Consider the following 72,089-nt stretch of genomic DNA (forward strand, 5'->3'; position numbering starts at 1 on the left):
TTTTCCTCTTGATGGTTTTGTGTCAACACTAGCTAAATAAAATCACATAACATATAATACCATAAAATTCCATCCAAATTGTAATCAATTACACTATCAACCATATTTTATAATTTATTCAATTTAATCCCTAAACCTAGGACACACATATATTCATTAGGGACCTCCTACTTTTTATTCCTACAAACATTTCACAATAGTTTTGCATTTTATTCAATTTGGTCTCCAATGTTCGAAACTAACAACTAAGCTTTACAATTTAGTCATTTTCTTAATCTAAACTTAAATTCTAACAATTTCATACCAATTTCATACCAATTTCATCTAATTCACAACAATGAAAACTTTATAAAACTTTCACAATGTTACAAATTAGTATATAATCTAGCTAAATCAAGCTCCCTGATTTAATTTCCAAAAAAAATCAAAGAAAAATGGTTCGGGACTTCCCTGAATTAAAGGTCAAATAACTTAAAAACCTAAAAAGGCGTCCTCCCTTGTTCTTTCCTTCTTCTTTTTTTTTGTAGGTTGGAGAACATTATACACTATCTCTCCATCCACCAATTCATGTATATATACTTAGATTAATAGTTAATTAACTTAATTAATCATGTTTTCATTTAATTAATCACATTTTGCTTAATTAATCAACACACATCATTATAGTCCACTATCTTCTATTTTTCAATGTTCTAATTGCTATTTTGAACCTTTGGTTAATTGCAATTTAAGTTCCCAAGTCAATTCCTAATTAAAAATCTATGGTAATTGTAATTTTATAATTTAGTCCTTGGGCCCTACTTAACCACAATTTTAGCTAAATTGGCTATCCAAATTTTAATTCATCTATATGATAACTCCACAAATGTCCTTATTTAATATTTATGGACTTGGTTTACGGAAACAGGGTCCCGAAATTGCAATTTTTGTCACTATTGGAAACTGAGTCGTTAAAAAAATATAGGCCCAAAAAATAGGTTTGGGCAAAAATAAGGCTCATTTTCTAAGCTGGTCGGGCGTCAGACAGGATTTTATTATACCTGAGCCCAACCCAATTTAATTATGCTATAAAAAATTATATTAATTATATATAGTTATACTTATATATATATATATTAAATCTCTAACCCAATTATAACTAAATCTATTACTCAAAAGTCAAAACCCAAAAAACTACCCAACCTCCTAATCTTAAACCCAACCCACCAACACACACCAACCACCACGACTATCGTTCACCAGCTACCACCACATCCCACTGTTGCTTCTCTTAATACAAACTATGTAACACCCCTAACCCATTTCTGTCATCGGAATTGGGTTACGAAGTATTACCAGAGTTTAAAAAACAATTACACATAATTCATGTCATTTATTATTCATAATCGAAACTAATCATGTCGTCCCTTGAATGGATCTCCGAGGCCCAATTTAAGAATTAGAAACACGTTGGGACTAAATCGGAAACTCAAAATTTTTTTTGCAAAATTCTAAAAAAATTTCCTTGGTGTAGGGCACACATACCTATGTGGTCAAAGGACACGCTCGTGTGACCCTTTTAACATGCCAGTGTTTCAGGTCGTGTCCTACCCCATGTAATTCCCTGACTTAGGTCACACAGCCAATCCACATGCCCATGTGCTAGGCTGTGTGGTCAATTTATTTTTCAAAAATTAGGTACAAGTTTCACATGGACAGGTCACACGCCTGCGTGTTAGAGCGTGTACCTCACACGGCTGAGACACACTCCCGTGTCTCTACCCGTAAGCTCAATTCTGAGCATTCTGATTCTAAATTTTAAGATGCAGGGGACACACGACCAGACTACACGCCCATGTACATGACCGTGTGTCACACATGGCTGAGACACACACCCGTATGGACAAAAATAAGCCATTTTAAGGCCACTTATCTCACTTTTTTTACTTTCAACCTACAAACAACACTTTTATATACCAATATAATCCAACCAAGCAACCAATACAAGCTAAAAATCATGTTTTAAACTTATTAAATCATCACAAAACTCACTTGCATAAACTTACCATAATAACTCCATCCATTAATTACTAAAAACTACTACTGTGTTTATGCATACAAACATAAACATATATATCATTTACAACTATATATTAAGTTTAACTCTTTTCTAAATTAATCCTATACATGCCATATAAACCATAGGTTATATTATAAAATCTACCAATGTAACACCCCGAACCCGAAACCGTCATCGGGGTCGAACACGAGGTGTTGACTGGCTTTACCCTCTTACAAAATTTATTTTCCAGACACTGCCCAATCTGTGTACTAGTCGTTTTAAAATTCATATCTTGAGTTTCGTAACTCGAAAATCAGTTTCGTAATTTTTCCCAGAAACTAGACTCATGTGCCCATCTATGTATTTTTTTCTAGAATTTTTGGTTGGGCCAATTAGTACAGTTTATTAGTCAAAGTTCCCCAAGTTGCAGGGGTCGACTACACTGACCTTTGCCCATTACGACTGGGATATCTCCCTGCACGGGGCTTCAATACTGTTGCCGTTTGTTTCTATGGAAACTAGACTCAGAGAGGAATCTGCACATATATGGTACGACCCCTAATTATCTCTGGTTAATTTATAATGAATTTCCAAAGTTGGAGCAGGGAATCCAGAAACCGTTCTGGCCCTGTCCCACTAAAATCTGATTATCTCTTAATATACTGCCCATATGATCTTTTCGTTACTTCCTCATGAAAACAGACTCATCGAGCTTCGATTACATAATTTATTCATCAATTAATTCCACTCCTACTATTTTTAGTGATTTTTCAATCTCATGACACTGCTGCTGCCAGCATCTGTTACGAAAGTAACTAGGTCCATTTCATGCCTACCCTCGATCCAACTCAATCGAACATTCGTGCCATTTTCGCATGGCTTAAAGTTTACATGCCATAATTCAAACACAACGTACTAGCTTATACATGCCAAAATGATCTTCTAAGCACACTAAGAAGAAAGTACCAAAACTAGCTATCTGGTGTGATGACTTCGTTGACGGCCCGACCCCGCAAAGATTGATGAGTCCAAGCAACCTATAATGGGTGACAAGGAAACACCGGGTGAGTTTATAACTCAGTAAGTCATAAGCAATGCTCTACTATACATCAATAACATTATCACAAGAGGAATAAAATGGAATGAGACAATTTACTCCATCCATACCGAACCATACCATAGTTCCACCAACCTACCGATTCAATTTCATATCAATTCATGCCTTCACAATTCATATACTCATCAATAGGACATTGAAGCATTTTCATAAATCAATTTATTTTCGTTACAATCAAACCACAAAACGGCCTTTCACCCATCCTACGATAAATTTTTATGTACGTGACTTCAAGTATAGTTGTCACATAGGTTCAACTTACCGAGCTCAACACCAAGTATACGCATAGCACATATTAGCCATGTCCTCAAGACACTTACCCGATCCGCTGTCCGCGATCAGCTCAATAGTGTCGCACACATAGTGTCCATAATGATTCACGAATGTATATTGAGCCCGCACACTCAGTGCTATATAATCAACTCGCACATTTAGTGCCACGTAATCAAATCGCACACTTAGTGCTACATAGTCAAACCCGCACACTTAGTGCCGCATGGTCAATTCGCACACTTAGTGCATCATATTCATTTCGCACACTTAGTGCAACAAAGTAGAATCGCACACTTAGTGCTGTACAATTTAATCCCGCGCACTTAGCACCAATCTCATGGTCATAAATGGTTATCCCGCACATTTAGTGCCGAGATCAACAACTCATTACATCTCACCTCATTTATTTCATTCAACAATTTCATCATCACATACGTACATGCATATATATATGTACATTTATTCTTTCCATTCAGCATCAATACACAACATTATGACCATTGAAATAATACCAACTACATGCTTAATGACTTACCTCGTGTTGGGTAAGACGGTTCCAACTCGGCTACTCGATAACCTTTTCTTTGCCTTTGCTCGATTCACCTCCTTTAGCTCCTTGAGCTATATCAATAATTTAACTAGTTTAACCACCTTGCTAAATATTTACAATCCAATCTCACATGTATATGTATGTTAGTATATTCGGCTAATAATCTCATGCAACTACCAAAGCCGAATCAACTAAATATACTTATGTATACACACATATATCATCATCGAAATCACCTAAGCTTAGACATCGATTTTTAATTTCAAGTAAGTTGCCGAATGCAACCTTACTAAATTCTCATGGATTCAATATACCATTACCATGAAATCAACAACCAAATTCATAGACAATTTAGGAAAATCACATTACAATTCTCATATTCAAGCAAAGACCATGGCCGAATGCACATATGACCTCATAACAAAAATATTGAACCTTTGGTTGCCCAATTAGCTTAACATCCATCAAATTTTTAAATCAAGAAGCTCACCTCATCTATAATCAACTCTCAATGCCCTAAGGCATCAAAAACAACATCAAAGAAATACAACCATCCATGGCCGAATGTCCTAGCCGAATTGTTTTAACCATGAGTAACATAACAAGCATAGATCGTGTTTATGGATATACCGTGGCCGATTCAAGCTAATCACCTCCAAAATCATCAACCATTTTCGTTGCATATAACATATATAAACATGAATAAGTTTCATATAATCCCTTAACACATTAATTTCTTTCATCAACAACCTTTTCCTTGAACACTTTCTCATGACCGATTGCTCATGTTATCAACAAGATTCAAAGTTTAAACATGGGCTATTTAAAACATGCATGCATCTCAAAGACAACATCAAACATACCTTAGTCTAACCACCACCATAGCCGATTTTTCTCAAGCCTTTTTCCCCTTCCTTTCTTTCCTCTATTCGGCCAAGGATGTTCAAGAATGAACTCTTTTTTTTTTTTTTTTTTCTTTCTTCAATTCACGGCAACAAGGGGGGGGGTGAGACCATGTACTTTTTTTTTTCTCCATCACCCTTCTTTCATTATTTAATCACCATGCTTATTATTTTATTATTCTTAACATGCATCACTAGCATAACATGTTGGAGACATGTTTCCACCTATAGCATGGCCGGCCACTACATATTAGGGAGGGGGAATTTGACATGCAAGTCCCCTTTTTCTTCCACATGCACTAATAGGTCCTCATGCATTGACCTATCACATTTTAAAATTTTCTCATATAAGTCCTATTGACTAAATTCACATGCAATCGACTAAATCGAAGCTTGAAATTTTTACACATTCATGATTACATATTCTAGACAATAAACATCACATTCAAACCTTTCAGTGACTCGGTTTAGCGGTCCCGAAACCACTTCCCGGCTAGGGTCAATTTTGGGCTGTCACAACCGTAGAAATCAGGATAGTGTGTTCTGATGAGTTTATCCGATCCTCCGAACTCACGTCAATCTACATAGAACATTGAACACACATGAGTAAGGTCATAGAAGCTTAGTAAGTTCATAGGCTTTAAAATAAATCTTACCGAACAAATTATAATAAAACATTAAACAGGGCATTTCACTAATATTGCCTACCAACCACAACTTCAATAAATAAAATTCACTTGGTTGAGCTCAATATAAAAAATTTCTTAAATTCTTCCATTATAAATCCATATGAAACTTACCAATACTTGTCAAATTAGTTAAAGTTTTACGAATTTGAGTACATCGTTTTCTTGATGCCATAGTCCAACTATAGTCTTACACGAATATTGCCATGGCCCTACCATGGTCTTACACTCGTAATTTCATAACCCAGTTATGGTCTTATCATTAGGATTCCATAACCTAGCTATGGTCTTACACTTATACATATACTGACGTGGTTCAACCATGGTCTTACGTTCACGATGCCATAACCTAGTTAAGGTCTTTTCATTGAAATGCCATAGCCTAGCTATGGTCTTACATTTAACAATTTGTCATGGTCCAACCATGGTCTTATCCGTCAAATTCATCATGTAACATGGCTCGATTTATGAAATCAAGATCTCAATACCTCGTTTTTGACCCAATTTACTTAATAAATTCTTTTAAATCACAAAATTCACTAATTCAAAAGTACTTCTAAAACCTCACTTGACTAATAAATATTAATTTATTAAATTTTCAAAATCACTCGTCAGATCTAGTGATCTCGAATCACTGTTTCCGACACCACTGAAAATTAGGTTGTTACAACTCTCCCCCTTTAGGAAATTTCATCCTCGAAATTTGTTACCTGAGAATAAGTTTGGATACTATGATCTCATTGACTCTTCTGCTTCCCAGGTTGCCTCCTCCGAACCATGACAACGCCACAACACTTTAACTAACGGTACTTATAACAGCCCAAGTTTAGGGCTAGTTAGAATAGTGGTCTGGGGACCACAAATTTGGGATCGAATAAATTATTTTATTATTATTTTGGAATCATTTCATGTTTATAATAGTGTATGGAAAATTTGGTGAGTTAATTTTCACGTTCGTGTGCTCAATTGTGAAAAAGGACTAAATCGCATAAAGTGCAAAAGTCCTAATTTGATAGCTAAATCTGTCAAATAGCTAGAGAATAAATTTTGGGGGTATTTAAAGGGAAATTAGACCCTTTTAAAAGAGCTTTGCTAGCCATGAGACAAGGAAGAGTGAATGGTCAAAATGTTAGGTAAGTGATGTCATATTATGTGATAAAATAATACCTAAGCCTAGCTACCATCTTTTTCTTTCATTCTCTCTTTATTCCCACCAATTTTTCAACCATTTTTAAGGGTTTGAAAGCTTAAAAAATTAGCAAACTTTAATCCTTCACAAGTAAGTGGTTTTCCAACCTTTTGTTGAATATTTTTGTACTTTTGAGACCCTTGAAGCATGAGCTTTCAAATGAGGGTACTATTTTGCAAAATGATTAAGAGTGTAGGGTATTTACATGATAGTTTTTGTAATTTTTGCTGAGTTTTTATGGAAGAAAATAAGTCTTGGGTGTATTATGAACAATTTTTGTGAAAGGTGTTAACATGAAAACACCTAAAAGGATTATATTGCATAAGTTGTAAAATAGATGTTAAGTACGTGAAACAGTTGGAATTTGGAGTTTGTATAAGAGTAAAAAGGGTTCAGATAAGCTTAATATGTGAAAAAATTTGATAAAAATCGATTTTTGAACCTTGGGGTAAAATGGTCATTTTGCAAAAGTTTAGGGGCAAAATGGTAGTTTTGCCTAAATATAGGTTATTGAATATCTAGATCGATAAAATGATTAAACTTGTGAATTTTTTTTATTATAGATCAAAAAATACCGAATCCAAACCTAGACCGGGGGAAAGCCAAGCAAATCGACTAAATCGACTAGTTGCCACATTTTGTAATCCGAGGTAAGTTGTATGTAAATAGTACAACTACATTAATAATATACGCATTTGAATTGCATTGAAATTATTATAGCATACATTGCTTGATTCTGGAAATGAGAAAACGTGATGAGAATAGAGATAGTAGAATTCCTTATTTAACTTTTAGAAATAAATCGAATATTCATGCCATGACATTTGGGTCACTTGTGTGAGCTAGTGTAATACATGTCTGGGAAATGCATTGGTCACATTATGAGAGCCAGTGTAAGACCATGTCTGGGACATGGTATCGGCATTGAGACGAGTGTTAGTGTAAGACACGTCTGGGACATGTATCGGCCTCGAGACGTAAGCTAGTGTAAGACATGTCTGGGACATGCATTGGCTATGAGATGTGTCAGTGTAAGACCATGTCTAGGACATGCATCGACTATGAGATATGTCAGTGTAAGACCATGTCTGGGCATGGCATCGGCACAGATATACTAGAACTTGTGTAAGACCATGTCTGGGACATGGCGTCGATGTCTGGCCTCATATTTGAGGCTACATGAGTATCCGATAATGTTCTATATAGTTCAACGATAAAAGTATGATTTAAAGTTAACTAGGAAAGTATAATGGTGTAGTGAGTGGCACAAGTACCTATATGGTATGTATGAAATATGAGCTCAATATATGCTATATGAGGTGTATTGAATATTGATGAGTAAGTTTTGCTTATGCCACTTGTATATTATGATACTTGTTGATGAATGGTAAAGTTATGTTGTATATTTACTTATGTGCAACTTACTAAGCTTTATGCTTACTCCCTCTCCTTTTCCATTTTCTTATAGTGTCGCCTATCTAGCTCAAGGATCAATGGAAGTCAGAGATATCGATCATACTATCAATCGAAGCTTTCGGTATAGTTTGATTTATATTTTTGAATATGGCATGTATAGGGCTTAGACTTTGCTATTTTTGTGTCATTAAAAAATGGCCAAATGTGTTGGCTTGGGTTGGGAACCCTTCATTTTTTATTAAGCCTTGAAAGATGGCTAATATTCATTTTGATTTATATATAAAGATGTTATTTTCATAGATGAGTTAAATACACAAATGGAATGTTGTTTATTGTGGCTGATTTGGTTACATGGGATAGCCTTATCTTAATTGTGGTTGCTATTATACAGGTTGTGTAAGTAAGGGTGGCAAATAGGCTTGGTAAATAGTCTTATATTGTCGACGCGGGTAGACACATGGGCTTGTGTCTAGACCATGTGTGGCGCGCAGTCTACCTTATGGGTGTGTGGTCGGGCCATGTGTCCCCTGCACATAAAAATTTCAAGTCAGTATGCATGATAGTAAACACACGGGCAGAGACACGGCCGTGTGTCTCAGTCGTCTGATGGACATGCCCTAGCACACGGGCATGTGCATTAGCTGTGTGATATTTTAGGGATGCTGACGTCAGAAACAGAATGTCCATGTTTTCGCACACGGGCTAGGACACGGACATAGGCATGTATGCCCTACACCACGGGCGTGTGCCAGGCCATGTGAAAACCCCTGTAGGTGTGCGTTTAGAATTGATTCCACATAGGAGGAGGACATGGACGTGTCTCTATATTACCTAGGCTGTGTGAGCAACACAGGCCATCAACATGACCATGTTGAAATGGCCACACGGGCATGTTGCCCCTCTATACGGGCGTGTACCCTGTTTCAAAGTCAAATTTTCTATAAAGGGTTTAAGGGCTCGGGTTGATTCTGAATAGTTTTCAATGGTCGATTTGGGGCTCATAGGCCAATAATAAGAAGTTTTATGTAGAAATTGAAAAAGTTATAATTTGGATCAAGTCTCGGTGACTTGGGGAACGTTTGTGTGCATGAGACTGAGTTAAGTAATGCCTCATATTCCACTCCGGCGTAGGTTACGGGTATGGGATGTTACAGTACTTGTTTATTCCGTAGTTCTTTAACCTCTCGAGCCAAAATCTTCACATGTTCTTTTGAGTAAGTCATATCTGATTGAAGCTCAAATTTAGTATGAGGAATTACATGTGAAGGATCTGATATGTACCGTCTCAATATGGATACATGTAAAACATTATGAATTTTCTCAAGTTCCGAAGGTAAAGCTAATCAATAAGACATAGGGCCAATTCTTTCAACTATTTCATACAGTCCAATAAATCTTGGACTTAATTTCCCTTTTCTACCAAGTCGCAACACTTTCTTCCACGGTGAAACCTTTAAGAACACTCGATCACTCACATCAAATTCTATTTCTCTTCTTTTCAAATCTGCATATGATTTTTGATGATTTGAAGTAGCTTTCAAACTATCCTGGATGATTCAAACTTTTTCTTCAGTTTCTCGGATAAAGTCAACTCCCACTAACTTGGATTCACTCAATTCTGACTAATACAATGGAGTTTTACATTTTCTTCCATAAAGAGCTTCAAATGGTACCATTTTTATGCTAGACTGGTAATTATTGTTATATGAAAATTCAGCCAAAGGTAAGTACCTTTCCTAGCTATCTCTGAACTCGAGTATACAACATCTCAACATATCTTCTAAAATCTGAATCACTCGTTCTGATTGCCCGTCAATCTAAGGATAAAATACTATGCTGAAATTTATTGCCCGTTAATCTAAGGATAAAATACTGTGCTGGAATTTAGTTTAGTAACCAAAGCTTCTTATAGTTTACTCCAAAACCTCGATATAAATCTTGGATCCCAATCTAAAATAATGGATGTGGGGACCCCATGTAACCTTACAATCTTTGATATATACAATTCCGCTAACTTCTCAAGTGAAAAGTCTGTTTTGACCGGGATAAAATGTGCTAACTTAGTTAATCTATAAACAATCACCCAGATCGAATCTTTATTTCTCGGAGTCACAGGCAATCCGGATAAAAAATCCATCGTGACATGCTCTCATTTCCATTCAGGAATCATGACAGGTTGTAACAAACTCGTTGGTACCTAATGCTCTACCTTAACCTGTAGAAAAATCAGACATTTTGCCACAAATTCATTACTTTTCCGTTTCATACCCGGCCACAAATACATTTTTTTCAAATCATAATACATTTTTTTACTGCTTGGATGAATAGAATACATGCTATTGTGAGCTTCAGAAAATATATCATTTTTCCGATCTGAATTGTTCAAAACACAAATTCTATTGTGATAATATAACATACTACTATCATCAGTGGTATACTCTGAACTCTGATTGTCCTGAACCATCAGTCTTTTCAACACCAATTTCGGGCTATCATATTGCAACTCCTGAATTCGCTGAAGAAACACCAGTCTTGCTCTCAATTCTACTAATACAGAACCATCTTCATTAAGAGACAAATGAGTGTTCATCGTTTAAAGTGTAAACAAAGACAAATTTCGGCTGAGTGCATCTGTAACCACATTAGCTTTTCCTGGGTGATAGTCAATAATTAGATCATAATCTTTCAGCAACTCTAACCACCGTCTCTGTCTCAAATTCAACTCTTTCTGAGTCATCAAATACTTCAAACTCTTGTGATCTGTATACATATAGCATTTCTTACCATATAAATAGTGTCTCTAGATTTTCAAAGCAAACAAAATTGCAGCCAATTCAAGATCATGTGTAGGATAACTATTCTCGTGCAGTTTTAACTACCGAGAAGCATAAGCCATTACTTTTCCTGACTACATTAATACACAACCCAAACCATTAAAAGACGCATTACTGTACACAACATATGGGACTCCAAATTCTAGCTAGGTCAAAAGTGGAGCCTCTATCAACATCTTCTTCAACTGATCAAAACCCTGCTGACATTCATCAGACCACACAAGGTCAACATTCTTCTGTAATAATTGGGTCATCGGTAAGGTAATCATTGAGAAATTCTTACCAAAACGGCGATACTATCCTGTTAATCCTAGAAAGCTTCGCACTTCTGTTATATTCTTTGGAATTTTCCAATTCACCACTGTAGACACTTTGCTTGGATCCATTCGAATCCCTTCAGCTGACACAATATGACCCAAAAAGCCAACCTCGTAGAGCCAGAATTCACATTTGCTGAACTTTGCATACAACTGCTTTTCTCTCAAAATCTGTAACACAATTCTCAAATGCTATGCATGATCAAATTCTGTTTTAGAATAAATTAGTATATTGTTAATAAATACAACCACAAATCTATCCAAATAAGGCTGAAAAATTAGATTCATTAAATCCATAAAAGCAGTAGGAGCATTTGTCAAACCAAAAGGTATTACTAAAACTCATAATGACCATACCGAGTTCTGAAAGCAGTCTTTGTCATATCACATTCTTTAACTTTCAACTGATAATACCCAGATCTGAGGTCTATTTTCGAGAATACTGCAGCACCTTTTAGTGATAAAAAATCATCAATACATGGCAATGGATATTTTTTCTTAATTGTGACTTGCTCACCTGTCTGTAATCAATGCACAGTCTCAAAGATCCATCTTTCTTTTTCACAAACAGGACAGGTGCACCCGAAGGTGACATACTCGGTCTATGAACCCTTTGTCTAATAACTCTTGCAACTGTGTCTTCAACTCTTCTAACTCGATCAGTGTCATTCTATATGGTGTTGTTGATATTAGAGCTATTCCCAGAATCACATCAATCACAAATTTAACTTCACGATCTGGTGGTAAACACGACAATTCCTCAGGAAACACATCAATAAAATCATTAACAACTGGTAACTATTCTAGCTTCGATTTAGAACCTCGAGTATAAAAAATATAGGTTAAAAATGCTTCTAGTCCTTTACGCAACAATCTCTGAGCTGATAAAGTTGAAATAATTTTGACCATTTCTTTCGGATTTGCATACTCAACAGTAATCATTTCACCAGTCTGACATTTTAGATCAATCTGTTTTTCTCTACAATTCACTACAGCATCATGCTTTGTCAACCAGACCATTCCCAAAATAACATCAAATTCTCAAAAAGGTAGTAGCATCAAATTAGCAGGGAATTCACAGCCTTTTATTTTCAGTGGACAGTCATGACACGCTAGATTAACTATCACACTTTGACCTAATATATTAGTGACTTGAACATCATAATCAGTAGGTTCAACAGGCAATTTCTTTTCTGATGCTAATGCAGTGCAAAAATAAGAATGTATAGACCCAGGGTCAATAAATGCATACAGAATAACATCGAAAAGATAGAATGTACCAACTATTACATCTGGACCTGAAGCTTCTTCTCTTGCTCGAGTGGCATAAGTATGTGCAGGTGCTCTAACTTCTGACCGAGCAGTAGAATCTTTCATACCCTAACGAGCAGTCCCAGTCGCACTGCTTTGACCTGATCGTCTACTTCTTTGAGAAGTAGCTATTTACTTTTCTTTTTATTCTCCCTCCTCTTTAACAGATGAGGACAATCTCAAATGAAATGATCAGTAGCCCCACACTTGTAACAAGCTCCTATCTTGCCTCTACATTCACCCAAATGATTTTTCCCACAATATTTGCATCTAAACCTAGGAACATTCTATACACTGCCAACACTAGTTGCAGGTTTAATAGTTACCCCGAATTATTGTTGAGTTATTTTGTTTTTATTCGATCGTTCTAGCATTAAAGTGGATCGGCTAGAATCATATCTAAACTTTTTAGCTAGAAAGGCTGAAAAAGACTTAGAGGAGTTTCTCTTATAAGATTCATTCTTTATTTCTTCTTTCCCGTTGCATTTTTCTACTGTACACCTCTTCCATCTTTTGAGCATGATCTAACAGAACAACAAATTCTCGTATCTTAGTACACCCAATCATCATTCTAATCTCATCATTTAACCCATCCTCAAATCGTATACACATTTCCTCCTCAAATGGTACAATGTCTTGAGCAAATTTACTGAAGTATACAAACTCCCTCTCATATTTAACTACTGACCGATTTTCTTGTCGCAGACCGAGGAATTCCATTTTCTTTTTATCCAAATACCTTTTACCAACATATTTCTTTTTAAACTCACTCTGAAAAAATTCCCAAGTGATTTTCTCTTTCGGTACCATAGCTTTTATAGTCTCCCACCAATTATATGCTTCTTCTTTTAATAAAGAAACAACACACCTCAAATAATCATAACGAAAACAAACCATTTCTTTAAAAAACTCTTACCATGTTTTGTAACCAATATTCAGCTTTGACTGGATCATCATCTGATCTTCCCTGAAATTCTTCAGCCCCAAACTTTCTGAGCTTTTCTATCAGAGAACACTTACTAGATTCAGTTACAAGAGGTGGTGGAGGAGCAACTGAGGGTGTTACAGATGGTGCAGTAGGGGGAGAAGGTTGCTGAGCCTGATTTCTTTCTTGCATCATCTCATTAAACCATTTGTTCATAAACCCATAAAACATATTTCTAAGTTCATGTTCTTGTATCGGAGAAATTGGGACACTACTACTTGTCCTGTGCACAAATGTTTGTATTCTACTATTAGCTTCATCACGTTCAGCATGTTCGGATCTATCAGACATCTTTACAATCTATAAGAAATACAAAGATTAGATCAGATCATACACATCACACTATTGCATATTTATATTGCATGTATTTCTAGACACTTTACACATTCCATTCGTTTCGAGAATTGGCTAAACTGAAGCTCTGATACCAATAACACCCCTAAGTCATTTCTATCACCGGAATAGGGTTACGAAGTATTATCATCATTTAAAGAACAATTACACATAATTCATGTAATTTATTATTCATATCGAAACTAATCATGTTGTCCCTTGAATGAATCTTCGAGGCCCAATTTAAACATTAGAAACAAGTTGGGACTAAATCAGGAACTCAGATAATTTTTTACAAAATTTTAAAAAAACTTTTCCTTGGTGTAGGGCACACATGCCTATGTGGTTAAGGGACACGTCCGTGTGACCCTTTTAACATGCCCATGTTTCAGGTTGTGTCCTACCCCGTGTAACTCCCTGACTTAGATCACACGGCCAATCCACACGCCCGTGTGCTAGGCTGTGTGGTCAATTTATTTTTTGAAAATTAGATGCAGGTTTCACATGAACAGGTCACACGCCTGTGTGTTAGACTGTGTACCTCACACGGCTGAGACACACACCCGTGTGCTCAATTCTGAGCATTCTGTTTCTAAATTTTAAGATGCAAGGGACACACGGCCAGACTATACGCCCATGTACATGACTGTGTGTCACACGCGGCTGAGACACATGCCCGTGTGGATGAAAATAAGCCATTTGAAGGCCACTTATCTCTCCTTTTTTACTATCAACCTGCACACAACATTTTCATTTACCAATATAATCCAATCAAGCCGCCAATACAAGCCAAAAATCATGTTTTAAACTTATTAAATCATAACAAAACTCACTTACATAAACTTACCATAATCCGTCCATTAATTACTAAAATCTACTACTATGTATATGCATACAAACATAAACATATGTATCATTCACAATTATATATTAAGTTTAACTCTTTTTTAAATTAATCTTATCATGCCATATAAACCATAGGTTATATTACAAAATCTACCGTAGAAATCTGGATAGTGTGTTTCAATGTGTTTATCTGATCCTCTGAACTCACGTCAATCTACATAGAACATTGAACACACAAGAGTAAGGACATAAAAGCTTAGTAAGTTCATAGGCTTTAAAATAAATCTTACCGAACAAACTATAATAAAACATTAAACAGGGCATTTCACTAATATTGCCTGCCAATCACAACTTCAATTAATAAAATTCACTTGGTTGAGCTAAATATCAAAAACTTCTTAAATTCTTCCATCATAAATCCATATGACACTTACCAATACTTGTCAAATTAGTGAACATCTTACGGATTTGAACACATCGTTTTCTTAATGCCATAGTCCAACTATGGTCTTACACAAATATTGCCATGCCCCTACCATGGTCTTACACTCGTAATGCCATAACTCAGTTATGGTCTTATCATTAGGATGCCATAACCTAGCTATGGTCTTACATTTATACATATACTGACATGGTTCAACCATGGTCTTACATTCACGATGCCATAACCTAGTTAAGGTCTTTTCACTGAAATACCATAGCCCAGCTATGGTCTTACATTTAACACTTTGCCATGTCCAATCATGGTTTTATCTGTCAAATTCATCTTGTAACACGGAACGATCGTACTCAATCCTGCATTCAACTTAATTTGAACATCCAATTTTATCTTCATATTATTACAATAATCATAAATTAATAATAAAGATATAAAATAATACAATTTATCATTCCTAAATCATCAATTTATCATGAAATTTGAACCATATGAACTTGCCTTGGGTAGTTTGCAGAAGTTGTAGAAAATTCAGGGACTAATCAACTATTTTCTCTTTTCCACGACTTTCTTTGAGCTCTTGATCTATAATATAAATTTTTCATTCATTAGCATCTAATTCAATTCTAATTTACTTCACAATTTATACTCTTAAATTTTGGAAATTCCACTTTTACCCTAAATTTTATAGTTTTTACAATTTAGTCCCCAGTCAATTAACCCATCAATTGAGCTAATTTTTCTTAATTAACACTTTATCTAATCATTTTAGGCTACCACACAGTCTTTGATCTTCAGAATTTCAACACCAAACCCTAATTCTTAACTTTTTCACAATTATGTCTTAAAAATCAATTTCTATTGAAATCAGTTAATAAAATCATCACATTACAAAATTAGAACTTCAAATCCATGCTTATTCATCATAAAATTCCAACACTCATCCATGAAAACTTTCAAAATCACTTATAAAATAAAAAACTAATGAATTCAATAGTTGGAACTAGTTGTAAAAGTATGAAAATCACAAAAATTACAAGAAATAATCAAGAATTGAACTTACTTGTAGCAAAAATATGAAAACTTAGCTTAGAGATACTCTTTAATGGCTGTTTTTGGCTGGAGAAATATGAATATTTGTCTAGAATTTCAATTTGGTCACTAGTTTCATTTTTAATTCTAACAAAATTACCATTTTGCCCTTAGTTCACATCTATTTTGTCTATTTCTTCTTCCCACATGCCGTCAAACCATTTACCATGTGCCTAATTACCTATATGATCCTCCCTTAATTATCTCTTTTGCTATTTGATCATTTATTCCTTTAATTAGCAAGTTTTGCACCTTTTTCACTTTAGTCCTTTTTAATTAATTAACTATCAAAACATTAGAATTTTCTAACGAAACTTTAATACTAATTCACTAAAACTGCATAAATATTTATAAAAATATTTACATCTCGGTTTATGAAATTGAGATCTCGATACCTCGTTTTCGACCCAATTTACTTAATAAATTCTTTAAATCACAAAATTCACTAATTCAAAAATACTTCTAAAATCTCACCTGACTAATAAATATTAATTTATTAAATTTTCAAACTCACTCATCAGATTTACTGATCTCGAATCACTGTTTTTGACACCACTGAAAATTAGGTTGTTACACACTACTAGCAGGTCGGGCAACACCGTTCTCCATTGACATCTGTTGTGGTTCTCTCTAATCTCCACCAACACCTACTGGCCACCACCATCATCATTCACCAGCCATCACCATACACCCACATTGATTCCCTCAACACACACTGCTAGCAAGTTGGGCAACACCATTCTCCATTGACATATATTGTGGTTCTCTAATACTCCTTATTTCAGTATAGAAGGTTAACTAAGAGAAAACATAAGTGAAAGAAGTGTCAATCCGAGACCATAATTAGACTTGTAAAACCTTTAATCTTACTGTTCTTTTTTGGTTTAAATTTGTTAAATATTTTTCTATGGCTATTATAGAAATATTTATGGTCTAATGACTCAATTGTAGTCTCAAAATTCCAAATTCATTATAGAGAACCAATATTTGAATGATTCCATTTTTTTCCCCTTTAGTTAAAAGAAAACATATAGTAGGATAATGGTAATTAGTTAAACAAAATTGGCAACTTATGAGTAAGGAGAGAGAGGTAAACTTATTTTCCATGGTCAATTTTGTTTTCTTATAGAATGGATTAGAACAGAGTATTTCTAATTTCAAACTTCTAACAAGAATTGTTTGTCTTTTATATTGCTACTATTTTGTTGTTATCATTTGAATATTGTATAACTATTGTTCTATTGTTAATTTTGCTACTATTTTAGTGGTATATTCTTGCTAAGTGGCAACTATCATAGTGCCATTTAAATACTTTTTAAATGTATTTTTAATTTGTTGGGAAATATTTATTTTAATGTTTTTAATGTATTTGATGTATTATATTTTTTATTTTTTATATAAAAATAATCTAAAAATTTTTAATATAGGGGGGCTTGAGTTTAACATTTTTAATCTAGGTCAAGCTTGGGCAAAATTTTTTGCCCATTTTTCGAGTTAGGCCCGAGCCTAGTAATGGCCATAGACACCTTGCATCGGCTCGGGCTGACCCATGATCAAGTTTAGACATGACTTAACTATCTCGAGACAAAGCCTTACATTTTGCTAGTTTGACCTAAGACTCAAAACTTAGCTTCGTGTTTGACCACCTTTGACCTTGGATTGTTGCATGTGGGCCCGACTGTTTTCATTTAAGTGAATTTAACACTCATGACATTCTTCAATTGAGATTTCCACACTAGTTTAATTTTTAGCTTCAGTGCTTATTTTAAATATTTTCTAAGTTGCTTGGGCAACAAATGTGGCGTCTTACATCCGGATCCGCCGTCCATGTTAAGTGTAAGGTGTTCTACAAATTAATTATCTTTGTATGTAAGTAAATATTCCTTATGTTTAGCAATTTTAAAGTATTTTAAATGATGGATGCTTTTGACATTAAACCTTTCAAACATGTAGTCATTTCAACAATAATTCTCACACCTACTAGATTACGTCACTTTGAGGCAACCACAATAAATTAGTAAAAACATAGACGTCCATCCACTTAACATGTGAATCTAAAATAATTATAAGAATCAAAATAGTAATAACTATTTCAATTTGGCCAATAATTATTTAACTTAGTAGAGATTTGTGGGTAGTTACTAATTAAATTAGTCTTTAGTGCATAATCATTAACTCAACAACCATCAATTTAGGTTCTAGTCACTGTTGGTAATCTTTCATACAAATGTATACAAATTGTTGACCTTTTAAGGAAACCCATCTAATGACCCTAATAGGAAAACACTTATTATTGGGTGAAGCTAGGGCAAAATCGGCTTGAAATGTTACTATTCTATCACTTAAGAACCATTAATGAAAGGTCAGGGCTTTGTTTAAGATCCTTTTCCCACTCAATTTTTAAAAAACCTTGCAAGATTTTTAATTTTTCATTTTTATGTATGATCAAAATGCAAATATAACCAAATGACATTCTCCTTAATCTGGATGAAATGTTATCTTATCTTATATGTATGCCATGCTTATCTTGATTTCAACTTTCATTAAAAAGAAATGTGATGTACTTGAGAGGTCCTTTTATTAGTCCCATACCAAATTAATATAGGGACTTGATCAAATTAGTCCCTCTAATATTAAATGGTCAAATTAGTCCTTATACTAACAAAAAGAATAAAATAAGGCCAAATTGGAATATAGTTAACATGTAACACCTTATACCCGACCTAATCGTTGGGTTTAGGTACCAAGTGTCACAATCAACTCTAGATACTTAACAACAATTCTATATTGATTTATTGCAACTTTTAAATGCCAATATAGGTTTTATATTTACACATAACTTCACTCCAATCTCTTTAGTTAACAATAGGTTACAAAATATCACTACAAATAAATTTTCTACCGCTTCTAAAGTTCTTATAATCAAAATTTCCTTATTGAGAAGGTTTAAGTTTATAAGTATATAGTGACTTGGGAATTTAAAACTTCAATAAAAGCCTTTTTATTTGAACCCTGATGGATAGCATCTAAGGGTGCCCATCTATATGCATGGTACAACTATGGCGCCATTCGTAAACTTGGCGATGTCTGGCTTGGACCCTTTATGACCCTTAAGTCATTCCTTAATCTTGCATACAAAGCAGTACAATTGTAAGTTCAGATGAACTTAATGAGATTTTGTACAACAAAAATCAAAGGCTCTCAAATTTTGGGTAAATAAGAATAAGAGTACAAAATTTAAAAATCTCTGACAAAACTTAAGAGATTTTCTAGTATGACTGGCGTAGCTAGCGCTCACGTATTGTTTGAATTGATTGATGGTGGACGTACCGATTGATCTGATCATAGGTGTACTCTTTCAAACAACCCATTTTTGGGGCCCAACCCTATCTAGCTCCATCTTAGGCTCCTATTTTACCTTTCTGGCTCGACTCATCAAGGTACCATATACGCGAATATGCGGTTTGACGATTAATTTTGGTGGGCTATCAGACATCTCGCTACAACTGTGGATCCTTACCTTAATCTCTTCATTCCACACTGAACTCAAAATAGACCTACTACATTACCCCAAAAATTTTCTTCTTATGACTTAGCATGTGCTTAAACCCTTTTTGTAAGGAAGACTCATTTACTGACAATATCATTTATTGTCTTGAATTTGAGTTTTGGTTGATATATGATCACCTCGTTCTTTGCAGACTTATACTCATAAATAGTCTTAGAAGACTTTCCTGCCTCAGATCGTTCTACTAAAATACTTCCAATAACAGATAGTTCCTTGCGGACTATCTCTTTCTTAGATTTCCCTTGGCAGGTTTTCACATTTCATAGTCCCAAGTAGACTTCCGTGGCGCTATATAGTCCCGACGGACCTTTGTTTCTTCCATTACTTCCCAACAAACTTTCTACCTAATATAGTCCTCGGGGGACTTCCTTCTTAAGATATTCCTTGATGGACTTCCCTCTTTACCTATAAATACTTAGGACTAATATTTGCATAATTACCTTGGTTTAATTACAGCCAAAGTTGGTTTACTCATCAAACTTTGGTAGACTCTTATGGCAAATACCTATTTGGCAATACTTTGAAGGAATTGCTCATTCCTCTTACATATACCCGTGTTAAAACGTTTCTACCAGTTCCACTTGCCTTTGCATTTTGGCAAATCCTCTTATTACTGCGTTTGCCCGCTTTTGTAGACCCGCCATGCTTATTCTATTAGATTGTTCGCTACATGAGTCATATAGTGATTTCTTTTTTTTTTTTGTGCCTTAACAGGTTTTTTAACCATCCTAACAGACTTAGAACAGGCACTCAAGCAAATCGTTTTGGCAGCACAACAACAAATAGCACCCAAAATAGAGTATAAGACTCAAATTAAGTCATTTGTCCTCGCCAGCTTACCTTGTCCAAACGCCAGAGTTTCCTTTGTCTTGACAGCTAGGCATGAAAATCATTTATATCGGTTAAATCGAAAGTATTCAAACCTTAAAACCCATAATTCAATATCATTCAAAAGATTTCTAGAGATTTTAGAAATCCTTACTCCCCTTTCTCAATCCACGAATACAGAAAGATAGAAAGACTTACTAGTTCCTTGAATCCTCTACTCCCTAACTTCAATCCTCATGATCATTACCCATGCAATATTTCCTTAATTTTCTCTTCTTTGGAGCAACCGAAGAAGACAATTGAAAAGGAAAACAGAAATGAAGAGAATTCTACCTTCAGAATAATCCTCCTCTTTCGTATATATAACCCTTCTTACGCACGGTTCAAGGCCTCAAGTAACCATCCATCGACCATCATTTTGTCTCTCACTAAGGAACCAGTCGGTTCCAACGTAACCGAACCAAAATTGGTTCCCAATTAATTGGCAATCAACCACCAAAATTTTTCAAGTTTTCCGATAGAGCCCACCAACTTATTATTTTATTAAATTAACTCCCAACTCTCCATTAATTTTCAGGGCCTAAAGAAAACCGAGTGCGACATAACATTTACTTAATAAAATGTCATTAACTATTTCCCAGAGATATTAATATTTCTATAAATAAAATCTTTGTTTTGAATTGAACCGCAATTAAAATATAATAATTTTAAGACATTTTCTATACAATAAATGTTAACTTTGTTATAACTTAGATTTATTTGATGCTTTTTAATAATATAAAGACTAAGTTAATCTATTTAATAATAGTGAGACTAAATTTATCCAGTCCCTATAATACAGAGACCTCTTAAGTATACTTTTCCTTTCATACGGTTAAGAATTATTTTCGAGTTTTTTTATTATCTATGTTTTAGTAAGATGGTTGTCTAATAATTATTTTTTAGAATTTTTAACAAAATTATTTTATATAAGAAATATTCAGTCACCACTTTTATTTATAGTTCGTATAATTTTATAAGAATGAAACCCCCTTTTAAATTATGCCTTTTTTTTTAAAGCAAAATGCAATTACTTTTTGGTAATTTTTGAAAAAGGAAAGAAGTATGAGAGAGAGAGGGAGAGAGAAGCAGAAAAGGCGGGTTATGTTTTGAATTGTCATTGTTTTTTAAAAAATAGTTACAGCCATAAAAGTTCGCGGAGGAAGTTCAAAGTTTCTAACTACAAAAATGAAAATCTCTTTTCACCATTCTTAATTTTGCGCCCTTTTCTCAAAGCCTCCCATACCTAAAACGCAAATAAAATAAAATCCATTTCTCACTCTCATTTTTCATAATTAATTTCATTACACAAAACGAAGACGATCCACCCAAATTCTGCGTTTCTCCAAAAATGCAGTTCACCAAACTCGAAGATACACCGATGCTTCGGCAAGAGGTTCTTCTTCTTGTTTAATGATGCAATTATTTGCCGCTAATTATTTCAGATAAAAAATGAAATTTTCATTTAGATCGCATGCCTAGTTAAATCTTTTAAGAGAACTAGAAGCGGAATATAAGGTTATCTCTTTGTCTATTTCCATATGAATTCACTATTTATCAATCTGCATTTGCCTGTAATAAAATCTTTTAATGGTAATTTCATTCGTTTAGTCATCTTGTTTATTTTGAAAAAAAAAAGAACAAAAATAAAAATTAAACGTTTCTATTTTTCGATAACATTTCTTGCTCTGCTTTAAATGGAACCTTATGCTTCTTTTAAGTAGTGTAATTTTTTATGGAAAGCTCAATAGTACTTGCTCATTTAACATTTTAAAATCAATCTCAGTATTATTAGTAATTTTGCATTATGCTTAGGTTAGTTTATCTTGTATATTGGCAGTAATTGTTGTATTGGTTACTGAAACAGATGCAATGCTTGGAAGAGAACGCCGAGTTGATGCGAGGAAGATGTTTAAAGTTTTATAAAGGATGTCGAAAATACACGTAGGTTTACATTTTTGTTATTGTTTCAATCGTTTGCATACACCCTTTTTGAAGAGCAATCTCTTAACTGATGTTTATTGTGGTGTTATTGAGTTGTTGATATCTAATGTTTGTTCTACATTGATAAAGCAGAAGACAAGTCTGTGGAAAAAGGGGGAAAAACCCACAAAGAAGATAGTTAGTAACTCATGGAGTTAGAAGCTGCTTATGAGTTTTAATGCATAATTGTTAATTGTGTCTCAAGCAATGGCTTGATATGCACTTGCTTTCCTATTTATGGTCGAGGAGATCTCCTTCTTTGTTCTGTTTACCCCTTCTTAGACCTCAGGCCACCTGAGCAGCCTTGAGAATGGGGATATAACGTGATAACATGCTATTTGTTAAATACTAATCTTCTAATTTAAGATATATAAGAGCTAACAAACTGAAACTCATATCTTGTAACTAGTAACACAAGCTCAAGCTAATAGTTCTTCTGTTTATCTAAAAATTGGTAAGTCCACAAAAATTTCAAATAAGAATAGTTAATTTTTTATCTTGCTGTCCAAGTTTTGTTTTTGCTTGAATTTAATATTACTATAATTGAAATTCTAACTGAGTTTAGGGTCACAAATCAAAGTTACATCAATTGACCACCTCAATCAAGTAGTTCTAAAAACCACTAGGGATATATATGAATTTTTACTTTAAAGAGAAAACTAGTCATTTTATTTTACCTAATTCTTTCCGAAAAAATATATAATTTTTATATAATTTTTTTTCAGCCACATAACAGGTATTTCCAATTCTATATTATTGAATGATCTCACATGGTCTATTCTAAAATAACAGAGAGGGGCTTGTAGAGGGGTATGCTGGTGACCTTGCTTTCGTAAATGCCCTTGAAACTTTTGGAGGGGAGCAAAATGATCCTATATGTGTTGCTTTTGGAGGTACATATTCTGGCTTCCTAACCCTCCTTGAGTAATACCTTAAAAATGCATATGCTGCGATTTACTTCAAGACTAAGTCCGTCTAAGCATTGCATGGTGTTAATTGGATTTATCACGTCTATTTTCTGTGTTACTTTTGATCCGTTCTGTGTTGTCCATACGTCCTGTGTCCTTATCACCTTGGGAACAGGCAAATGCTTTAAAAAATTTGTTCGAGGACAAATAAATGCTAATTATTTGAATTTGTCAAATTTTTATAAATTGGTACTTAAAAGGAGATGCATAAGAAGAAATGTTTGTTTCATTCTTTGATAAACTGAACAAATCAATGCTAATTACTGAATTTGTTAAGTTTCAATAAAATGTACTAAAACGGAGATACTTGAAAAGATTTTTTTTTTTTGAACAATAATCTCGTATGGTCAACATTTTGTTTTACTTTGCTACTTATGCATTTATTATGTAAATTAGGCCATTTTGCTATTTTGGTGTTATGGTGTTACTTAAACTGATGTCAAGGTTGGTATACAAAAAGTAAGTCGATTTTTAAGGTCAGGAAATGCAATAAATTGCTCATCATATTAGTGCTGTTCTTAATGATGGAATTCAGGCCCAGTCATGACAAATTTCACTGTTGCATTAAGAGAAATTGCCTCATACAAGGAAGTTCTTCGCTCACAGGTAGTGACTTTTGTGATTTCAGAGGTACACTGTTAAAAACATTGTGTAATATGTTTATATTTTCTGTAGGGTTTTTGACTATCGAATTTGGTGATATTACTTAAATTTGTGTATGATTTACTCTTGGAGTATAAATCTCTATTAAAATTTGTAGTTGTAGAACCGGTTTCATCTTGAGCAATTTTAGTATAAATTATGAATAATTACAAAGAAAAAGGACAATGCAAGTCTTAATTATGCACCTAATGACCAACCTCAAGAATTCACAACAAGAAGATGCCTGTGATACAATAGAAGGAAAGTGATTGGGTTCTTCTCCTCTAGAGCAAGTATAAGTTTCCAAATCTAAATGTTCAGACTCAAATTCAGGCCTTAACTATTTAAATGATTTAATAAGTAGGATTTTGGTCTTCAAGATTTATTTACACCTAAAGTATCTATAGCATTACATTAAGGTGTGATCTTACAAGAATGAACTGGGTAGTTGTTCATCAATTATAATTTGTATGCTTATGTCAAATTTCTTTCACTTCCTTACACGACACATCACTTCCATTAAAATTTGCTAGCACATTCAACTGCTCTATGGTAGGTCATTCTCTCTCTTGCAATATGCTTGACATTGTCTGCTACAATTAGAAGTGTTTTTTTTTTAAGTTATTCCATCCTATCAAAGTAGTTAGTTTATGAGAAATGGTGAAATATTTTTAATTAATTTACTTCCATCTTTTAACACATGTAATTTACTTTTTTCAGATAGAGCACATGCTAAATGATAGGTTGCTGCAGTTTGTCAATATCGATCTGCAAGATATCAAGGTACTTTTTATCATCTGAGATATTTCATCTAAGTTCTTTTCATCTTAATGACGGGCGTTTTATTTATTAAAATAACTTGATATTTTGTTAGTTATCACTAGTTTCAGCTCCGAAGTTACACTGTTTTCTTTGTTATGAAGCATGAAGACGATATTGTTTAGAATTTCTCCATTCTTCTTTTACTTCTTAACTTATATTCACATGATTTAATGTAACAATATTGGGAGAATAGTGCCAACTTTTACTTTTAGCGGAATATTTCTCTTTGTTGCTGTTGGAAAGGAGAAAGTTAAAAAATGAGAATGTTGTGGGCACTTTTATGACATTTGATTTGCCTACATGTACCATTGAAAATTCCTAGGGTACTTTTGAGAACAGCAGAGTGTCATTAATGCCTTATTTGTCTGCATGCATAGTGGATAAGTTCAGTTACTTGTCATATTTGTCCTAGATGAATAAGGTCTATGGTTATCTTCTTTTACCGCCTTCTTACCTGGCTACAAATGGTGTCACCTGCTTCTATATCACTGCAGACTCGGGTGACCAGCTTCTGTCTGAGTTCACTCACATAATGAAACAACTTCATACGTGACAGTCTTGATGATGTGAACTGGTTTCTCACATGTTTTCTGACCCACTGTTAAACCATTGTTTCAGGATGCCCGAAAACCTTTCGACAAGGCTTCACTTACATATGATCAGGTGAATTTCAAATCAAAAAGTTAAACAGTTCTTTTTTCTTTACCTTTTTAAACATTTCTTTTTCTTTACCTTCTTTATGATTCAGTTCTATAGTATTAAGGATGCCTCTAATCATCGTGATGATTATTGATTGTAAGTTTAAATTTATTGATAATGAATGGGTAGAAAATTTCTGGACCTTTGAAGCATATGCAGATCTTTTTGAAAATAGAAAATACCATGTTACCAACGACATTTTGATAGGTTATTCCACATTCTAGAATACCATTTGTAAACTTTCCTTGATGTTGATTTTTGATGACGCACTCAAAAACCAGAAGGGGGAATGGTGGCAATAGGGAACAGGGCCAATTCAACATTATCATAAGGCCTCTGTTTGGTTGTTTCCTTTGCTACTTGCTTTTGGTTTCTGTAAGTAAATGGAAAAAGGAATGTTTATATAAAAATAACCGATGATACTTTAAATAATTATAAATTAAAATGAAGGTTTATAAATAAAAGAATGGCTGGTTTTTTTTCTACAAAATAATTATATTTGAAAAGCATGTTCATTACTTCATTTAAATTATTTTCTTATATTAAGCAATAATGGTTTCCTTAGCAACTTTGATGAAACAAATTGCATGTAGCTAAAGCAACAATCAAGGAAACCTAAATTGAAGCCTTTAAAAAAAAGAGTAAACCTAAATCAAGTCTTCTTTCCAATCAGCAGTAATCATTTGATATTCTTATGAGTAATGCATGCATAAGACTTCATTTAGTATTGAAACAACCAGGCGTTATGAACCTGAGAACTGGTTTTAGTAAACTATTTTTGTAAAGTTAGTCCTGTAAAACATTATAGCTGGTATATTCTTTATGGTGGCCATTGGTGTTTTTGCCCATTTTGGCATACAGGCACGAGAGAAGTTTCTGTCTTTAAGGAAAAGCACTAGGACTGATGTAGCTGCAGCCATAGAGGAGGTATATACAATATTAACTTTTTCTTGACCCAAAGTTTATCCTACAAGTGCATAAAATGTTGGGCTATTTTGTAATGGTTAACCATTATCTTTCAAAATCTAATTTGGTAGAGAGACATTCCAGGAATTGCATACTGCTAAAACCTCATTTGAGCTAGCCCGCTTCAATCTGGTAAGTTACTTTTGCCAACAAGTGCTTGTTCTTTTTTATATTCGTTTACTTGAAGCTTCAAATGTACATGTTCTGTGTCCAGGTTAGTACTCTCTCCAAGTTTGAAGCCAAAAAGAGATTTGAATTTTTGGAGGCTGTTAGTGGGATGATGGATGCTCACCTACGGTTCTTCAAACAGGTGTGGAACATTTCAAATGATGACTTGTTTTCCTGTTACAGTTGGTATCTTTTTAATATGTTCAACTTCTGAACCCTTGTTCCTTGCAGGGATATGAACTCTTACATAAGATGGAACCTTTCATTAACCAGGTTCGTCATCTTAACTTTTCCTCCTATAAGATGAAACGAAACATTAATTTTCAATACCTTTTAACATGCTAAAGGTCTTAAGATTCTTTCATCCAGTCTATAACTTGTTTAAAATAGAAAAGAGATTGAATGAAGCTGCTAAAACTAGCTGCCAAAACTTTCGTAACTACAAAAAGTAGCTGAGACATGCTATTAACTTTTTCTTACATTGCTTTTCTTACAAATTGAACCTTTGAAAGAATCTACCAACAAACCTCTTCTAGAGATGAAGGTTATTACGTTGAAGCTCGCAGAGAAAGCCAAATATTTCATCAAGTCATAGCAAAACTAAGAGGGGTGCAAAAAATTAGTGCCCTGAAACCATGGGGTTGAAATTCTTCTTGTCCAGCTTATGCATTTATCGGTAATTGAAGCAAAACTTTTGCTGCCAGTGTCTGTGGTGACCAAAGGTAATAAAACTAAACAATCATCCTAACATTGAGAATATAGTTGACTTTATTCTCGATATGAGAATGCAAAACAAACTTCATTGGACTACAATGCTAAATTAAGCTCCCATGACACATTAATGGAGCTATAATACAAGTTTTGTCATTGCCAGCTACCTGCTACAGTCAGATTGATTTCTACTTGAGAAAAAGATATGATAAGAGCTCAGATATGATCTTTCTTATCTACTTTACTGCAAAAATCAAATGACACTAGTCCACAGTAGCATTTGATAATGACTCAAAATTCTTAAATCTATTTTTCAATTGAACCATGGGGGATGATACTGTTATTCTGGTGGAAATCACTAGCACGGTATCTTGGGTTAGTCCAAGTAGATGGAAGTCATAAGCCTGAATCCCATTTTCTTCACAAACACTGCTTTGACAAACCTTTTTCCCACTAGTAAAGAGAAAAAACTTTGCCTCAAGAGAATCAGTTTTATTTTCCCTCCATTTCTACATCTGAATCCAGTTCCTTTACTGATTTGTGGAGTCCAACAGAGTTCCCATAAGCAAGCAATTCCTTGGGAAACTTGGAATGAGGAAATAAGTATTTTTTTCTCAAGTTTTCTGCGAATAAAGTTTACCTCAGAAACTTGTTTCTTCCATCTTTGAAATTTTCATCTCTCGAACTTCTGATACTAGTGCTTCTGGGTTGCAGGTCTTAGCTTACGCACAACAGTCTAGGGAGTGTTCGAACTATGAGCAAGAATCTCTATGTGAAAGGATGCAAGAACATATTAGGCAGATAGATCGAGAAAGTAAACAGTTAAGCAATGCTGGTCTTCCTGCAGCCGATGGAATGCAACCTTTTACAAGGGGATCCCAAAAAGTTATTGAGGCAGTTATGGAATCTGCTGCGAAGGGAAAGGTGATGTCCTTTTGCATGGTTCTCTTAGATAATCTTTATCTTAGTTTTAATTTAAATGATTTTGTATTTTTAAAGGAGTTTCTTTGCATTTCATTCTTTTAAACTACTTTTACTCAGGTTCAAACCATACGACAAGGTTATCTTTCAAAACGTTCTTCAAACCTAAGAGGTGATTGGAAGAGAAGATTTTTTGTTCTCGATAGTCGCGGGATGCTGTACTACTATCGTAAACCATTTGCCTGGTCTTCTGTAAGCCCATAAATGAAAGCTCACCTACAATAATAATATGGGCAGTAAAATTTTCCCATACTAAATTGTACTCATTCAGGCAGCTGGAAGTCCGTCTACTATTCAAAGGAGTAGTTCTGAAAATGGTCCTGGGCTGCTGAGCCGATGGCTTTCTTCTCATAACCATAGTGCTGTACCTGATGAAAAATCTGTTACCCGCCATACAGTAAACTTGTTGACATCAACAATCAAGTTTGACGCAGATCAAACAGATTTAATGTTTTGTTTCAGAATTATCTCACCTACAAAAATTTATACATTGCAGGTATTTGTTCAACATTTCAATTTTGTGGTGAATGCATAACCGATGCTTTCATTTTTTACTAGAATTTATTTCTTGGTAATATTTTGTGGTTATTAAGTGTGGAAATGATTAAATTAGCAATAAATTGCTGAAAGAATTCACTTGGCAATGCAGGCAGAAAATGCACTAGACCAAAGGGATTGGATTGAAAAAATAACTGGAGTGATTACTTCCTTACTGAGTTCCCAAACACCTGAGAAGGTAATTGACTAAACTTTCCTCTAAACAAAATGTGGGAAAAAGCATTGAACTGTGCAATCTTTCTTCTTCCTCAGCCAAAAAACAAAATGAGATGCATATTTGTTTAATTTTCTTAAAAGTTTATTTTCTTGGATTGTGAAAAGGAGGCATCAATCAAGTTTTCCTCACTACGTATCCTCTGATTTCTTTCTCCATGCAACGTTTATGTCAGTGTCTCTCTGCTTTCCGCGCCGGAAGTGGTGATTACTTTACTAGTGATAACAGTTCACTAGTAGCGTACCCTGATGGTTATCCGATGTCAATTGGACAATATAAATGTAAGAATCTCTCACCTGGAAGTCTTTTAGACATACCTAGAAGTTCGCAGCATCAAGAATATTGCGGAAAGAGTGAAAAGCCAATTGATATCTTAAGAAAAGTAGCCGGGAATCATAAATGTGCTGATTGTGGTGCACCTGAGCCAGACTGGGCATCTTTAAACCTTGGTCTACTTATATGCATTGAATGTTCCGGAGTTCACCGCAATCTTGGTGTACATATATCAAAGGTATGCCGTATAAATTTGCTCTGGAACCTTATGTCTTTCTAAGAAATGCTATTGGCAGATGTTCAATATTTTCTTGAAAAAGCTTTTGTTTGGGCGATTGGACCTTTCAAATATAGAAGGATCTAAATAGCTGAAGTAGCTTTCTTTTTCTTTCTAAGTGAAAATATTTACTTTTGACTCAACATTCAAAATGTTTTGTAGAAAAGAGAAGTAATGAGATTAGAAAATTTTAGAGAAGTAAAGAGATCAGAAAATTTTAGAGTGGGTTACTTCTCACTTGTGTATTGGAATGAATGTTTACATAAGTATTTATACTAAGGTACAAGTCTAAGGAAGAAATGCAAGTTGTAAATAATAGTAAAATCCCACAAAATCAGTGATATGATTCCTATAATCATGTAATTCGTATAATGTTGCTAAGCTGTCAATTTGTCCGCTGTTTGGTCAACTATGAAGATGCCAACACTCCCCGAGTTGGTGCATGGATATCACACATGCCCAATTTGCAAACCAAATTATGAGAAGTCCTATTGTTTAATCATTTGCTGAACACCTCAACTAACTGCTCATCAGATACCACATGAACTAAACTCAAGACACCAATTGTTAATTTCTCTTTGGTGGAGCGCCGATTGATCTTTTCATGTTTCGTTCGATCATGTTGCATTGAATTTTGAGTATGCTCATAGCAGACTTGTTGTCACAATATAAGTATAATTTGTCTTTTCTTGGCAAATTTAATTCCCCCTCGGGTATTACACTTTTGTTAGTTTTGAGGATCATAAATAAATTGACTTACTAAATTAATCTGCCTATCAATCTTTGATATCTTTCTTTATCCACTAACTCTACAATCTTTGCTTGCAGTTTATGATTGCTTTCAGTCAGTGACTCTTTCGGTTTGCAACCTATCATATCGAATTTTTTCAAAAGATCTAAATATATTTCCTTTGAGAAACGAAAATCCCCCTTTTTTTTTTTATCTGGCAACTTCAATTTTCAGAAAATATTTTTCAGCTTTTGAAGGTCTTGATTTCAATTTCTTGAACCAAGAGCCTCTTTAATTGAGTAATCTCCTCTTTGTCATCCCCTATCATCTCTATGTCATCAACATAAACTACAAGAAAAGTAATCTTACCCTTGCAATGTCTTATGAAGAGTATATGATTAGCATTGCTCTATTGATAGCTAAAAGTGGTCGTGGCTTTACTGAATTTGTCAAACCATGCTCTAGGAGATTGATTCAACTCATACAAGCCTTTCTTCAATCTATATACTTTTCCTCGTGTCTTTTCATCGTCAAAACTTGAAGGGGTCTCCATATAAACGTCTTCTTTTAAGTCTCCATGTAAAAATGCATTTTTCATATCAAACTATTACAAGTCCCAATCAAGGTTGGTTGCATAAGATAACAAGATTCTGATGATGTTCATCTTGGTGGTAAGGGCAAATATCTCTTGATAGTCCACTCCATAGGATTGAGTGAAACACTAAGCTACCAGTTTAGTTTTGAACCTTTCAATAGAACCATCAGCCTCGTGTTTCACAGTAATCACCCACTTGCAACCAGCCAGTTAGTTTCCTACGGAGGAATAACAAGTTCTCAAGTCTCGTTCTTTGCTAAAGCCTTCATTTCCGTCTTGGATCATTGAAAGCTTCCTGCTAATCTTTTGGAATAGACACAAATAAATGATAAGGATAAGACAAAGGCTCTATAGAAAGGACTCGAGGAATCCTAAGAACTAAAATTAGATATAGAAAGTTTAGTTCAAATCTTGACACCTTTTCTTTGAGCAATGGATAAATCTAAATCACTAGTTGAATTGGGATCATAAAATGACTCACTAGGAAAAGAAGATTTTTGGCACTGACTAGGATGCAAGAAGACTTCTTATGCCTTCTCTCTTATGCCTTACTTCTCTTTGAGTAAGTTCTTAAATCCGGTTTATCCAAGCCCCCAATAGTCTCCCCTTGAATAGGTTCTTTTCTTCGAATAAAATCTTCCAATGTAACAGAACTAGGCATAGTCATCATCTCTTCTCTTCCATTCTCTCCCGAGGAGGTGATTGGACTGTGCCAAAATAAGATCCATTTTCTTTGAAAGCAATGTTCATAAATACCTTCTGGATGGAGGATGATAACACTTTCAACCTTTTTCTATAGGAGAATACCCAATAAATATGCATTTAAAGGCCTGTGGATCCAACTTTCCAACACTCTCAGTATGAACAAAACAAATACATCCAAATACTTTTGGAGGAGCTGTATAATCTCTTTTCCCTTCAAAAACTTTTAAGAGACTCTTCAAATGAAGAGCTTTGAGAGGCATTTTGTGAATTACATACGCATTAAATGCATTACTTGACTTCACAAAATTAGATGTTGCATTGGAATCAATTTGGGACAGAAGATGCTTGAGATTCTGAATTTCATTTGAAAAAACACCTTAGTGGAAGCTAGAAGGTTGTAGGGATTATCTGAACTAATTGCAACAATTTTCTTTTCTGCCATTCTAAAAGATTTGAAATTCAAACACAAAAGTTCTTATAATAAGATACTTACAGAAGCCAAATATATTAGTTAAAAAAAGGTGACTTTTGAATCAACACTATTTGGACTCAGTGAAGTAAAGGGTTGTAGAAAATATGGCTACAAGACCGGTAACAGCAAGCAGAAGTCAGAATTTTGACGAGGTGGGCGTCATGTTCCGACGTGTGAAAAATAGCGCAAAATACTATTGGTGGTGTGTGAGACTCATGGGCAGGCTTGATAGACACCAAACTTTAGGGGTTCGTCGAGGATGGTGTTCCGACACTTCTAAGGGCGGTGGTGAGAGAAGAAACAGAGGCTAAGATAGTAAGTACCAAAAAAAACTTATTTCTAGGGTTTGAAAAGAAGGCTCTGACACCATGTAGAAAATGTAAGTAAAAAAGATTAGAAAAAATTTGAGTTGGGTTTGTTGAGATGTAAAAGGTTTTATTAAAAATATATTTTTGTATTTTTTTATATTTATTTTACAAAAAATAGTTTGGTTAAGGAAAAATAACTTACATGTCAAAATAGAATAAGTCATTTATTATTTTGAAAAACGTAAATTATTTTTTGGAAAAAAATTTATCTACAAATAATTTTATTTTTATATAAAAATTAATTTAAATCAAACCTAATATTGTTATATTGATAATAAATTTTATTTTATTTTTAAAAATATTCAAAATATTATATTTTTTAATATTATTAAACATACTTATTTTATTTATATTTAGTCATATAATAAATTATTTAATATTTTAATTTTATTTTAATAATAAATTTTAAAAATAATAATTTTGAATAATATTATTCACATATTATTGAAAATATTTAATATTAATATTTTAATAATAAATATTTATTATAATTATAAATATATTAATAATAAATGTTTTGTAATATAAATGTTAAAATATGTCATAAGTATATGTGTACTTCACATATTTGTAATTTAGTCTTCGTACTTTTATTTTCAAGAATTTAGTCCTTTTACTTTTTAATTTTGAAAATTAAGTTCAATTATTGACATCGTTAATTTTTTTTCAATTTTGTTGATGTCACATTTTTAAATAAAAAATACTTACTTAGTAGTCATGTAATTAAAAAATGACGTAATGAATCTGAATTCAATATAATATTTTTAATATATATAAAAACAATGTAAAATATAAAATTATAGATAAAAATAAATTCAATTAAACAATAAAAAAATAAGAAAATCTCAATTGTATGTTTGTTTAATTGAAAATAACTTTTATAAAATATTTTTAAGAAATCTACCAAACAATAGAAAATATTTTATACAAATTCTTCCAAACGTCAAAAAATATTAACTTTTCTAGAAAAATAAATTATTTTTCAAAAATTAATTTCTAAAAATTAATTTCAGTAAAACAAACAACTCTTAGAGTGAATTATCTCTCACTTGTGTATTGGAATGAATGTATACATAGGCATGTATACTAGTGGTCAACGATAAAGCTATTAACATGTTTTGATGTTGAGAATCCCATAGTTGACTTAAGAATAGGAATAACAGAAAAGGCTTTGTATCCCTTTAATGAATGTTTACATAGGAATGTTAAGAAAATTCCACAGTGACATACTGTTGTTGACCTTTTGAAACCTTTTTACAGGACTGGAAAAAAAGAGCTAAGGAACGAAACTAAGCATGCCTTACACCTATAGGGAAGCTGAGAGAAATATCTTGTTTTAGCTTTCTATTTGGGTAAATTACACATTGGTAACCAACTTCTATAGTTTTTATTTTCGGTGACGAAAAATTAAAAATTGCACAAAGGGCACTGTTGTTACAAATCATTTTTATTTTGATCACTTGCCATTAATTTGGAATTAGGCAATGTTATTATACACTTATTTTAATCACTTAATTTTAGTAAGTTTTCATTTTGATATTTTTTTAAATTTCCTTAATTTTTTTTAAGAATTAAACTTTGGTCTTATGGAGAAAAACTTGAATTTTTACTTGGAAAATCTATTTTGTCTTTTTAATTTCTTTTATTTTTCCTTTGTAGAATTAATTTTATTTTTTTTCTTTAAAGGGAATAATTTGATATTTTACATGGAATTATTTAGATTTTTATAGAAAAATTTTAGTTTTTACAAAAAGAGTTATTTTATTTTTTTAATTTCCTTTAATGTTGTCCTTTTTTATGATAAATTTAAGTTTTTTTCCAGCAAAAAGGAACCATGGGTTTTTTAAAGGAAAAGGAAAACTTTGAATATTTGCAGGAAATTGAGTTATAGGAGAAATTTTAAGTCTATAGTTGAATAATTTAATTTGTCGTAAAAAAAATCAATTTAAAAAAATAAAATTAATTCGAAATGAGTGATAATTTTTTTTCTTTTATTTTGACACCTAAAATTAAAAATTATGAAAGTTAGGATAACAAAGTGTGCAATGTAACACTTTATTTGTCGTTACCATGCGTCTCTTGGACATACATTTTGGTTTGGCCCATTTGTTAACTTGTACTCAACCTAAAACAAACACATATTCCTTGAAGAAATTTAGGGATCAGGGAATATTTGTAGAGCATTATATATTTGGTTTGGTAAGTTAGGAAGATGTAAACAACAGGAACAGTGACTACTGTTTTAACCATGTTATCTAGTTTGTCTGTACTACAAATTTTGCTCGGTCCAAGGACTTGAAATATTTTTTTTTTCCCTCGGAATTCTTCAGGAGTTGGACTTGTTATCATTTTTATGTTATCCTCATGCAACCATTATTTGCTGTATGTATGTTTAATTGCCTAGTCATGCAGTTTTTATATAACCTTTTACCCAGGTAAGATCACTGACACTTGATGTTAAAGTGTGGGAACCGTCTGTGTTGGATTTGTTTCAATCACTGGGAAATATCTATGTGAACTCAATCTGGGAGGAGTTGTTGCACTCGGGACCTACAAGAACTGTTATACCTGCGGGGTAAGTCAGACTATTTGATTTGATGGGAGAACTCTTCCTATGATGAACCTTTTTACTTCTTGTTGTAGTTCTTCCAACTCTGAAGGACATAAGCAACTTGTGAAAATGAAACCTACTCACGATGATCCCATTTCAGTGAAGGAGTTGTTCATTCATGCAAAGGTATTGCTCCGAATTATCTAGTTTTTCCTACGGATGTAGAGTTGACGGTTTCCGATTATTTCAGTATGCAGAGAAAGCTTTTGTTCCTAAGATAACAGACAAACGGCGTCTCCACTCTGTAGCAGAAGAGGTGTGGGAAAGTGTTCGTTCTAATGACCCAAGGGCTGTATACCGCTACATTGTTTGCTATGGGGCTGATGTGAATACAATTTATGGTCATGCATCATATTGTACATCCTCCCCCTCTGTCCACAACTCCAGATTAATGTATGTAATAGGAAAAACCAAAGAAATCCTTTAATTACGACTTTGATTGCTTTGCAGTTGACTCTCTGGACCCCTCATCAAGATCTTTGAACTCGTTAAATAAAAACGAAGATCAGATCGAGAAGGAGCATCCCGACAGTTGTTCACTACTTCATCTTGCCTGCTTAACCACCGATATCTGCATGGTGGAGCTGCTGCTTCAGTATGGAGCAAATATAAATGCGTCCGATTCAAGAGGTCGGATGCCACTCCATATTTGTGTCATTGGCAGGAATTTTGCAATAGCAAAATTGCTTCTTACAAGGTGACTTTTTCATTTTCTTACTTTTTTTTGTTCATAATTTTCATAAGTTTCCGCTTTTGGGGTATGTTATCCTTTTTAGACAGATATAATTTCGCTTACACTGGTTATCTTTCCCACTACCATGAATGCAACCGAATTGCAGGGGAGCAGATCCACATGCTGTAGACGGAGAAGGTCACACTCCTATTCAGCTTGCATTAGCATCAGGTGTTGATGATCATGAGGATTTGCCATTCTTAACAGAATGATAGTATAGTATATCACAACCCCAGAAGGGAACGTCAAAGACCCGGAATGGAAGAAATCAACCATACATTAGGGCTTTTAGCAGACAAAGTTGAAAGTTTGGCTTTACCCCATGTGAAACTGCATCATAATTCATAGCTTTCTTCAAGTATATGACTATATGCAATTCCCACCACCATCTTGGTGGCTCCTTTGGATACTCTGTTTTAGTAGCTTATATTTTTAGGTTCTATTTATTTCTTTTATATATATATATATATGAAAATTTTATTTGAGGATCGGGTAGCTCATGCATTTAAATGTATTATAAGTTTTATAAGAGAATGGTCTTTTTTCTTTTTCGAGAGAGTGATAAAATATAATGTAACATCAAAATCTTAAATACAAAAACAAGTGCATTTAAATGTATTGCGACATATTCAGTCGTATTCAATTATACTATATTCGTATTTATTAACCTTGTGTTTTTGTCGTAGTCTCATATTTATTACAGGGAATTAGAAGCTAAAAGTATTAATGTCATATTGAGAGCCAAAAGCTTGCTTGTAATTGATGATGAAGGTATAAATTATCCAACAGCTAAGAAGAATGAAAACTAATAGTAATAATACAAATCTTTGAGGCCTAAACAATGTGACAAACACTTCCACTCCTGCCGCCTACATTGCTTATTCAGCGCTTACATGTAAGTTAGTTACTATCACTGACCTTTCCGAGTGTCCTGCTCACCTGAACCTTCCACTTTGATAGGAAGCATCCAACACGACAAGTTTCCAGATGGTTTCGAAAACACCATGATTTCTGAGCCTGGCTGAGTTGGTCTACTCTAGCACTAGCATGAGCCTGCTCCATTAGTGATTCAGGAAGTTTTTAACTGAAGTGAAAAGAAAGAACAGATGGTAACTTTTTCTCCCGTAGTTTTTACACTTGACAAGCAACTCCGCACGTTGCTTGCTTGGGAGAATTGTTAGGGCTCTCCAAGTTTGCAACATCATTTTCTTTATCAATAATGCTATTCACAGTGGTGGTGTTTGGAATCCATCCGAACCGGACCAAGCTCTCAAGAATCCATTCTGCTTTCTCTGGATTTCCCTTATCATGAAAACCATGAACAAGCTTGTGACATGTAATTGGACTGAGCTTAAGTCCTTGTTCTGCCATTTCTTCAAGTGACTTTGGAACTTCCGAAAACTCCTCTCTTTTGCATACAGCGTCCAGCAGCAGAAAAGTGGGATTTTTATCGAACACAACATCCTTCACTAGAATTTCATCCAACAGCTTCAACATTCCAATCAAACTATTTTCTTCCAAGTAAGCATTAGCAATAAGACGATAAATAATTTCATCAGGTTCAACCCCTTTTGCAGCCATGGACTCGAAAAGATCAAACATCTCTGCTTTCCTCCCTAATCTGTAGTAACCATGTAAAAGCAAGTTGTAAGTTACAACATTCGGAACCAGATTCCTCCTTTGCATCTCCAAAAAGAGAATTTCGGCTTCTTCCATCCTTCCTGCCTTGCTGTGATAATCAATTAGGATTGTATAGGTTCTATGGTTTGGTGTAATACAGTTACTGGCCATGTCTTCTAACAGCCTCATAGCTTCATTTGGTTTCCCCGTCTTGCATAACCCATTGATCAATGCATTGAAAGAAGAGGTGGGATCAAAACCCTTCTGCAACATTTCAGAAAACAAAGAGAGCGCCTTGTCCAATTCTCCTCCTTTACAGCATCCGTCAATAAGGGCACAATAAGTAAAACTATCAGGTGGAACACCCTTTGAGGGCATTTTATCCAGTAACTGAAATGCCTCAGTTAAATTTCCAGATTTGCAATATCCATCTATAATTATAGAATAACTCTTGACATTAGGTGCCAAGCCTCTCTGTGCGATTTCATTAAACACCCTCCTAGCTTTCTCGGTGTCACCTAACTTACACAGACCATCAATCATTGCATTATATGTAACAATATTAGGAGCAATGCCCTTTTGACACATCTTATCATAAAGGTTGAGAGCAGCCTCCATATCACCAAGCTTAGAAAAGACAGAAATGAGAGAAGTATAAGTGAATACATCAGGCACTATACCCTTTTCATCAAGTTGAGAGAACAGTTGCATTGCATCATTAATTCTACCATTTGCTGCAAGGCCGTGGATGAGTGCAGTGTAAGTCTTTATGTCTGGGAGCACACCTTTTTCAGACATGTGCCTAAATGTCGACAGAGCCTCGGTTACATTTCCCACTTTGCAAAGGCTATTAATCAATATAGTATAGATAGCATTATTTGGAGCTATACCATAACTACGCATCTCTCTGAAACACCTTTCTACTGCCTCCATTTCCCCGGCCTTAGCATATCCATGGATTAAAGTCCCATAGGTAATTTCATTAGGCTTCAACCCCCTGTCAACCATTTCGACTAAGAAGCTCCTTGCTTCGTCCATCATTTGGGACTTACATAAGCCACTTAAAAGAGTATTGCAACAAAAGATATCAGCCATTTGTCCATTCTCCATCATTCTGTTGAGAATCTTTCTTGCTTCCTTGAATCTACTTTTCTGAATATGACCTTTTATCAGATTTGTATACATAACAACGTTGGGCTTCAACCCTACCTTAATCATTGCCTCAAAAACATAATTAGCTCGACCAAGATCTCCACAGTGACATAATCCACTAATTATACCATTATAAGTGTACATCGTGGGTGTCAAGTTGTGTTCCTTCATCTCTTCAAACAATTCATGGGCCTTGAGAAAATTCCCTTGTCGACAATAACTCTGGATCATAAGACTAAATGTTTGTGCATCAGGTCCGATGCCAATCAAAACCATCTCATCGAACAGAGCTTTTCCTTTCTCCAAGTCACCAGCCTTAGAAGCCCCACCAATAAGCACATTATACGTGAACACATTCGGTTTAATTCCACAAGCAACCATCTCATCCTTGACTTGGAAAGCCTCGGCCATGCTCCCCCGTTTAATGAACCCATCAATCAAAGCTGTGTAAGCAAAATGGTTAGGATTTAAGCCTGCACAACGCATTTCCTCCATCATCAATTTTGCTTCCTGAAATCTGTTATGCCTACAAAACCCATTAATAACCGTATTGTAAGTATATGCATCAGGGTTGAAACCCTTCCGACTCATGGAGTTTTTCAACTTCAATGCTTCATCAACAGCACCAGCTTTACACAGTCCACCAATCATAACATTATAAGTAACCAAACCAGGGCTACATCCCTTCTCCTCCATATCCATAAACACCCTTTTTGCCTTCTCAATATCCCCTACTCGACAATGAGCATTAATCACATTGGTAAAAGTATAAACATCAGGCACCAATTTAGCATCTATCATCCCATTGAAAACCTTCCAAAACAAATCCAACTTATTTACCTTAAGCAAATCACCTAAAAAGTTATTACAACAAGCCAAACCAGGCAAAACCCCAACTTCTTTAGCACCCAAAAAAACATAAACAGCATCGTTCCAAGAACCCATTTTCTTATAACAACCAATCAAAATATCGAAAACCCCGACATAATTCCCTTCATAGCCCTTCCAGCACCTAATAATTGAACCCAAAATGGCCTGAACGGGCCTTCTAGTCCTAACCATGCTGTCTAAAACAATAGTGGCTTTACGAAACATCTTCGAATTACATAAAGTAACTGCTAGAAAAGAAAAAGAATCCAAATTTTGAGGGTTCGGGGATTGCTGACTTGCCCAGTTGAAGAAACTGAAAAGGCGTTCGGGATCATGAATCGAGTTTTGGAGAAGAACGGAGTGAACTATTTCTGGGTTCAGCTTGCTTGTCAATTCTGATGATGTTTCAAGAAGTCGTTTCCAGTCATTTTTACTGAGGATAGAAGCGATTTCCACGGCTTCGGCGTCATTTGAAGCTGATGTACAAAGGGAAGCCGATTTGAGACGAGAGAGCCTTGATTTCGTGAAACAATAGACCGTTTGCTTTGAAGATAAACGCATTGTTTTGAAGGATTTTCAAGGTGAAAAAATGGAGACGCTTTTAGTCTGCGAAAAACAGAAAAAGATAAAAGAATCAGCGAGGAAGGGGAACGTTTACAGCACACTTTGGTGGGCTTTTGGCTTCACTTTTCTAGGCTGTTTGGCCCATGTATTTGTACTCTAATTAAAATCCCGGTTTAAGCTTTTCAGTCAACGAAATCGAACACCTCAGCATTTTAATTTTAAATTTATAAATATCTAAAAGTAAACTTCAAATTATATTAGTTTATGTTAAAATTAAGAAATTTTAAATATAAAATTTTAAATAATTTATTTTAAGGTAATTTTAATTAATTTATTGAACTTTAAAATTAATTAAACTAAATATAAAAAATAATATAAAATTATTAAGCGTTATGGTAAGATATTTTGTATTTTCAATGAAAAAAATCCAGACATTAAAGAGAATATTTTTGGGAGTGAACTATAAACTTTAAACATGAACTATAAAACCAACATAGAGAACATTAAAAAAAATTAATTTTTAAAAAAATTTAAAGCTATGTTAATAATTAATATAAACTAAATAAAGTTAAGTTTTTTACTTTTTTTTAAAAAATGTTTAGTGTTATAATTGACAGAACTAATTTAATCTATAAAAATCAAGAGTATTGTTTTTGTTAGGTACGAAAATATAAAGAGAGAGATGAATTAATATTTTAAATTTTTGTCGCTTATAAATGAGTTGTCGTTTAGAGTAATAAAATATAACACAAAAAATATATAAGAATTTAGAACGGCAGTGTTCGCAATTGCACAAATTGAATTGTAATATAGTTAGTAAAATGAAATACTTGAAAGTATTATAAGAATCGTACCTAAGGGAGGATGGAGTAAATTATGAAAATATTTTTACAGTAATAAGTCTAAGTAGTAGTAATTAATTCCTATATTACGATAAATCATAAAATAGATTAAAGAGATAATTTAATTAACTAAAATGAATAAACAAGAAAAATAAACAAACGACTTAATCAATAAACCAATCAGGAAGATTAACTCGCTTCAAGGTTTGTAACTAACTTCGAATTAGGGTTTTAAGGTTGATTAGCTACCGATTAACTAATTATTACCTCTCGGCCTCTAATTAACTAATCGGTTGATTGATACTTGCTTATCTCCTGACCTTACTTTCTCAACCAAGATAAATTTGTTAAGAACGAAATAAAAAATCCGAGAAAGAGAAGAGAAGAGAATAGAAGAATAGAAAATAGGGGAGAGAACAATGCATATTAGAAAGGTGTGTTGATAGTTTTCAATTTTCATATCCAATACTGTCAATTACATGCTGATATATAGGAAAAACAATTGAATTGTCTAACAGTCGAAATAACAGAAAAACAAACAAAACAAATTGTACGATTGTTTCTATGAAACATTTCATTTTATTTAACCTGATGCACACCGTTTTTACAACCTGCTCTCGGCCCAACTACCCATAACAACTACTCTCTCCTTGAAGAAGATCCTTGTCCTCTAGGATCTATATGAAGGTAAGCATCCTTCAGCTGCACCAAGGATTCCCATGTGGCATCCTCTGGAAATGAATTCACCCATTCAACCAAAACTTCAGTTGTGGCCACATTCCCACTCTTCACCATCCTTCTATCTAAAATTCGAATAGGCTTTTTGGCCCAAAATCCTTGGTTGTCCACTACTGGCAGAGACACTTATACATGAGCAGCTCCAACATGTTTCTTAAGTTATGAAACATGAAAAGTAGGGTGAATTCTAGATCCTTGGGGGCAGCTACATCTTGTATGCTACCTTTTGATCTTACCTTCCACCATGTATGACCCAAAATACTTGGGAGCTAATTTTTGGTTAAGTAACCTTCCATAGAATACTGTCTGTAAGGTTGAAGCTTCAAATAAACCCAATCCCCAATTTCAATATGTCTGCCTGTTTTGTGTCTATAAGCTTGTTGCTTTATTCTATCTTGTGCTCTCTTCAGATAGAATTCTAACAGTTGTCTTATAGCCTTACGATGATGCAAAATTCTATCTACAACAGCCACCAGTCATGTCCCAGCTAATTATGTTGTATGATGAGGAGGTGTCTGGCCATGTAGTGTCTCATAAATTGTATTTTGAATGGCTAAGTGGAATGTGGAATTATACCACCACTCAGCTAAGGGAAGCCAACTTACCTAGTCCTGTGGTCTCTCCCCCGACATGCATCTCAGATAGCCTTCAAGACACCCATTCAGTACTTCTGTTTACCTATCAGTCTCAGGATAGTAAGTAGTGGATAGGTGAAGTTTAGTTCCCACTCGTTTGAACAAATCCTGCTAGAAATTACTAACAAATAGCTTGTCCCTATTAGATATAATGGAGTCAGGCATCCCATGTAGCTTGTACACATTTTCCATGAACAGTTGAGCTATAGTCCTAGAAGTATAGGGATGGGATAGGGCCATAAAATGGGCATATTTTGTGAGATGATCTACTACCATCAAAACAACACTCTGATTTGTCGTAATTTAGTATAACATATTAAACTAATTTTCGCTCTTTAAGAGCTTGAAAGCAAGCATTTTCATAAGGTTTTAATTATGTTTTTGCAAGATTTCTTAAAGTTAATAAAATGTACAAATTGAGTCTTTCATTAACCTTAGGGGCCGAATGAGGCTTAAGGAGGAGCTAGTGAACTGTGTAAGTGTGCAGAAGACCATTAAAAGGTGTAGTAAATAGATGTTGGTCACTACGTCGCAACGCGGAATGACATGACATACCCTTGAAGAAATCACGAAGTTGCCTTCGTTTTCGCGACATAGACTAAAGGTGTCACGACATACCCTTGAAGATATCCCACGATGAGTATACTAACCCTTATGTCACTACATCGGTTCTGGACGAAAACTAACACGAGCCAGAGGGCGTTTTGGTCGGCACAATCAAACTTAAAGCTTAGAAATGTCAACTAACCTAGGGTTAAGGATGATGACGACCACCTGAAATCTATAAATAGGCTCATTTTTCATATGTTATGGACACATATTACTTAGTTTAAAATTCTGCTTTTAATTTCAGTTTAGTTTTTCTTTCTTTTTAGGTTTTAGATTTATTTTCAAGTTGTTCTTTTTTATCTCGAGAGATCCGCTTTGTGGAAGATGGTCAAACTTGTGGATTCATATTCATCTTTAATACAAATCAGGCATTTCCTTAAACTCTATACTTTCAATTCGTTTATCATGCTTATTCTTTATATCAAATTTATATTGTTCATGAAAACCATGAGGAACTAATCCATTTATAGGGGATTAGCAAATAGAGGTATGATCTATTAAATGTCTTGTAGGGTTACTCAACGAATCAACTGTTTGGGAAAGGAAGAACCTAAAAGCTTAGGCCTGACGACCTTAGGAAGTCATCAAGGTGAGAATTAACCCAAAATTGGTATGACCTATCCATAAACACCTTCACCCCAAACTAGTCTGGACTGTGAGGTTAGAAACTAAGTAGTTGTAATGCCCCAAAATATAGGTACTCATTTTCTGTATGTTGTGTAACGCAAATATCTGTCTGCTTCAGTGGTTAAGTGTGCTGGGAAGTGCCTGAGAAGTCTTGGGTTCAAGCTTGGGCAATTGCAAAAACTTTGGTTTTTATTTTATTTTATTTTAGAATATCCCTTGCTCTTAGTTAGTAGTCTTTTGAATTATTGTGGGTAAAATTTTGCATAAAAATCTTGCTAGGCTAGTGGTAAGTGGCGTGTAGAGTGTTTCTTTGGGTCTGAGGTTCAAGCATTGGCAAGGTAGAAGGAGCATTTTATTTTTGCTACAAGTGCTAGGGAAGTATCCTAGGTTGACCAAAATTGAGGTGTTTAGTTGGAATTTGAATGGGTGGTTGATTAGAATAAGGTGGAGAAATTCCAGGAGAGAGATAAGGGGAGGAAAAAGTAGAGTTTAAGGTGTAGTGGAGTTGTGCCGAAATTGGGTAGTGGGCATAGGGATTTCAGCTGAGTGCTTTCCTCTAAAACTTTTAGCATTGTCTCTCTTTTGAGGTTTTTTCTCTATAATTTCTTTCGAGTTTTTGCGAACTGTGGTTCTTTTTCTTTGTTTCTGTATTTGAGTTGTGCTATTTTGAAGTACCTTTCAGTCCTAGTTTCTTGCATTCTACCCCTCCCTCCAACCCTCTTGTCCATGGTTTTCTTTTCCTTCACACCCTTACTCAAGCCGTTTTTTCCTTTGGCCAAATATCTATTGTTTGCTTACCTCTCAAACTCATTTGATTTTTGCCTAGAGTGATAGATTCATTCCTTTTCTTCTTCCTTCTTCTCTCTAGTGCAATTTAATCCTTGTTGGCCGAATATTACTCTTTTATTGACCTTCTGTGAGCCGATTCTTTCTTTTGCTTCTTCTCTGTCAATCTGGGTGGTAAGTGTTGCTATTTAGATTTTGTTTTTTTCACCCCTTTTCCCTTTCTGCCTTACTTATGGTTCTCTTTTAACACTGTGGTTCTGTCGAATGTTGCTAGGGGGTTCGATCTCTATAGTTAGGGGGTTAGGCTGATTATTCCTTCCCAACAAGTGATCCTTTCATTTGTGGTAGGTGCTTAAAGTTCGAGATATATCTATGTTGGGTTATAGATTCTTATAAACCGGTTACCTATTTTGTGTGAAGGTTAAAGCATTGGAGAGATTTCCTTGGTTCTAGAACAAGAGGGGTTCTGCGATTGTTCGATTGGTAAGTAGTGATGAATAGGTTTAAGTATTTCCAATGCTATGGTTTTGGATTAACCACGAATATGGACTGGTGGTGGGGTCGTTTTTATCATAGGTGCTTTGATCTCGGAAGCATATCAGCTACAATTTCATAACAGGTGTGTAATCACCCTGTAAGAGCTGTTAATCGGCAAAAGCCGGAAAACTTGTCTATAGACGCTATACAAGCATGCGTTCGCTCGTGTGGTGATCCAAAAGCATTAAATGTGGGCTTTTGACAGTAGAGGCCACCATGAGTGATTTCATGGGCTTGGGCCAGTTTGGGCCATATGGGGCTGAAATGGGCTATGTGGGCCTCACGAGCTCATGGGCCCACACAGGTAAACCACACGAATGTGTAGAGATTATTGGGCCAGTCTGTGTAGTTCACACAGCCAAGGCCATGTGTGGGCTTATTGGGCCACACGGACATGTGGGCCCACATGGGCCTTGTTATGGGCTTTGGGACCATTTTTCTATTTGACCGTTAAGGTTGCACAGGTCGCCCGAGATGACTGTGGACCTTCAATTGGGTTGGTAAGTACACTTAGAGCCCATACTGATGAAATGACTGTTATACCCCTAAGAGGTAAATTGACTGATATACCCCTATGATATGTTTAACTGTATTCGAGCATGACATTTTGCATACGCCTATGATATTATGACACGACATGTTGCATGGGGGTGGGTTTGATATATTTGAAGGAAGTGTACTGTGCTGGCAGCTCTGCTGCAAATACTGTTTAGTGCCGCAACCAGTGCTATATTTGAAGTGTAGGGATGGGTAAGTTAATTTTATCCTCACATGGAGTGTAGGGCTGGACTGAGTAGAGTCTAGAGGATAGATAGGTAGGATTTCTATTTACATTTATGATACTATTACCGTAATGGCTAAGGCCCACACTGATACTATTACTGTAATGGGCTAAGGCTCACACCGATACTATTACTGCAATGGGCTAAGGCCACACTAATACTAGACTGTCACTGAAACGGGCTTAGGCCCAAACTATTTTTGTCTACAGTTTGACTGATTATTGTAGAGGGAATACACACTGAGTTTTTCATAAACTCACCCTTTTGCTTTCCTGTGCAGGTAATCCCTAGGAAGATAGGTGTTGTGAGGGACTCGACGGAGGCCACACAACTGATTTTGCTACTATTAAGTTTAATCTTTAAGCTATTAAATTTGGGTATTTGCTATGTAATAAGGCCTCTTTAAATCTTTACTTTAACTTGGGGTTTACTTTCTTTGATTTATATCTGTTAGTAGTAGTAGGACGCGGATTTTCAAAAAGATAAATGTCTTCAAAACTCCTCGCCATTTCCATATCTATCAAAAGCTTCAGCAACAAACAATGTCTTTAAAGTAATAACAACCTAAACTGAGTAAACCTATTTGAGTTTTTTTTAACAAACAAGATACTTAAAAGTTTTGTCAAAGTTCATTACGAGGGTTTTAATATAGTACAAACTTTTAGAAGAAAATAATGTTTTTTCAAAACACACTTCAATATGACATCGCAGATTCTGCAATAACGTCTAGGCTGGGTTTGGGGTGTTACAGTAGTCCTTGTTGACTTGTTATTTGAGTTGAAAATTGGAAGATCCTATTAGGATAACGAATAGTTGATTGATGAGGAACTCGAAGCGACAGCTGATGTAAATTGCCAAAGTAAGCTAATAACCTTTAACCAGATTTGATTTATTCTATTCTTTGATCTCTTGAAATTTTATTTCTTTATGTTAATTTGTTTTATTATTATAAAAAATATTAAAAACTCCTTTTATTTTTCCTTTGTACTATAACTAAATTAAAGTAGAAATTAGATCTTTCGGTGTTTAGGTTAAAATTGATCTAGCACTCGCCTTCGTTGGGTATGATCCTTGGAGTACTCACCTACTCTATTATAACTATATTACAACTAGACCCATATACTTGCAGATACCGCCTCATATATCCATATTGTTTATTGCATTATTCACACTCTAGACATTAGTACATTCAGAGGCAGTCACACTCCTACCTTTAGAACATGTTAACCCGTCTATGAAGTCTATAAAATTAGAGGACCAAGTTCTCTTTGGTATTAAAAGAGGTTGTAACAGTCCTAGAGGGGCCACATTTTCTACCTTGCACCTTTGACAAATGGAACATTCTTTTATCCACCTTTTAATATACTTGGGAACTCCTTTCCAATACAACAAATTGCTTATCCTTATTGTGTTGCATAAACTCTAGAATGGCCACCTATAGCATTGACATGATGATTTGCCGTAATTTGATGTAGCAGATTAAACTAGTTTTCACACTTAAAGAGCCTGGAAACAAGCATTTTCATTATATTTTATTCAAGTTTCTTTAGTTTTACTTACATTCAATAAAATGTGCAAATTGAGTCTTTTATTGACCTTAAGGGTCAAATGAGACCTAAGGGAGAGCTAACGTACTTTGTGAGTGTACAATAGACCAATATAAGGCATTTTAGGCTAATATTAGATGCTATGTCTCAACACGGGAGGTCTAATGTCGTAACATAGGGAATATAATGAAGAAAACTCAAGTCTGCCTTCGATGTCACGACACAGACTGAGGGTGTCGCGACAACCCCTAAAGATGGCTACAGAGGAGCATACTGGTTGTTATGTCGTAACATAGATCCTAGTGTCTCACGACATTGGCTCTATGACAGAAACTAAACATGAAGTAGGGGCGTTTCGGTCTACACAATCAAACTTTAAAGCTCAAGAACTTTAGCTAACCTAGGGTTAAGGACGAAGACCACCTAAAGGCTATAAATAGGCTCATTTATCACTTGTTAGGGGACACTATTCTATTAACCTAAATTCTCTCTTTAGATTTAGTTTCATTTTATTTCTTTCTTAATTTGTTTGTTGTTTTCTTTCAAGAGATTTGATTTGTGAAGATGACCAACTTCTATGGATTCATGTTATTATTTATATAAATCAGGCTTTTTTTATACTCTCTCATTCGATTCATTCACCATGTTTTATTCTTCCATCTATTCCATATTATTTATGAAAGCCATGAGGAACTAATCCTTCTACAGGGAATTAGTGAATAGAGGTATGATCTATTAACTGTATTGTAGGGTTATTCAACAGATCAGCAGTTTGGGAAAGGAAGAGTGTGAAATAAACCTTAGGCCTGACAACCCTGATAAGTCATCAAGGTAGGAATTAAACCAAAATTGGTATAGCCCATCTATGAACACCTTCACCCTAAGTCAGTCTGGACTGTGAGGTCAAAAGATAAGTAATCCTTGCTGACTCGTTATGTTAGTGGAAGATCGAAAGATCTTGCTAGGGTAGTGACTAGTTGGTTGACGAAGAACCCGAAATGATAGTTGAATTGGATTGCCGAAGCAAGCTAATCACCTATCATCAGATTTGATTTATTCTACTTTTTCTATCTTTTGAATTTTAGTTTTCTTTTATGTTATTTTCTTTTATTATTAGTAATATAAAAATTCCCACAAATATCTTATTTACATTTCTGTACTATAACTTAATTAAAGTATTAATTAAATCTTTTAGTGTGTGGGTTAAAATTGATCCAACCTTTGCCTCCATTGAGTATGATCCTCGGAGTATTCACCCATTCCGTTGTAAACTATAATACAACTAGACTCGTATACTTACGGATGCCACCTCGTAATTTTATATTTTATTGCAGTATTTACACTCTTAACGTTAGTACGTCTAGAGGCGATCAAGTTGTTGGCATCGTTGCCGGAGAGGCAACGTCACTAGATTGATTTTAATCTTTTCATTTCAAAGAATAATTAAGAAATATGTAGGTTATAGTTGTGACTTTTAATTGATTTTTTAATTAACACTTCTAGCATTTGTTTATTTTTAGGGAGCCTAGACACAAAAAAATCATTTAGCACACAGTCATGGATGACTTTTATTATATGTGGTCCAATGAAGACTTCGAATTTTGATAAAGATATTTATAAAGAAGTCTATGATAATTAGGAAATATAGGAGAATGAATGATTACTAGTATCAAATTGAGTCAACTCTAAGGAAAAACCCTAGCTTGTTCGCAAGATGATAATGACCACAATGATATACCATCAAAAAGGTACCAAGAAGTGCCAAGGCCGAAATTGCGCAGAGAGGAGAATATCATAATAAGTGCTTGTGAAGAAGGAGAAACCCTAAATCTCTAGCTATTTTTAGCCCTTTTCGTACGATCTTCAACCGTGTAAAATCTACCTATTTTCAATCATTTTATTGTTGGGAAATGTGCCCACATTGTAGTAAAAATGTAATTGTTTTCTATGTATTTGAACAATGAATAAATAAATTTCAGATTTCACTATTATGTCTTTTGTATTTTTGTCTTTCATATTTTGCATGTATAGCAAAATTGTGACAAGCAAATACTAGCTCATTGACTGTCTAAGTGTAAACTAATGATAAGTGGCACTGTAAGAACGTTTACATTACGAGAAAGGCAACTTACTTTAGTGGATAACTGAAACGAGTCCATATTCCCGTAAAAGAATCAAAGTGAGCATTTGATTCAAATACTGAGATGGATTATTATGTCGTCTACAATTCCAATTGAAGAGATGGTTAGTCTTGGCTACCTGAGCAGTTAACTCTATGGGTAGAGACATAGATGTATTCATTGGTAGAATGATAAATTAGACTAGACTCAAGATGAATTAATTCTGAATCTATTTTTGAATTAATTGATTTGTGATATCATGATGTGATTTACCTAAATCCCGAGTTAGTCACAGACACAGACCATGCTTATGTAACTCATGTGCTTTGATATAAGTGGAGGCTTATGCTCTAAAGATGATCGAGCAGATAGCCGATATGTTGGTACATGACTTATGTATGGCATGGTTTTACTAGCAATAGTGGAATTCATAACTCAATTAAAGAATTAATGATATCCTGTCATTGGCATTGTGTGGATTGATAAATAAGAAACGTGGGAACGAGTTGCTTTTTCTCGAACTATCAATTTATCAGAGTTATTTGTTGATAGTGACCATATTAATCATTAAGAAGACACAATGGTGATAATGAGATAAAATATGATTGTATTGAGTGAATAGATTTAACTCAAAAGAATCAAAGATATCATATGAGAGTAACACACACATGACGAGGTCATTGGATAAAACAGTTGGATGAATTGTTTTCGTAAAGAGCATACAATAATGAGTTTTCAATCATGGTACTTCTTGTGGACTGACTCCATGATTAAGTAATTGCGAATTATCGAAATGATGCTTCTGGACATAATTGCAATTACCAGAGCCTAATTATATATGTTTGATCGGTCCTCCGCTAGCTCAACAAAAACTTAATCGAACTACTTTTGAATTAGAAGAAAATGTTACGACTTTGGAAATAATTTAATTCAGTCAGTTTATTCGATGTTGAATTAAATTGGGCGGTCATAAGAATTATTTAACTAGAGAATTTGATTAAAGAATTTTCTTGAAAATTTAATTTGAAAAATCTAAGTGATTTTTGGGAAAATTAATTTTGATTAAGTAAAATTAAATTAATCAAATTAATATGATATTTTTAGAAATTAATTTTCGAGTCAGAAAATTGGCCCAATGGGTAATTGAATTTGAAAATTGGACTCGAGATTGTAACTTGGGCACGGGAGCCCAAAACCAAGACCAAGACCCAAAAATTGGTCGAACTGAGCTTGGTATGTGAACCCAATCGATGGTTCAACTGGTGGCTAGACCGGACCAGTCGGGCCATCACTAGCCTGGACCGAATCGAATGAAATCAAACCAGATCGGGGTGCTAGCAATTGTAATGGCGGTATTCCAGTGGCCGAAAAATGGTTGGCGGCGGTGGGTCTTTGGTGGTTGAGTAGTGGAATAATTACACTCCTACTGAGACTCTACTAGACAATTTGATTTCAGATTAACTATTTGAAAAATTATAGTATTTTAATAGATTTAATATTAAATTAAATTTAATACTTATCCTAATAGTATTTTATTAATTTAATATTAAAGTGATTATCTTAATATTAAATTAAATTTAATCTTTATCTTGAAGATAAATATTATATTAATTTAATAAATCGTCATAAATATTAAATTAAATTTAATATTAAAGTGATAAAGTTTAATCATAGTTGAACTATTTGAACTCTCCCTATATAAACAGAGTCTTGGGTCATTATTTTTCCCACACTTGAATTCAGAAGAAAGTTGTAGAGAGAAAATTCTCTGAAAAAATTATTTCAGAAAATTTCTAGAGATATTTTTCTTATTTATAACTTGATCCAAAAGTTTAGAGAAATTGTGAAATTACCCCAGCGGTAAGTTTTGTGAAAAATTTTCTAATTCGAAGCGAGCCTACACTCAGCAGACGTGAGTTTGATGATAGCAGAGAAGACTATTCGGTCGAAGCGTTCATCCTAGACAAATCGAAAATGTACAATTTTGATTAACTATTTATTACTTTAGATATCACAATCAAATTCTTATTTTAGAAAATAAAAAATAAAAACTCTGGTTTTTTCTTAAATTTATTTCCTACTGCATTTTCTAAACCTGGTTTTTCAACATTTATCCCCTACAAAAGGACTGGCTGGTTCTAATCCAACCAAACCAAAATTGGATTTCAACAATGTCCAATATTGTTTCTAACTTATCTTATTTTTTCCAATAGAGACCATCAGCTTACGGTCTTTTTTAATTTAACCCCTAATGTTCCTAATTTTTCGAGTTTAAAGGAAATCCTGGTATCATAATTTCTGGTGTACAAAAGGACAGGCTGGTTCTAATTCAACTGAACCAAAATTGGATTTCAACATTGTCCAATATTGTTTCTAACTTTTCCTATTTTTTTCCAATAAAGACCATCAACTACGGTCTTTTTTAATTTAACCCCTAATGTTCCTAATTTTTCGAGTTTAAAGAAAATCTTGGTGTAATAATTTCTGGTGTATTTACTGCCATTCTACTCCAAAGGCCTCTAGTAAAAACCCATGCCACACTGGCAGACTTAACCCTATTTCATCTTTTTTTACTTCTACCCTACATTTGGGTTGAAATGTTGTTTGAATTACTTCCTTGTAATCCACCCTATTTGCGATAGCTTGCTTTTAAGGTGTAACATGTTCGTCTGCAGTAGACCGTTTTGGCCTGCAATATCTAGCAGACTGTTACCTAAGTGAGTATTCGAGTTTATGAACGCCTCTAGACGTACCAACGTCTAGAGTGTAAATACTACAATAAAATATAGAATGACAAGGCGATATCTGCAAGTATACAGGTTGAGTTGTAACATAGTGTTACAACGAAGTAGGTGACTACTCCGAGGATCATACCCAACGGAGACGAAGGCTAGATCAATTTTAACCTACACACTAAAAGATCTAATTAATACTTTAATCAAGTTATAGTATAGAAATGTAAATAAGAGATTTTTGGGTTCCAATCAACTGTTGTTTCGAGTTTCTCATCAACCAACTAGTCACTAACCTAGTAGGATATTCCAATCTTCCACTAACATAATGAGTCAGCAATGACTACTTATCTTCCAACCTCTCAATCGCAATTGGCTTGGGGTGAATGTGTTCACGGATAGGCAGTACCAATTTTGGGTTAATTCCCACATTGATGACTTCCTAGGGTTGTCAGTCCTGGGGTTTGTTTCACGCTCTTCATTTTCCAAACAGCTGATTCGTTGAGTAACCCTACAAAATAGTTAATAGATCATTCCTCCACTCGCTAATCTCCCTTAGAAGGATTAGTTCCTCATAGTTTTTATAAACAACATGGAATAGATGGAAGAATAAAACATAATGAATGAATTGTAGCTTAGAGTTTAAGAAAAGCCTGATTTATATAAATAGTAACACGAATCCCTAGTAGTTGATCATCTTTACAAATCAGATCTCTTGAAGTAAAGCAACAAACAAATAAACTAAACTTTGAAAAACCTAAGAAAGGAAGAAAATGAAACTAAATCTAAAGAAAAAATTTAAGCTAATGGAATGATGTCTATAGCATGTACCAAAAGGAACCTATTTATAGCCTTCAGGTGGCCGTCGTCCTTAACCTAAGGTTAGCTGACGATCCTGAGCTTTAAGTTCGATTGTGCAGACCAAAACGCCCCTATTTCATTTTTTTGTCCCAAGGTCGATGTTGTGACACAACAGGACTTGTGTCATGACATAGAAGTTAGTATGCTTCTTCTTGTGATGTCTTCAGGGGTATGTCACGACACCCTTAGTCAGTTTCACAACATCGGAGGCTGTTTCATACTTTCTCCATTTTGCTTCTTATGTTGCAACACTAGACCTCCCGTGTTGCTACATGGTATCCAGTATCAGCCTAAAATGCCTTCTGATGGTCTCCTACACACTCACGAAGTATGTTAGCTCTCCCTTAGGCCTCATTCATCCCTTAAGGTCAATAAAGGCCTCGATTTGCATATTTTATTAGATATAAGTAAAACTAAAGGAACTTAACTAAAATATAACGAAAATGCTTCTATTTAGGCTCCTTAAGTGTAAAAACTAGCTTAATCTGCTACGCTGAATTATGAAAGATCAATTTACAATCTCTCTTATATGATGGCTCCCTACAAAACTAACTTTATGGTGGGTATACTCGCAATAGATTCCCCTAAAAAAAGAATAGTCTTGACAGACATAATTGCAACTCGAATAATCCGTATTAATACATCTTTTTATTAATAGGTTCCAACTAACCCCTCTTTACAGATTAGACTATTTGAAGTACATACGATTTAACATCCTCACCTAAATTGCGATTTCAACGAAGCCTTATAGTAGAAGAAGGGAAGGTTGTAGCTTAGGTTTAGAAAGCTCTTTAGTTTAAGTTTAATGTAGTTTTCTTTTTTAATAGCTTAGGGTTTAATTTTCCTACACATTTTCTTGTTCTTATTAGTGTTTAGTAGTTAGTTAGGTCAATTATTACTGTTGTTAGGTTTATTTACAGCTTTAATCCTTTTCCTTTCTTATAATGACATTTTTAGCTTTAAGTTTGATGCATTTTAGTTTCTTTTATGTTTAATCAGTTAAAGGTTTTAGATTTCTCTGTTAGATACTTCCATTTATCTTTCTTGCAAGTTTTAAAGAGTAAAAATCCCAACTTTTATATTTTCCTTAGGGTTTTTGTCCTTGGCTATTAAAGTTTTGATTTTTATGTTTGTTTACTCAGTTTTTAACATGAATAACTAAAATTCAAAGGGAGTTGGTTAATAAAGATCTGAGTAAGTTGATTTTTAGCTAGGGGACTAAATTGCAATAAATTGGATTAATTGAATGAACCTGAAAACTTAGGATTGACAACCCTAAAGGAACATCTAGGCAAGTGAGACCGAGAAGGGATCTTGTTGGGCACCAATTCATTAATCTCAGGTTAATCGATGAGATCGACAGATAATCTAGATTAATTTGTCTAACTTGGTAAAACTGAGTTCGAGAGGTAAAATGGAGTCATTTTGGGAGTTCAAGCAATTTAGGACCTTAGTTCAAAGATTAATTAACTGCACCAAAGTTAACCAACACTCGATTGTTAGTTATTTTTGAATTTTTAGTATTTTTACAATCTTTAGAATTTAGTCATTAGGATAGTTAATTTAGAAATTAGTGTTAAAATTCTTTGTTTATGTTTTTTCATACTATAGCAATTAGTGAGTAGCTAGCTAAACTCCTTTCTTGTGTGTATTTTTTAATAGAAATACTTAAATCTCCAACTCATTTGGGTTCGATCATTGGAATACTACGGTGTTCCATTGTAACACTATAAATACTACAACTGACTTGTACGCTTGTAGTAAAAATGCGAATTAAAAATTGTCTTCTAAAATCATTGTTTTATGTTCACATTTGCAATGTTGATCGATCCCGATGGACTACCCTACGTTGATTGTCCCGATGGACTCTATATGCTGCCATCACTAAGTTATGGTTTTACACATCATACCCCATGTTTAATTTCCTGGAGGACTCTCTATGTTGTCATAGTCGAGCTATGATCTTTCACATTATACCTTATATTTAATGTCTTGGTGGACTCTTTATGTTGCTATAGCCAAGCTATGGTCTTACGCATTATAACCCATGTTTGATGTTCTAGTGGACTCTTTATGTTGTCATAGCATAGCTATGGTCTTACACATTAAACCTCATGTTTAATGTTCTAACAAACTCTTTATATTGCCATAGTTGAGCTATGGTCTTACACATTACCCCATTACAGCCCATCAATTCTGCCTCACTACTAATGTAACACCCCCTTAACACCAAACCGTCGCCGGAATAGGGTTATGAGGCATTACTAGACATATCAGACAACTTACAAAATAATTCACAAATAAATAATAATATTCATAGTATAATATAATAGTTAAGTCCTAATAATAGACGCTCGAAGCCAAAACATAAATTTAAAAGTGAAACGGAACTTGTTCAAATTCTCCGATTTTTTTTTTTAAATTTCGACAGCATTTGTGCTTATTTTTACATAAAACCCCTTGCAAACTTTAAACCCAAAAACAAACCAATATCAATACTCCAACCAATGATTAAGTATACTCAATTACATCCAATTTATATCAAAATAATAATTTAATACCTTAGTTTAAACAATATAACATGTTAGTATATATGTATAATTAATAATATTTATTTCATTTCAATTATTTAATATCAAATCTACCATTTCATAATTTTATATCATATTCATAATCCAAAACATTATAATCATTTATATACAACCAAAATCATTTAACTTAATGTATACACATAATTTATATGCAACTACCTAGTACATGCCACTTAACAAAGGAAGAAATACATCACCAAAATCTTTTTGTTGGAGTCGGGTTTGTTTTGGATGCTAGACCAGAACCGAAACTCTAATGACCTGCGCACGGAAACAACCGTACGCTGAGTATTTCAAACTCAATGGTATTACTATAAATCAAGACTATTTAACATTAATAAATTACAAACATCAACCATAAATTTATTATTTATTTAAACTAATTATATATATAATTATATTACTTCATAAATCTTAAATTCATAATTCATTTTTTTCATACCAACTCAATTCATAATTTAGTTCATACATTCTTTCTCATACTTTTCAATAGTACCAAAACAAATAATCTCATTTTCAAAATTTCAATTCATTTATTTACCCTATTAACAAGGCTCGGACCTTGACAGATATGCGGATTCCACCCAAACACACCAGAATATCCAACCCAAACACACCCGGAATATTATAAATCCTCCATAACACACCAGTAAGGCATTAAATGCCTCTTCGGATAAACCGAAGTGTATAATAACAGAATCTTCTTGGCCGAACTACAATCTCCTCATCACATCACAAATCCAATGGCATGCCATTTGTATCAAATCTAGTCCGACAAATTAATAGGGTATTATTTTACTTTTTTAATTTCAATTTCATTTACACAAAAATTTTCAATACTCAATCAATTCAAATATCTATTATCTTAATTCATATACAATTTAATTTTCACACATACTTATATTTAAATTTAAATATAATACTTACCTTATCTTAATTATTCCATATCTATAAATTCAATATACATTTAATAAATAGTTTGAGTTATAGTAATACAAACCCGGAATACGAGTTTACTCCTCAACGATCTTTTCTTTTCCTTTGGATGCCGATGCCTCGTTTTCCTTGTTAGCTACGAAAAAAATAATAATAACAATTTACATTATTAATTACAGCATTAATTTAATAATTAATTAAATTTTTATTCAATTTATTCCCTAATTCTCAGTTAATCCTAATTAACTCTTTTATTTGTTTAACTTAATTTATACTTCATTTCTACTCAATTTCCTTCCATGTTCACCCTAACAATCTAATGTTCATTATAAAACCCTAATTTAAAATTTCTTTCAATTTAATTTCCTAAAACACAAAACTTATAGCTTCTTTTACAATTTAATCCCTTTTTCAATTTCTAACTTAAAATTCATTCAATTAAATCCCTAATTCTTCTTTTTCTTCAACATGAACTTTGTTTAAAAGCTTTTAAACTTCCAAACTATCAAATTAATTTCATCAAAACCTTGTTTTAGGACTTCTAAAACATCAAAATTAAATAGAAAGGACTTAAATGACTTACCAATCAAAGCTTTAAACCTTAAACTCTTAATTTTTCCCTTTTCTTTTCTTTCCCCTTTTCTTCCTGATCTGTTTCGAATGTCTCTGTTCTTTCTTTTTATTTCATTCTTTTATTTACTTAATTAACATATATTATAATAATTTATTTTAAATATCTATTAAGCATTTAATTATATACACAAAAGTGTACACCATCAACACCATACATTTGTCATCATTTATTTATTATTATTATTATTATTATTATTATTATTATTTTCACACAAGTATTTAATAATTTAATTATTTAATTAACAAATATCTTTTACTTTAATATTAAGTAACTTAATTATTTTATTACAAGTGTACATGTATCTATTTATTAAAATGTACCAATATTTTTATTACAATTGTCATTATTCAATTTGTTTGTCAAATAAAAATCTCATAAATTAATTATTTAATTAATAAATATCTTTAACTTAATATAAAATAATAATAATTTAATATAAAACCATACTAATAATTAATAATAATAAAATCTTAGATTTTTTTAATGCATATGGCGCCTAATCTTTTGTAAATGGTTTAATTACCATTTTAATCCTTTTTATTTTCTAGTACTTTAGAATTAAACTTTTACCTCTTATTCAATTTAGTTCTTTTTACTAATTTCTCTAAATTAAGCTAAATTCACTTAATTAAAGCCTAATTAGACACGCTACTAAACTTATAAATATTTCTAATGAGAATTTTTAAACTTATTTCACTAAGACGGAAGCCCTATAACTCACTTTTCCAGTGCCCGTGAATTTTGGGTCATTATATTTCTCCCCCGTTAATAAATTTCGTCCTCGAAATTTACCTGAGAATAGATGAGGATATTGTGCTCTCATCGTTTCTTTCGGTTCCCAAGTCGCTTCTTCCACACTCTGACTCCTCCATAACACTTTTACTAGAGGAACCCGTTTATTTCTCATCTCTTTTACTTCTCGGGCTAATATCTGAACCGGTTTTTCTTCATAAGTCAAATCAGACCGAATTTCAATATTTTCAGTAGGAATAACATGGGAAGGATCTGATCTATATCTCCGAAGCATCGAAACATGAAAAACATCATGAATTTTCTGTAATTCTAGAGGTAAAGCTAATCGATATGCAACAGGTCCAATTCTTTCCACTATTTCATACGGCCCGATAAAATGTGGACTTAATTTACCTTTCCGACCAAATCTCAATACTTTCTTCCATGGAGAAACTTTAAGAAATACCTTGTCTCCGACTGAATATTCAATGTCTCTACGTTTCAAATCGGCGTAAGACTTTTGTCTGTCGAAAGCTGCCTTCAATCTGTCTTTGATATTTTTAATTGTTTCCTCTGTTTCTTGAATCAATTCCGGCCCAATCATTTTTCTTTCATTCAATTCTCTGCAACATACCGGTGATCTACACCTTCGACCATACAGTGCTTTATACGGGGCCATTTGTATACTAGATTGAAAACTATTATTGTAGACAAATTTAGCTAATGGAAAATAACGTTCCCAACCTGATTCAAAATCAATAATACAAGCCCGAAGCATATCTTCTAATATTTGAATTACCCGTTCGGACTGTCCGTCAGTTTGCGGATGAAAGGCTGTACTGAAACTAAGTCTAGTACCCAACAATTCATGTAACTGTCTCCAAAACCTCGATGTGAATCGAGGATCTCGATCCGAAATTATTGACACCGGAATACCGTGTAATCTAACAATTTCCCGAATATACACTTCTGCAAGCTTCTACAATGACCAATCTGTTTTGACTGCTATAAAGTGAGCGGATTTGGTAAGTCGGTCAACAATTACCCAAATAGCATTCTTTTTGCTCGCTGAAAGCGGCAATCCCGTAACAAAATCTATTGTGATACGATCCCATTTCCACTCAGGAATACTAATAGGCTGAAGCAATCCGGTAGGAACTTGATGTTCTGCCTTTACTCGCTGACATGTCAAACATTTATTAACATATTCAACTATGTCTTTCTTCATTCTTGGCCACCAATATAATTCTTGTAAATCACGATACATCTTTGTTCCATCAGGGTGCAAAGCAAAAGCACTATCATGTGCTTCTCGAAGAATTAACTCTTTTAGTTTAGAAGTAGCTGGAACACAAATCCGGTTTTGAAACCTCAAACAATCATGCTCGTCAATACTAAAACTATTGGTTGTACCATCCTGAACCATTTCTCTTTTCTTCAATAATCTATCATCTTTAATCTGAGCTGCTCTAATCTGATCAAACATCATCGGCTTAACCCTTAACTCAGCTAACAAGCTCCCATCATCATTAATACTGAGCCGAGCAAACATTGCCCGTAATTCAATTGCAGCTTTTCTACTCAATGCATCCGCTACCACATTTGCTTTTCTCGGATGATAGTCTATAACACAATCATAATCTTTTAGAAGCTCGATCCACCGTCTTTGTCTTAAATTCAACTCCTTTTGTGACAGAAGATATTTAAGACTTTTATGATCCATGTAAATGTAGCATTTTTCACCATATAGGTAATGCCTCCAAATCTTTAAAGAAAAAATTACTGCAGCTACTCCAAGTCGTGCGTTGGGTAATTACGTTCATGTGGTTTTAACTATCGAGATGCATAAGCTACGACCTTCCCTTCTTGCATCAATACACAGCCTAGACCGCTCAGAGAAGCATCATTATACACGACAAAATCTTTCCCCGACTCTGGTAATGTTAATATCGGTGCCTCTGTCAACATTTGCTTCAAAGTCTCAAAACTCTTCTGGCACTAATCATTCCAGATAAAAGGAACATTCTTATATAGTAGTTTAGTCATTGGTAGTGCTATCTTCGAGAATCCATTTACAAACCTCCTGTAATACCCAGCTAAACCGAGAAAACTGCGTACCTCCGATACATTCTTTGGCTCCTTCCACTGAACAATTGCTTCGATCTTCTTTGGATCAACTCTAATCCCGTCAGCAGATACTACATGTCCTAAAAATACAACCTCTGATAACCAGAATTCACATTTACTGAGCTTTCCATACAACTGTTTCTCTCGCAAAATTTGTAGAACTATTCGAAGATGTTGATCATGTTCTGCCTCTATCTTCGAATATACCAATATATCATCAATGAAAACCACTACAAATACGGCTGGAAAATGCGATTCATCAGATCCATGAAAGTAGTTGGGGCATTGGTCAATCCAAATGGCATTACCAAAAATTCATAATGGCCATAACGAGTACGGAAGGCAGTTTTAGACACATCACTTTCCTTCACCTTCAGCTGATAATACCCGGATCTCAAATCAATTTTTGAAAATACTGAAGCTCCCTTAAGCTGATCAAACAAATCATCTATACGAGGCAACGAATACCGGTTCTTGATTGTCACTTTATTCAACTGTCGATAATCAATGCATAACCGTATAGAACCATCTTTCTTTTTAACAAACAACACTGGAGCTCCCCAGGGTGAAATGCTTGGTCTAATAAATCCACGATCTAGTAAATCTTGTAACTGCACCTTCAACTCTTTCAACTCAGTGAGCGACATTCGGTACGGAGGTATAGAAATTGGTGTTGTACCTGGATACACCTCAATAGCAAATTCAACCTCTCTGTCAGGTGGTAAGCCCGATAATTCTTCTGGGAATACATCTAGAAACTCGCATACAGTCCTAATTTGACTGCACTGACTTCCAACTGAATCAGAATTAATAACGTATGCCAAGTATGTTGGACAACCTTGCTGCAGAAATTTATTAGCCTTCATTGCTGAAATAATGCGTGTCGAACCACTGGTACAGATGCCATTCACTTCAATTCTATCCCCATTTTCTGTCTGAATACTAAACCTCTTTTTATAGCAGTCCAAAACTACCCCATGTTCATATAGCCAGTCCATACCGAAAATGATATCAAAATCACCAAAAGGCATGATTAACAAGTCCACAAGAAACATTTTATCATGTATTATTAACGGGCACCTCTGACATACTCTATCTACTGACACCGTTTGTCCCAAAAGGCTAGAGACTTCTATAGAAACTCTAGACATTTCAGATTCTAACTTCCTCGATTCAACTAGTTTTGAATTTATATATGAGTGTGATGAACCCAGATCAATTAAAGCATAAATAGGCTCAGAATACAATAGAAATATACCTATAACAACATCATGTGCATCGCCCTCCTCACGGGTACGGACTACGTACGCTCTGGTCGGTACTCTGGCCTCTGACTATTGTGTAACTATATCACTGTTTCTTCTGACACCTTCACCTCTAGACACAGAACTCGAACCACCCCTACTAGATCCTCTACCACGAACAGTAGGTACTGATCTTTGAGATGCTGCAGGTGTGGCACTTTCACCGTTCGGACAATCTCAGATGAAATGATCTGTGGACCCACATCAAAAACATCGTCGAGTTATCCTCCAACATTCACCTAAATGTTTCTTTCTGCAGTGCTCACAGTTTCGAATTTCTATACTTCGGGATGGACCTCTCACACTACCAGTAGATATTGTCATCTATTTACCCCTGTTTCTTCCACCTCTGTCCGATCTAAAACTGAATCTCCAATCACTCTGAGATTCTTTTGGTCTTTTCGGCTGAGGATTCGAACTGCTAGTTCTCATACGCTTCCCAGCTGGTCGATCACTTTCAGTCTTTTTATTGAAACCCAACACTTGTTCTACCATTTTAGCTCGCTCAATCAAGTCTACCATTTCATTAATACATTGAGATACTAACTGCAATTTAATCTCATCTCGCAGACCCCGTAAAAATCTCTTACAACTGTCAGCTTCAGTTGGAATAAACTCCGAGGCATATCTGCTGAGTCTCGAAAATTCTCTCTCATAATCTATTACTGACATGTCACCTTGTTGTAATGTTAAAAACTCTTGTTTCTTGTCTTCGATATACATTTCTCTGATATATTTCTTTTGAAACTCTTTTTGAAATAGATCCCAAGTTATCTGATTCTCTGTAAATGTTGAACCACTGATTCCCACCATAAGTAAGCTTCTTCTTGTAGCAACGATACAACACAAATCAAACACTCTCGGGGGGTACAATCTAATTGTTGTAAAATTCTTTTAGTCGACTCCATCCAATTTTCAGCTACAGACGGATCGACTCCTTTCAGACCCATAAATTCAGTGGCACCATACTTTCTCAATTCCTTTATCGGGGCCTGTCTTTGAGTTTGAACTGAAGTCGTAGCAGGAACAATTTCTGCTATTCCTTGTAGTGCATCGGCAATTTTTCTCCATATATCAGAATTATCTCTATCATTTCTTCTTTCTGCTCTAGGAGGTTGATTTCTTACAGGATTTATGCTAGGTGTTACGACTCTGTTTCATCTAATCCATACGACTCTTCACTAGTATACATTTCCTGATCGGTATCTTCTATTCTTTCATCTGACATCTTTAATCTATAAAATAAAAACAAACAAATAGGTCAGCATCCAAAAATCCCAACTCAATTTTGACTCAAAAGTGACATGTACTATTAGACTCACTTCCGAGCTCGATTTAGCCTGAGAATCGGCTAAAACTCAATTTTGACTCAAAAGTGGCATGTACTATTAGACTCACTTCCGAGCTCGATTTAGCCCGAGAATCGACTAAACCTGATAGCTCTGATACCAACAATTGTAACACCCCCTTAACCCCAAACTGTCGCCGGAATAGGGTTACGAGGCATTACTAGACATATCAGACAACTTACAAAATAATTCACAAATAAATAGTAATATTCATAGTATAATATAATAGTTAAGTCCTAATAATAGACGCTCGAAGCCAAAACATAAATTTAAAAGTGAAACAGAACTTGTTCAAATTCTCCGGATTTTTTTAAAAATTTCGACAGTATTTCTGCTTATTTTTACATAAAACCCCGTGCAAACTTTAAACCTAAAAACAAACCAATAGCAATACTCCAACCAATGATTAAGTATACTCAATTACATCCAATTTATATCAAAATAATAATTTAATACCTTAGTTTAAACAATATAACATGTTAGTATATATGTATAATTAATAATATTTATTTCATTTCAATTATTTAATACCAAATCTACCATTTCATAACTTTATATCGTATTCATAATCCAAAACATTATAATCATTTATATACAACCAAAATCATTTAACTTAATGTATACACATAATTTATATGCAACTACCTAGTACATGCCACTTAACAAAGGAAGAAATACATCTCCAAAATCTTTTTTGTTGGAGTCGGGTTTGTTTTGGATGCTAGACCGGATCCGAAACTCTAATGAGCTACGCATGGAAAAAACCGTACGCTGAGTATTTCAAACTCAGTGGTATTACTATAAATCAAGACTATTTAACATTAATAAATTACAAACATCAACCATAAATTTATTATCTATTTAAACTAATTATATATATAATTATATTACTTCATAAATCTTAAATTCATAATTTTTTTTTTCATACCAACTCAATTCATAATTTAGTTCATACATTCTTTCTCATACTTTTCAATAGTACCAAAACAAATAATCTCATTTTCAAAATTTCATTTCAATTATTTACCCTATTAACAAGGCTCGGACTTTGACAGATACGCGGATTCCACCCAAACACACCAGAATATCCAACCCAAACACACCCAGAATATTATAAATCCTCCATAACACACCAGTAAGGCATTAAATGCCTCTTCGGATAAACCGAAGTATATAATAACAGAAACATCTTCTTGGCCGAACTACAATCTCCTCATCACACCACAAATCCAATGGCATGCCATTAGTATCAAATCTAGTCCGACAAGTTAATAGGGTATTATTTTACTTTTTTAATTTTAATTTCATTTACACAAAAATTTTCAATACTCAATCAATTCAAATATCTATTATCTTAATTCATATACAATTTAATTTTCACACATACTTATATTTAAATTTAAATATAATACTTACCTTATCTTAATTATTCCATATCTATAAATTCAATATACATTTAATAAATAGTTTGAGTTATAGTAATACAAACCCGGAATACGAGTTTACTCCTCAACGATCTTTTCTTTTCCTTTGGATGCCGATGCCTCGTTTTCCTTGTTAGCTACAAAAAAAAATAATAACAATTTACATTATTAATTACAGCATTAATTTAATAATTAATTGAATTTTTATTCAATTTATTCCCTAATTCTCATTTAATCCTAATTAACTCTTTTATTTGTTTAACTTAATTTATACTTCATTTCTACTCAATTTCCTTCCATGTTCACCCTAACAATCTAATGTTCATTATAAAACCCTAATTTAAAATTTCTTTCAATTTAATTTCCTAAAACACAAAACTTATAGCTTCTTTTACAATTTAATCCCTTTTTCAATTTCTAACTTAAAATTCATTCAATTAAATCCCTAATTCTTCTTTTTCTTCAACATGAACTTTGTTTAAAAGCTTTTAAACTTTCAAACTATCAAATTAATTTCATCAAAACCTTGTTTTAAGACTTCTAAAACATCAAAATTAAATAGAAAGGACTTAAATGACTTACCAATCAAAGCTTTAAACCTTAAACTCTTAGTTTTTACTTTTTCTTTTCTTTCCCCTTTTCTTCCTGATCTGTTTCGAATGTCTCTGTTCTTTCTTTTCTTTGTTTCTTTTTATTTCATTCTTTTATTCTTTTATTTACTTAATTAACATATATTATAATAATTTATTTTAAATATCTATTAAGCATTTAATTATATATACACAAGTGTACACCATCAATACCATACATTTGTCACAATTTATTTATTATTATTATTATTATTTTTTCACACAAGTATTTAATAATTTAATTATTTAATTAACAAATATATTTTACTTTAATATTAAGTAACTTAATTATTTTATTACAAGTGTACATGTATCTATTTATTACAAATGTACCAATATTTTTATTACAATTGTCATTATTCAATTTGTTTGTCAAATAAAAATCTCATAAATTAATTATTTAATTAATAAATATCTTTAACTTAATATAAAATAATAATAATAATAATAATTTAATATAAAACCATACTAATAATTAATAATAATAAAATCTTAGAATTTTTTTAATGCATATGGCGCCTAATCTTTTGTAAATGGTTTAATTACCATTTTAATCCTTTTTATTTTCTATTACTTTAGAATTAAACTTTTACCTCTTATTCAATTTAGTTCTTTTTACTAATTTCTCTAAATTAAGCTAAATTCACTTAATTAAAGCCTAATTAGACATGCTACTAAACTCGTAAATATTTTTAATAAGTATTTTTTAACTTATTTCACTAAGACGGAAGCCCTATAACTCACTTTTTCGGTGCCCGTGAATTTTAGGTCATTACAACTAACCTTGATACTTAAACACCATAGTGTCCCCTCGGCAAGGCTCGAAGTTTTTCACATCATAGCTTGCACCCAGTAATTTCGGATTGCAGTAAACTAAAATTCCATTTCCCAAAACTATCTACCCAATCCTCTACATTGCCAAATCCTAACTTTATCTAACCCGTCAATAACTTTTCCTTTGTACTCCACCTTTATAAACATGCAATACATGCATATCATGAACATATTATCATGGAGTATGCTACTTTTTAGGCATGGAATCATAACCATTTCATGCATATCAGAATACATTTGCAGATACTCATATACCTACACAAACTTATACATGCATAGCATTCTCAATCAGCAGAGATCATACATCATTACAGAACTTTCTCTGAGCTCAAGACAGATTCATGTCAACCATACAACAACCCAAGAATGAAACATAGAAACCTAGTTAATGCTTCTTTGCCTCCTCAACTTAGCATTTTCGAACGCCAGAGCTTCCATTCTCTTGGAAGTTAAGCATTACATCTAAAGCCATAAGTTAAAATAAACATTCCAATTGAAAAACTCCATTTCCAGAAACATGCATAACCCCCTCAAAGGTTTTAAAAATCATCAACTCCATTTTTTCACATTTATGAACACTGAAAGACTTAGAAGCTTACCAATCCTCTTGCTTATCTATCTTTTCTACTTAATCTTCACGAATACTACTCCATGCAGAGCTCTCTTATCTTCTTCTTCTTCTTTAGAGTAACTAAAGAAGATTACAAAGAGAATAAAATAGGGCTAAGAGGAATTCACCCCAAGAATTCTGTTTTCTACAATTTATATCCTTTCACACCTGGTTATCAACCCTATAAAAATCGTCAATTGGTAATCATTTTGTCTCCCACTAAGGACCCAGTTAATCTTAATCCAACAAAACCAGAATTGGAACTCAACTATGTCCAAATCATCCATGAAAATTTTCCTATTTTTTAGTAGAAGCTGCCAACTTAAAGCTTCTTTCAATTTAACCCCCAATTATTCCTAAATTACGAACTTAAAGAAAATTGTGTGTGACACTATACTATCACCAAATCAGTAGCTTTTGGTCATTTTGAACCTAAAGTTGTAGCATGTATATATTGGATGTCTTAATGTGATTCTAATGTATCTAAGTGTTTTGGTATATCTATAAAAAAGTATAATTGCCATGTTGAGTTTTGATAATTGTGATGATCTTGGCATATAATGAATTAGATGAGTTTATATCACGAAATTTGCTAAAAGCATGAATTTGAAATGTTTAGGAGTTGATGGAAATGGAAATGCTTGAATGAAATGTTTTAAGTATGCATAATGAAATGTTAATAGCATGAAAGTGATCACGATTGAGAAATGTTGAGATTGGAATTGAAAGATAGATCTTGATAGCTTGATAAATAAGTGAATGAGTTGAAATGTATTTGAACATATGTACTTTGGAATATGTTGTATTATGTTGTCTAGTACTTGTTGATGATGGCTTATGTTAATGTTTAATAAGTATATTTGAATGAATGTATACTATATAGGTGTTGAAATGATAATAATTTGGTATGTTTGGTGGGATTATGTATGTGTTTTAACCTGAATTTGGCAAGTTGATTGGTTATTGAATAGGTTGTTTGAAATTTTTTGAAACAGGTACTATTTGGTTCTTATTTTTGTTACCTAAATAGTATCATGTTACGAAGTCAAGTAATGGTTATCACGACGAGCTTCAGACTCCAAGCCACGATGCGACGAGGAATCCCATCGTCGCGATGAGGCTAAAATATTATGTTACGTCAAGACGAGGAACCCCCTCATGTTACAACATCAATATGAAGTTTTGTAATTGTTACAAATTGGCCTTTATTCGATCTCAAGTTAACTTTAGAGCATTTGTAAGCTCGCATAAGACCCAAGAAAGATTGTATAACATATTTATTACCTGTTTGCATGCATAATTTTTTAGATTGAATGGTAAAAGATTCTATTTGCTTTGGTATTGAATGTAGCATCCTGTAGCTCAAACCTGGCGATTGGGTCAAATGAGGGGTGTTACAAAAATTTTCCATATAAAGGGATTATATGATTTATGTAAATGGAGCCTAGTGTAGTGTAACACCCCAAACACGACCTGGACATTATGGCTGAATCCAGATGTGTCACAAAGAATGGGTTTTGAAAACAAGTTGATTCAATTCACTAATCTCTATTAAAACTCAAATTCCTTCATGTTTATCACCAAAAACATTATTTTAACAGTTCATTTGCCAAATCACTTACTACAGTGGAAGTTAAACAAAACCAGTACATTTTAAAAATCTATTTCGTATTCTAGAAAAACCTCTTTTTGGTGCAAAATCTGGTTCCATAAAACATTTTATCAAGCATGCAAAATATATCGAGCAATTAAGTTCAAAATCAAGTTAAAATCGAACAGTCCAGAGAGTCCCCCCTCCCAAAAAAAATTACAACTCTCAAACAAGTCCAAAATTTAAAATAAACCAAAAGTACTAAGTTTTAACAGTGTTACAATAAAATGGTCAACACTGAGTCTCTGCCACACCAATCTGCCTAAGCTTGTGGATTACCTATACAAAAACAGACAAACACAGGTGAGTTTATGTAAACTCAGTGTGTAACCTAGCAGAATTAAGCATGCAACATACAGAATAATAAGTACAGTCAGAACAGATATAGTATCAGATCCAGTATTAGATCTAGATTCAAATCACAGTAGCAGATATGCATAGATCCTACCTCCATCCTCTACACACCATCTCCGACCATCCCAACACACCATGTGGGGTTAAAAACACCCACCCATCCCTACACACCACATTGTGTTATTAAGACACATATCAGAATATATGCAGTCAAGCTACCAGAATGTAGGCAATCAACGTCAAACAGAATACTTCCTCCTCATAAAAAAATCCCACCCTATTAACAGATGCAAAGATTCATATATAGATATAACAAACTAAACATGCTCAACATGCTTTATACAAATAATAGATATACATACGTCATTATAGTCAGGCATACATTTAGTATCCTATACAGAGCAGTCTATCGGATTGTCTTAGCATGCAATTCAGGGTTTAATTAGCCCTTATCGACCCTACAGTAGGTCTACAGTCGATCCGAGCGACCCGTGTGACCCTAGGGAAATTTTCAAGATTATGGGCCCTATGCCTGTGTGGATTACTTGTGTGGGCCCACACGCCCAGATTGGCCTTACCCGTGTGGCCCACACAGCTTGACTCAAAATCCACACGCCCATGTGATGACATGTCCGTATGGGTCCACACGCTTGTGTGGCCCACACGCACAACTTGGCCTAGCCCGTATGGCTCAAACAGCCACATTCAAGCCACCATACGGTCGTGTGCAGCACACAGCCATACCTTCATCCTCCACATGGCTGTGTCTCACACACAGCCATCCACACGGGCGACCACATGCCCTTGTGGCATAGATAGATTCATTTTTTGGCTTTTGCCGAAGCCTCGTTTTCTGCGTTTTGGATACACATCATTTTCTGATTTGGTGCACAACCACTCTCGAGACTATCGAACCACCAATGAACAGAAACCCTTAATGATCAAATCTTTAAAGGAGTACCAATACTTTCTTGACCTTCCCCCAATGAAAGAGTCAAATGTTGCACAGAAAGGAGGTGAATTTGGATAATCGAAAAGGAGAGAAAGAAACAAAAAATTCGGCAGAGGAGAAGAGGGAAAACAGAACGTAAAAAAATATGGAAGACTTTTGGAAAACAAATAAAAATTAAAATAAAATAAAAAAATGATTTTCCCCGAATTTTACTCCTAGAAATCCCAATACACATAACTTCCTCAAACTTTAAGCTCCACTAAAACTCTCTCATGCAACTGAGCAAAATTTAATACCAACGCTCGTATAGGGATTCGAACATAGAACCTCCATCAGACCGACACCCTTACCACTCAAACCAACAGGCTCATTCTAATATGAATTAACAAACAATTTAATAGAAGCCCATTCAACAAGGGTAAGGCTTAAATCCAAAAATTAACAAAATTGATAGAAATGAGACTTTAACCCAGGACCTCACACACACATTCAGAACACTTAACCACTAAAGCAAATATACAGTTGTGTCAAATATTCACAGAAGCAAAATTAAATTTCTTAGGGCATTACATGTAGGGTCATATCAGAGTGGCATAAATCATTCAATGAGTGAATGATTATTTACACCAGGGTCAATATAATACAACTTTTTAAAAAGGTGATAAAATTCGATGAATGGATAAAACCTACCGAAATCATGAGTACCATGTTAAGGTTGTATACATATGATAAGGTTAGTGGATATTTTCTTGTTAAATTTTATAATGGTATATAATTGGGAGTTCAATATTGAGTCTTTAGTGATACGACATTAAAGTGACGCCAGAACATTTTTATAAAATAAATAATTTTAAAGCTTCTATTTACCACAAATGTACGCTTGTAGTTCAAGTAATAAATTTACTATGAAATACTCGTGTGGTGAGTATTTCAAGAATTAAACTCATAACATTGATGGTAATTGATGAATCATCATCATATGATTATTTTGGACTATATCTTATTTACATTTGCTTGGTTTTCTGCGCATTTTTATATGTTTTAAATTTAATTTAGTGATTCAAATTTTTTGTTTGTATTGTAAATATTGTGTATTTTTAGTGTATTTTTATGTATTTAGTTTTAATAAAATATTCCATGTGGAATTTTCAGGTAAAACAAGTTTGGGAATAAGGTGTCAATACATGGAACTATGAGATTAAATGCACTAAGCCTAAAGTTGATCCAACATGATGAATAAAAGTTCAAAGCTAAAAAGATTAAAAATTTGTAATTTGAATACATTCAGAGCTTTCAGTTGGAACACTTCTTAGTGTTTTGATCATGTCTCGGGCTTCAGGTGTAACACCCCTAACTCGTATCTATCGTAGAAATAGGGTTACAAAGCATTACCGTAAAAACATAACATAAAAACATACATTTCATACATTAATAAAATCGTGAATTAAATCATTCATTCACATGCTTATCGTCCCTTAATCGAGCCTTCGAGACTCCAAAAACACTTTAGAAACAAATTGGGACTAAATTAGAAACATTTGGAAAGTTCAGGAAAAAGTTAGAAAATTCACACTGCAGGGGTCACACGACCATGTGACTCAAACAGCTAAGACACACGCCCGTGTCTCAGGTTGTGTAACATTCAAAATAGGAACATACGACCGTGTCCCAGTTCGTGTCTGTGCCTGTGTAACTAATTGACTTGGGTTACACGGCCAAGCCACACACCCATGTACCAAGCTGTGTAACTCTCGAAATGGCCTCACACGCCAGTGTGCCAGGCCGTGTATCTTTTGAAAAAAAAAACCTTTAAAGCCTACAGGGGACACATGGCCGTGTCACATGGTCGTGTGTGACACACGACTGAGACACACGCCCGTGTCTTTAGCTATGTGGATAAGAAAATGGCCAAAATCAAGCCATTTCTTTCACCCATTCAACCATGAACCTACAAGTCAATCTCACATATAAACAAGGCTTTTAAACCTACCCAAATCACGCATAAAATAACTAAATCTCTATACCAAATGTCCATACAACCAATATGCCAAAAGACACCTCAATAACAATTCATCAAACCTATCAAAACATGTGTATTTTTATCCATTTATCAACCATTCACAACTAATCTATTTCCATATCAAAACTACCATATATGACCACAATTATACCATTACAAATAACTCATATCTATCTCAAAGCATAACTCAACTTGGCCACATTAACAACATACCAAAACATACCAAATATGATCATTCCAAACATACATCAATTTGACCATACAAACACCAACCATTAAGTATCAAAGTGCCAAAAGCACTCCAACCATCAAGGCATCAAAATACCATAAGTACATTAACCAAAATAACATATACATGCCGAACTTATCAACTAACATTAAACACAAGTCCACCTACACATGCCATTATAACCTTAGCCAAAAATGCTTAAAAGCTACTAAATAAATTGTTGGATAGTGTGATAGGTCTCCGACGAGCTTCCAACCAAATTGAGTTTTCTGATGACCTACAGGAAAAGAAAACAACTAACGTAAGCAATAATGCTTATTAATTCGTATCAAGGTAACCTAACAACTGAACATATTAGAATAAACAACTATGCATAAGTTTTCCTTATATCATAAGTTAACTTTCACTTTTCTATTCAAAACACCTTTCATGGACACTTAGTGTATCTTTGT

General features: G+C 33.9%; 2 protein-coding genes across 2 annotated transcripts; one reads left to right on the top strand and one right to left on the bottom strand.

Annotated features, from left to right (window-relative positions):
* The first annotated feature begins 21,947 nt into the window (after window positions 1-21,947).
* LOC107886206 (ADP-ribosylation factor GTPase-activating protein AGD1) lies at window positions 21,948-36,727 on the top strand. The gene is made up of 20 exons (XM_016810078.2): window positions 21,948-22,159; window positions 22,631-22,707; window positions 23,539-23,639; window positions 24,250-24,320; window positions 25,077-25,139; window positions 25,797-25,841; window positions 26,739-26,804; window positions 26,928-26,975; window positions 27,058-27,153; window positions 27,243-27,284; window positions 28,437-28,646; window positions 28,764-28,895; window positions 28,975-29,199; window positions 29,353-29,439; window positions 29,651-29,986; window positions 35,331-35,470; window positions 35,539-35,632; window positions 35,697-35,862; window positions 35,957-36,203; window positions 36,346-36,727. Exons 1-20 carry the CDS (start codon window positions 22,115-22,117, stop codon window positions 36,449-36,451), a joined length of 2,397 nt encoding a protein of 798 aa, XP_016665567.1. The 5' UTR covers window positions 21,948-22,114; the 3' UTR covers window positions 36,452-36,727.
* Window positions 36,728-36,844: 117 nt separating this feature from the next.
* LOC107887593 (pentatricopeptide repeat-containing protein At5g61990, mitochondrial-like) lies at window positions 36,845-40,533 on the bottom strand. Its single transcript, NM_001326743.2, has one exon. It carries the CDS (start codon window positions 40,440-40,442, stop codon window positions 37,371-37,373), a length of 3,072 nt encoding a protein of 1,023 aa, NP_001313672.2. The 5' UTR covers window positions 40,443-40,533; the 3' UTR covers window positions 36,845-37,370.
* Window positions 40,534-72,089: the final 31,556 nt, after the last annotated feature.

Source organism: Gossypium hirsutum, chromosome A03, assembly GCF_007990345.1.
Source record: "Gossypium hirsutum isolate 1008001.06 chromosome A03, Gossypium_hirsutum_v2.1, whole genome shotgun sequence".
Taxonomy (NCBI): domain Eukaryota; kingdom Viridiplantae; phylum Streptophyta; class Magnoliopsida; order Malvales; family Malvaceae; genus Gossypium; species Gossypium hirsutum.

Bases quoted from the DNA above. Each gene is read 5' to 3' on its own strand.
- LOC107887593 (NM_001326743.2), bottom strand. From the start codon at position 40,442: ATGCGTTTATCTTCAAAGCAAACGGTCTATTGTTTCACGAAATCAAGG.
- LOC107886206 (XM_016810078.2), top strand. From the start codon at position 22,115: ATGCAGTTCACCAAACTCGAAGATACACCGATGCTTCGGCAAGAG. The intron at 25,140-25,796 runs GTACTTTTTATC...CCATTGTTTCAG, and splicing joins TCGATCTGCAAGATATCAAG to GATGCCCGAAAACCTTTCGA. The intron at 29,200-29,352 runs GTATTTGTTCAA...TTGGCAATGCAG, and splicing joins CAAAAATTTATACATTGCAG to GCAGAAAATGCACTAGACCA.